The sequence below is a fragment of the Pongo pygmaeus genome, chromosome X (assembly GCF_028885625.2).
Source record: "Pongo pygmaeus isolate AG05252 chromosome X, NHGRI_mPonPyg2-v2.0_pri, whole genome shotgun sequence".
In the NCBI taxonomy this organism is placed as follows: domain Eukaryota; kingdom Metazoa; phylum Chordata; class Mammalia; order Primates; family Hominidae; genus Pongo; species Pongo pygmaeus.
In genome coordinates this window covers 58,532,177-58,589,503 of record NC_072396.2, presented here as the reverse complement: position 1 = coordinate 58,589,503, position 57,327 = coordinate 58,532,177, and the positions used below count along the sequence as shown (strand labels likewise).

At 39.0% G+C, this 57,327-nt stretch overlaps 1 protein-coding gene across 6 annotated transcripts; it reads left to right on the top strand.

Moving 5' to 3' along the window:
• The first annotated feature begins 8,704 nt into the window (after window positions 1–8,704).
• LOC129024976 (zinc finger X-linked protein ZXDA-like) lies at window positions 8,705–31,321 on the top strand. Of its 6 annotated transcripts, XR_008497146.2 has the most exons (3): window positions 8,741–13,978; window positions 15,989–16,105; window positions 17,178–20,239. XR_008497146.2 is itself a non-coding variant. In XM_054472356.2 (2 exons), the coding sequence occupies exons 1-2, from the start codon at window positions 8,782–8,784 to the stop codon at window positions 28,744–28,746; spliced, it is 2,466 nt and encodes an 821-aa protein (XP_054328331.1). In that variant the 5' UTR covers window positions 8,705–8,781; the 3' UTR covers window positions 28,747–28,837. The 6 variants fall into 6 exon arrangements, 2 of the variants coding, with proteins under 2 accessions (XP_054328331.1, XP_054328332.1); XM_054472356.2 differs by lacking the exons at window positions 15,989–16,105; window positions 17,178–20,239 and adding an exon at window positions 28,681–28,837 and having other exon boundaries at window positions 8,705–11,181; XR_010125524.1 differs by having other exon boundaries at window positions 15,989–20,239.
• The last annotated feature ends 26,006 nt before the right edge of the window (window positions 31,322–57,327 follow it).

Below are 57,327 nucleotides of genomic sequence, written 5' to 3'. Positions count from 1 at the left end.
GCTGGAATACATTTGCGCAACTTCTGCTCACTGCAACCTCCGACTCCTGGGTTCAAGTGATTCTCCAGCCTCAGCCTCCCAAGTAGCTGGGATTACAGGCGCCCGCCACAATGGCGGGCTAATTTTTGTATTTTTTAGTAGAGACGAGGTTTCACCCTGTTGGCCAGGCTGGTCTCGAACAGCTGACCTCAGGTGATCCACCCGCCTCGGCCTCCCAAAGTGCTGAGATTACAGGCATGAGCCACCGCGCCCAGCCAAGAAGCTTTTTATTCCGGCGGTGCTTTGACAGGTTGCCAGAGAGGGGAAGTCTCTCACATCAGACCTTCCAGAGGCAGCAGCAGAGGGCCACTGCCCAGAAGGGGAAGAGGGCAAGGTAACTCCCGGGTTAGAGGAGGATAGGAGAGAGCCTTATGTGTCTGGGCGATATGACTCAGCAGCAGGAGAGGGAGTCTCTGGGTCAGAGAGCTCTGGAGGCAAGCCGTGGCATGGGGTCTTTTATAGCCCCTGTGTTTGCCTTAACCATGGCTAGCAGATGTTGGTGCAGTTTTGTGGGGCATGCAAGGCAAGCAAGCCCTAAATGGCTACACATATGCTTATGTGAGCTATATTTAAAGCAATTGCATATGTGAAAAATTCGAGTTTGGCATTGGCAGGATTTCAGCCTGCTGTGAGAAAGTATAATGGCAATATAAAGGCCAATATATGGAGATCATCTTTAACCCACTGATATAATAACATGCCACTTAGTCAGCCACTCTGATTAATCTGACTAGCATGGTCTGAGATCAAATCCATTCAATCTGTACTGTCAACAGGACTCTAAGCAGCAAGGTGAGATCAATCTGCAACGTTAACCCGAACTTAAAACGTTAAGCACACACGTACAATACTACTGCCCCTGAGTTTTATCTAAGAGAAATGAAAGCATAGGTCCACATAAAGACTTGTACGTGAATGTTTATAGCAGCTTCAATTGTACTAGTGAAAAACTGGAAACAATCCAAATTACCATACAATGAAATACTATACTATGACAAATAGTAATGAACTATTGATAGAAATAACAGCATGGGTGAATCTGAAAATAACTATGCTGATTTTAAGAAGACAAAAAAGAGTATACAGTGTATAATTCTATTTATATAAAATTCTATAAAGCACAAACTAATCTATAGTGAGAGAAAGTAGATCAGTGGTTGCCTAGGGACAGGGATGGGATGGGGATGGGTAGGGAGGGAAGCAACATAAAGGGGCATAAGAAAGCCTTAGGTGATGAAAATGATTGTCATTTTGAATGTGGTAAGGGCTTATGATTATTAGTAAGGAGTTATGCTTATAAAATATAAATAATTTGTATTTTATAAATTATATAAATTACATACAATTTCTTTTAGTTTTAAATTTAAGGAATGGCAACATGTCTTGTGTCAAAGAACCCTCAAAGCAACATCTAAGTACTGCAAAATCTTTGACGATGTATTTGCCAGTTAACTTATCTTTAAACATCAATAATAAATAAAAATGGTCAAGACTTATTTGTTTCTATTTGTTTATTTTAGTGTGCTATTGCTTTTTCACATTCTGGGTCATATTTTCAAAGTATTGTTTCACATTGTGTAAATGTATGTTTTTTTTTTCACTATTAGTAAAGAGCATCTCAAGAAAGGTCCTACTTTCTACTTTGATGGTATAGGAGCATGTTTGACTCAGCTATGAACCACTTGTGGGCAGAGTTATGGGTGAGAAATCTGATATTTAAGGAACACTCTGGATTAGTTTCCACTTGTGAGAAAATAAAAAAGCGATGAGCACTTTTTCCAAATACCATGTGATGAATCAAGTACTCAAACATGGGTTTAGACTATTCTATTACCAAAATTTTCCAATCAATTCCTGTGGACAGTTTGTAAACTGTCATTCCCAACGCCTCCTCATTCTTCAAGTTCCCACTGAAAGGTCTCATAGCTTGTCAGACCTTTGGGGGAAGTGCTTTTTTTTTTTTTTTAATTAAAAGTTAAGTCATGTGCAGGGCAGAGTGAGGCAAAATGCAGCCAGTGGTCAGGACCTAAAGACCTCTCCTCCACCTGGGCCTTGAGAGTTTGGGAGAAGCTCAGGAAGAAAAGCCAACCATCTGAGTCCACTGGGCTTTGAAGCAGTGGTCTTGCATCTGTACATGTGGGATAAATTATGTGAAAACCATTAACTCTGCTGCTGATCCAGATGCAGGGAAAAGCTTTTCCTCTGATCAAGGTGACCATCTGGCTGGTGGACCTCATTTTGCACCAGGTCCTGATCGATGAGCTGAGCCTGAGTCCACAGTTCACCTGATGGAGAACTCAGAGTCAAAGCCCAGGCCCAAGTGAGACTGTCTGACTCCTGCTTGAGGGCCTAGGGACCACACCCCTGGAGTCAGGAGGGCAGAGGTGAGAATGACAGTGGAATGGCCAGAAGGTAAAGATACATGTGAATATTCTGTCTTCATTAGGTCACATGGATGAAAGGCAAGAGAAAAGTAGCACATACATTTTTGAGAAGTTAAAGCTGATAGTCAGGACACAAATATGGTTGATTGTTCTACAGACGTGGAAGGCAGGGGCTTAGGTCCTGTAAAGTCCCCCACTGAGCAAATAACTGAGACAGTACTTCCTAGTGATGCATTCTGCTGGCAAACAGTATGAAATTTTCCTGGAGAAGGCTCAGGCCATCAGTCCCTGGTCCATCTTCTGGCCCCACAGAGATGCTGATTAGAATACCCTCCACAGGGAGAGCATTGCACAAGTGATTCCCTTTTTAGAAATTCTTCTAAGCCAGTCAGAAGATGACAAGCTTGCAGATGGAAGGGAATCAGAACCTGGGCGATGTCTTGTAGTGGCCGAGTGATCCCTGCATGTGGTTCAGAGTGTTTTCACTAAGACAAAACAGCGGGAGAAAGAAAAACCCTACACCCATACAAACTTTGAGGGAATAGTGGAGCTTAATGTAACAGACACTGGTCATGCCAGGAAATTTTATTACCTTTTCTGGAGGGGTCGCAGGGATTTGTGTTTGGGCTGCTTTCCGTGGTGCAGTAATTGTCAAGCTCACCAAAAGTGTGACAGAATCACGGAATTACCCTTGGCAGAAACGCAGAATTACTCCTAACCCCTACCCTCATCCTCCACCTGGACCAGACAGAGAAACAACTACTTGAGTTTTCAGAAACTACCAAATCTTGGCTCTAGCTCCGCATCCTTGGCCAGAGCATGGAAGGTTGGGGTGAGAGACACGGTGAACAAAAACTGCATCCTTGAGCTACTCACACTTCTTCTTTCCCTATTTTGCTCTTGTGTGTGGGGTCAGAGGTTACCAGGCAGGGGTCACTAAGGTTGTCAGTGGGAGGATGTGAGCCCTGGTGGGTTCCTCCCAGCCAGCTCAACATGGGAGGCTCCCAATTCTCCTTTCTCCTGCAAGGAAAGACACCACAGCTGTGTCACTCTCCTTCAGTGACTGCAGATTGGAGGTCTGTTTTTCCACAAAACCTAGTTCTAAGCCATTTCTAGCAAGTGAGAGTGACTGATTGGAAGCCTAGTGGTGACAGCTACCCATGGGGCAGGCTTAAATAGCGACTCCTTCTGGTAGTGAATGAATTTCAGATTTCACACAAGAAGGGCAAAACCATGGGCTATTTTCTCACATGAATTTTTGCTTATTTTGGGCCCTAAATCAAATTGAGAAAAGTGTGACTAAAACACTCACACTGCCAATATAGTTAGAGATATACACTTTGTGAGACTAACTCAGGAATCTACTGCCCTGCTTCTGCAAGGATAAGGCTCTTTAAGGCATGACTTGAAATGAAATCCAAGCACCATTTATCTGTTTAACTCTGGTGCAGGAGAACAGAGCAGCATTTAAGGTATAAACTAAATTAGTCTATTCCTGAAGAGAACATTTGCTACTCACATTTATGGTGGAAGACACAATCTCACAACACAACAAAGCTCTCCTTGTGAGTGGAGCAGGCCAATACTGGGTACGGCTAGACTGTAGGGCTCACAGGCTCCATGCCCTAAGCTACTGATACCCCTTTGTGCCAGAGGCTGGGTTTTGCAGCAAACTCAGTTCAGGTCTGGGAACACTGGGCCCACCAAGAATCCTAAATAGTCAACTAAAACCCCTGAAATACCCAGGCCTGTTTCTTTAATCATTAGTATTGTTTGCATACCTTTAGGAGGTACAAGCGCAGTTTTGTTACGTGGTTATATTACCCAGTGGTGAAGCGTAGGCTTACCAGAGCAAAAACAGGGTGGTAGATAATCTCCTTTGTGCAATCAACAACTATAACCCTGGCAGGTAGGGTGCGTACTATTCATACTGACTACAGAGAGCATGGACTCCTCTAACCTGATAAAAGATATGAAGCCAGTTATCTATTTATTACCTCTTAGCTCCAAATTCACCAGTCAATATATATTCTTTGATAATAGAGGGATTCTTTAAGCATCTCTCCTTTAAAGTAGCATCAAAGAGCACGATGTTACACTTACTGAATAGAGGGCTCTGGAGGGACAGACATTGAAAAAGGAAGGGTACTTCTATGATTTCTGGCTCTCAGAGGTGTGGAGGTAAGGACATTCAGGATGCTTTGTCCCAGGCCTGGGCCCAGAACAACTGTCCCTCAGCAAACCTGCAGTCCTGGTGTGCCCTGATGATCAGCTTCTTGTGGCCCTCTTGATAGGGACATCCTGTACTCCAAGTCATCTGCCCACTGCTTCCCTCTGCTCACTTGCTTCTCAGCCACAAACACACACACACACACACACACACACACACACACACGACCAGGTTCATGTAGTCCTTTCAATACTGCAGCCCTCTCAACACCGAGCCCCCATCCTGATCCTGTGCAAGGGGCATTGTTTACTCCAGGCCTCCAACTGAGACAGGACTCCCAATCCCTACTTCACACTACATACTAGCCACCAGCTATGGCTTGTCCACACTACCATGCTCCAAAGGGTGCCTTCTTGCTTCCTCTGTGACCGTAGACCAGTTCTGCCTCTGTAGACCAGCTTAGGTACTGGCAAACCAGTGTAACTTCTCTGCCATCCAGTAGGTTCTTCTCCAATTAGGTATAAAATCCATCCTTGGGGAGAAGCTTTCATTCTAAGCTTGTCTTTCCTTTGGTACTCTCTCCCAGCCCCAGAAAACCCCACATAGAATTGTCTTGTATCCTATATAAGATCTTTTATCATCGCTTAATGATTCTTTATATTAAATTTTCCCCTTCTAGATCACTGTGTGCTTTCTATCTCCTGATTGGATCCATATTGCTACAGAACACAACATCTACAGCAAGCATAATTCTTAATGGAGAATCACTGAAAGCTTTCTCTTTAAGAGCTACATCAAGTAAGGATGTCCACTATCACCACTTCTATGCAATAGTTTACTGGGGGTAGGGGTGGGGTCCCAGACACAGCAGTAGGGCAAGAAAAAGAAATAAGATATTTGGAAAGGAAGAAGAAAGACTGGCACTATTTTCAGATGATATGACAGTGTATATAAAATTCTACAAAGTATTACAGACAAATTATTAGAATCGATAGAAGAGTTTATATGCTTATAGGATAAAATCTTAACGAACAAAAGCCAATTGTATGCTATTTAGAGCTATAAATTTAGACAATAAAAATTTCAAACATATGATTTGCAAAATATGAAATGCCTAGGATAAAAAAGTTGCCTTGTGGGAAAAATATAAAATATTATTTGGGCACATTAAAGGTGATCTTATTAAAAGAAGAGATAGACCATAACCATGAATCGAACATTCAATATTGAGAAGTCAAATCTAAAATATCAGCACAATCCAAATTAGAACCCCAAACTAGCTGTTGGTTGAAGTTTTTATGATTAGTTTATAATTTAAATGGAATTGAAATGGACCAATAGTAGCCAAGACACTTTTGAAGAACAAGGTAGAATTGATTTGCCTAATCCAAATATCAGAATTGACTATGGATCTGTAGTAATTAAGATAGTGTGGTACTTCAAACAAACAAGTGCTTAATAGAGAGTATAGGAACTAGCCCACATATGTGTAGATACTTGATTTATGGCACTGCAAATCAATTGGCAAAAGGCAGACTTTTCAATAAGTGGTTCACTGAGAAAACTGGATATTCACTTACTCACATACATACATACATAAATGGAACTCTACTTAACACAATACACAAACATCAACTGCAGATGGATTAAGACCTGACTATGAAGGGCAATAGCAGACATATTTTAGAAGAAAATATAGAGAATGCTTTCATGGTCCAGGGTTCCTTAAAACAGAAAAGATTTCTTAAAACAAAAAAGCACTAACCATCAGGAAAAGAATGATGAAATTGACTATATTATAATTAATAGCTTCTTTTCACAAACAGAGCACAAAGCAAGTGAAAATACAAACAGAGCAAGGGAGTATTTTGGCCACAGGTATGGACGAGTATTTAAAATATTTAACAGACTCATTAAGTCAGTATCAGATGAACAATAGAATACAAACATGGGTTAAAAGAGGTAAATTTGAATAGGCCTTCCTCAAAATAGAAACTCCAAAAGGCTCATTAACACGAAAATTTGCTAAAGCTTAATAGTAATTTGGGTATTGCCCACCAGTAGACTGGCAAAATTTAAATTCGGGCAATACTTGGTGTAGGTGAACATGTGGATCAGTAAGGTGAACATGTGGATCAGCTGGTGGGATTGACAACTCTCCCAATCACAACGGAGAACAATTTGGCATCATCTAGTAAAGCTGAGGATATCCATTCCCTGTGGCCCTGTGATTCTATTCTTGGATATATACCCTAGAGAGGTTTTTACACATGTGTCCCATTAGAAATGTGCAAGAATGTTCACAATAATCATTGAAAAGTAGAAGCAATCCTAATCTCCATCTGCTGTAGAATGGAGTGGTATAATCATACAATAATCACTTTGCTATAAGCATATGCTAGAACGACAGTCGATGGAGACAAAGGATCTACTTACTTATAGCTATTATGAACAACATGGATGAATCTCTCAAGTATAATACAGAGTGAAAAAAGCAAGCTATAAAAGGAAGCATGCCGTGTCATTCCACTTATACAACTTCGTATCAACTCTATTGTTTAGGGATGCGTACAAAAGTGATAAAGCTATAAAGGAAAGCAGTGAAATGATTATTACAAAGTCGGAGCAATTACTATATCTATATAGGAGAGTGTGGGTTGTGACTGGAAGGAGTACAGCAGCTGTATTCTGGAAGGTTGGCAGTGGTCTATTGCTTGACCTTGGACCTTGTTACATAGGTGTCTGCTTTTGTAAAATAATCTAAACTATACAGATACGTTATATGCACTCTTCTAATTTCAGATTTGAAAAATACTTCCTCCAGAAAAAATAATAGAAAGAAAAGTATGTGGAGTAGAAATTTTAATGGGGTTCGAATAGTTATGGATGAAAAACTTGATTTTCAAGAGACCAAGTGTCCACTGTCATTAAAAGAGGGCGAGAGAGCTGGGAGTATTTAAACAACAGGTTACACTCCCCACCAACCACCACCACCAATCTATTCATCACTCTAAGCCTTCTCATCTCAGATATTTCACCCTGTATTTGTGTCAATTACAAACTCATTCGTGACAGACAAATTGGAGGATTGTCGTCATCATTAATAAGGTCATTAGGCATCAAAGGCCCAGCAAGACTGGGCCACCACACTTAAATGTGAGCAGGTACACCAGGGCGATTGGACAAGATCGTCTGTGCACATTACTTGGCAGAGTCCATTGAGTGACTGAGGGTTTAACCTTAACACATTTAACTGGAACTCCTGCCCAGAGAATGTGCTGGAGAATGCAGAATAAACTGAGGAATGCCCTCATTGTGCTATGAGAGTGGACATGAAATTTATCATGGCACAAGCGATCGTCGAAGGGCAAAGAGTTGGGTTAGGTCGGGCACTGTATAGGGAGAAGCCAGGAGCGGGTTGGGTTTTTTCCAGATTTCATTATAAATTGTTTCATCCTCCAGACTTTGCATTTGTAGGCTGAAGAGTGCTAATCTGTTTTGGCCGCATCTCTCACTCATTCTAATCTCTGTATCAGCAGACAAAAATTGAACTATGTGGCAAATTGTACCGAGGACTTTGCTCAAGACAATTGTGAGTATGGAAGTTGTCCCGTGCGGAGGTGGGAAGGGGAAGGACAATTTCGGCAGAAATGCCAGCACTATGGTGGTTTAATGCTGACACAGAGAGTTTATTCTCTCAGGAATTGTCTTTCATCCATCAATCCAGCCAGGTAGCCAGCCAATAAACAAATTTTAACACACAAAAAGTACGAAGCAACATGTCTAACACTGGGAGGGGCTGGGGTGTGTTTATTTGGGTATATACAATGAGTCACGGATTAAAATTGCTTTTAGCAGATAGATACCTAGGTGTTCCACAGCATTACTGAACAAGATGTCGTCATTTCCCCATTACCTCAGAAGACCTCCTTAATTACTTATATTAATTGTAGAATATATTTATGCATACCAGGCTCTACCTCTGGGCTTTCTATTCTGTTCCAGAGACCCAGTACCAGAATATTTAAATCACTGTGGCGTTGAATACGTTTTAATATCTGATAGGGCCAGTTTCCGCGCATTGCACTTTTTTTTCCCCCTTTCAGGAACGTGTTCAGGCCCGCGGCAGGGGGCGGGGTCGCGCCTCCTCCTAGGCTCTGGTTCCAGCCCAGCCTCACGGACGCAGAGATGGAAATCCCAAAGTTGCTCCCGGCTCGCGGGACACTACAGGGCGGCGCCGGCGGTATCCCCGCGGGTGGCGGCCGAGTCCACCGAGGCCCTGACCCACCGGCTGGCCAGGTCCCCACGCGCCGCCTCCTGCTGCTCCGGGGCCCTCAAGATGGCGGGCCCGAGCGGCGGCGCGAGGAGGCCCGCAGGGCCTCACCGAGCCCTGGCCCAAGCCTGTTGGCGCCGAGGCCCGATCAACCTAGCGGCGGCGGCGGCGGCGACGACGACTTCTTCCTGGTGCTGCTTGACCCGGTGGGTGGCGACGTGGAGACCGCGGGCTCGGGTCAGGCCGCAGGGCCTGTGTTGAGGGAGGAGGCCAAGGCGGGCCCGGGGCTCCAGGGGGAGGACAGCGGCGCGAACCCCGCGGGCTGCTCTGCGCAGGGCCCCCGCTGCCTGTCCGCGGTTCTCACTCCGGCCCCGATCTCTGCCCCCAGCCCCGCCGCGGCCTTCGCGGGCATAGTCACTATCCACAACCAGGACCTGCTGTTGCGCTTTGAGAACGGCGTCCTCACCCTGGGCACGCCGCCACCACACGCCTGGGAGCCCGGGGCCGCTCCTGCCCAGAAGCCCAGGTGTCAGATCGCCCCCCAAGCCGGGTTCCCGCATGCCGCGCAGCCGGGTGACTGCCCAGAGCTGCCGCCCGACCTCCTGCTAGCCGAGCCGGCCAAACCCGCGCCTGCTCCGGCGCCCCAGGAGGAGGCGGAGGGCCTGGCCGCCGCCCTGGGCCCCCGCGGACTGCTGGGCTCTGGCCCAGGCGTGGTGCTGTACCTGTGCCCCGAGGCGCTGTGCGGGCAAACCTTCGCCAAGAAGCACCAGCTGAAGGTGCACCTGCTGACGCACAGCAGCAGCCAGGGCCAGAGGCCCTTCAAATGCCCCCTGGGTGGCTGCGGCTGGACCTTCACCACCTCTTACAAGCTCAAGAGGCACCTGCAGTCGCACGATAAACTGCGGCCCTTCGGCTGCCCTGCGGAGGGCTGTGGCAAGAGCTTCACCACCGTGTACAACCTCAAGGCGCACATGAAGGGCCATGAGCAGGAGAACTCATTCAAATGCGAGGTGTGCGAGGAGAGCTTCCCCACGCAGGCCAAACTCGGCGCCCACCAGCGCAGCCACTTCGAACCCGAGAGGCCTTACCAGTGCGCGTTTTCTGGCTGCAAGAAGACATTTATCACAGTGAGTGCTCTGTTTTCCCATAACCGCGCCCATTTCAGGGAACAGGAACTGTTTTCCTGCTCTTTCCCTGGCTGCAGCAAGCAATATGACAAGGCTTGTAGGCTGAAAATTCACCTGCGGAGTCACACCGGCGAGAGACCTTTCCTTTGTGACTTTGATGGCTGTGGCTGGAACTTCACCAGCATGTCCAAACTCTTAAGGCACAAAAGGAAGCACGACGATGACCGGAGGTTCATGTGCCCTGTGGAAGGCTGTGGGAAATCTTTCACGAGGGCTGAACATCTGAAAGGCCACAGCATAACCCACCTGGGCACAAAGCCTTTCGTGTGTCCTGTGGAAGGCTGCTGTGCCAGGTTCTCTGCTCGCAGTAGCCTCTACATTCACTCCAAGAAACACCTGCAGGATGTGGACACTTGGAAAAGCCGTTGCCCGATCTCCTCTTGTGATAAACTCTTCACATCCAAGCACAGCATGAAGACGCACATGGCCAAAAGGCACAAGGTGGGCCAGGATCTCTTAGCTCAGCTAGAAGCAGCAAATTCTCTTACACCCAGCAGTGAACTTGCCAGCCAGAGACAGAATGATCTCAGTGATGCAGAGATAGTGTCTCTCTTCTCTGATGTACCTGACAGTACTTCTGCTGCATTGCTGGACACAGCATTGGTGAACTCTGGAATCTTGACTATTGATGTGGCTTCTGTGAGCTCAACTCTGGCAGGGCACCTCCCTGCTAATAATAATAATTCCGTAGGGCAGGCTGTGGACCCTCCGGCCTTGATGGCCACCAGCGACCCTCCTCAAAGCCTGGATACCTCTCTCTTTTTTGGAACGGCGGCCACTGGTTTTCAGCAAAGCCCCTTAGATATGGATGAGGTCTCAAGTGTAAATGTGGGGCCATTGGGATCTCTGGGCTCTTTGGCCATGAAAAACTCCAGTCCAGAGCCCCAGGCTTTGACACCCAGCAGTAAGCTAACAGTGGACACAGATACTCTGACTCCTTCGAGCACCCTTTGTGAAAACAGTGTCTCAGAACTACTGACACCAACCAAAGCGGAGTGGAGCGTACATCCTAACTCTGACTTCTTTGGACAAGAGGGAGAAACCCAGTTTGGATTCCCCAATGCAGCAGGAAACCATGGTTCTCAGAAAGAAAGAAATCTTGTCACTGTGACTGGCAGCTCATTTTTGGTATGAACCAATTCTATTCATTCCTTGCCATGTGGCTAACTTTTATTACAGTCAATTTTGAGGATATTCTGGACTAAATATTTAAGTGGAGTCATTTCTTTTTGGTTTGCAAAAAGAGCACAGCCCTGGACTACAAGTTTGGAGATCTAAATTCTGATCTTGAGTCTGGAACTGACAAGTTGTGTGACCCTGAGCAAGTCACTTAACCTATCTGAGCCTTAATTTCCTTATTTATAAATTGTGGTGGTTTGAACACATTGCTCATAAGGTCTTTTCAGTTTTGTTTTTTTGTGTGTGTGATTTTGTGCTTTTTCTTGAAAATTTTCGGGCATTTTGCAATTATTATTGTTTGTACTTGTAATGAGAAGCGGTTTGAGCCCTGTAGCACTAAATAATGAAAGATGGAGGAACTGGTGTTTTACATTAAAAATTTAATGGAAATTTTACACAGTACGAAAATCTAATGATAGAGCTAAAAAAAAAAAAGAGCTAAAAATCGGGGTTGGTTCTTCTTAGCTGTTTATCATTCTAACCTTTTTTTAAATGATGAAGGTATGTTTTTGTTGTGGAAAATACAAGGGCTTTTGTTATCACTCAGACCCAGAGTGAAATGTTTGCTTTGTGGTTTTGAATAAGTTGGCCTTTAACAAATTATTTAGTCTCTCTTAGCCTCAGTTTTCTATCTGTAAAATGGTCATAGCAATGTGAACATATGTGTTACATCCTAGACTTATTTTTCTACCCCGGTAGGTTGTATTGAAAGGAAAATGTTATATGTGTTTCAGCATGTTTTGGTGAATCTTCATTCCCTTTCCTGCCCCTTGTTTTCCCTCCTCAAAGGGGATAAATTAGCACAAATTAGTATCAGGATTGTGCAGGAAATAAACGTTTGTGAAGGTTAAGAAAGAGGAAAAGGAACTTATTTCTTCAACAGATTAAGAAGGATTTTTCTCCACACAGTTCTTTTGTGGCATTGGCCACATGTCCATTAGACCAGTCTGATAGTATCTTTGGTCTGCATTCAAAGCCAGCTCATGCAATGAGTATTCAGCCTATTCTTCCAAGACAATCTGGAATCTGGACATAGACCAGAGGGAGATTTTTCTCCCCTCTGTGCCCTAGAGAGCTCATTGCTGGCTTACTCTTAGAGTTGAAATGAGAGAGTTTTGTCTGCATTTTGAGTAGATACCATCTATCTTATGTGAGTAGCATTTTACAATTTAGCACTTTCACAACTATTATATTTGATCCTCACAATCCTGTGAGGTAATTATGGCAAAGCCAGATCTACAATTCATATTAAAATTTACCTAGCTCATATTACAAATGTATTTCACTTAGTAACTAGTGTGTGTGTGTGTGTGTGTGTGTGTGTGTAGCTCAAAACAAAGAGGAAATATTTCTCACTCTCCCATTCGACTCTTGAGTTTCATGACTATTTTATTTATAACTGTTTGCTGCCTCCCACCTTAATTGATTTCTCTTACATTCTTTGTACTCCACGCTATTTCCTTGTAGGTGTACACCAGTCCTTGCCATGAATCTCTTTTACTTACATTTGAATTAGACACGTCTCTTTCATGGTCACCATCTCTCAGCCATTCTTCTTATGGCCCATTTTTCAGTCACAGTATTACTGCAAGTATGTGTGTACATTGAGAAGTTATTTTGTGGATTTAGATGGCAATGTGTTTATACATGAATCAGATAATAATGGAGACATTTTATATAACGCGTTAGTGAGAAGTAGTTCTACTTTTCCTTTTTTACAATGTGGTCCTGGTAGCAAACACTATTAGTTGCTTTCAACTATTGTAACCCAGTATTGTTTACATGTGGATACTTGGGGAAAATTATTATGGCACTTTAACAGTGCACTTTAATATATACCACCTTGATATATATCTTTACTGTCTTTATAATTTTTAAGTTGGTTGTACTTATTCAATGAAAAAGCAAAAAATACACATAAATTTGTAATTCAAAGAAATATAATTTTGTGTCTAACCATTTAACAGTTCTCCCTTAGTATTTTAGAAAGATTTTAAGCCATTTTAGAAATGTGTTGTCATTAGTTAAGTCCTCTTAAATAGATTATTATTATTTTCCTATAGAAAATGCAGAGGCCTGAGGTGAACGCAAGGGTCATAGGCATCCATTAAGATACATAACTATGTAGATATTTTAAAACTCTGTCACATTGTTTCCTTAATCCCTCAGACCTATTTCCTCCCATGAAAACTATCATAAGCTACGCTTTTGTTATGGTCTATAGAATTTCAAAGGACAAATTGTTTTTTTTTTTTTTTATGATAAAGATCTTGTGATTGTCCGTGGGCTCACATGGTTTCTTTTGTTCAATTTTTTCAAAAGATTTCTTTTTCAATACTGTTGTCCCACCATGATAGTTGACATGGCATGTAATTACAGACAGAAGTGTGACTGTAAACATATTAGTGTTTCTGTTAGTGTTGGCATAAGCTTGCCTTTTTATTTTGGAACATGATTTAATTTTATCTCATTTGCCTTTTGTTTATCTTCAGTCCTTGATTTATTAACATTTTGCCAATTGAAAACACAATAAAAAATGCCTTGCAGGAAGGTTTGATTCTGGGGGATCCTGATGAGCATATTTATCATGAGTTTAAATATGTTAATCTTGACATTTTTACCAGTTATCTCATTATAGTGTTACATAATTGAAAGCCTTGAATAGTAAAAGTGAAACTTGTTGGAATATGAGGATCATCTTTCTCTGTGGATTAAATGCTTCATATTCTCATCCAAGAAAAATAAGGTAAGGCATTAGTATAACAGGGTATTTTTGACTGTTCCTTGATTCCACATAAAGCAGTGATTAACTCCCTGATGGGAATATTCATAATCCCTTGGTAATTATTGGTATCAAACAGATCCACTTGATAACTTCATGATGATAAAAACTAAATTAAATGCAACTCACTCAAAATATGTGACAATTGAAATGTAAGGCCGAACTGAAATTTATATATATATATATAACTGAAATTTGTATATATTATATATGTAATTGAAATTTATATATAATATATAAATTTATATATTATATATATTTTTATATTTATATATTATCTATATAATAATTATATATAAAAATTTATATATTTACATATATATATCGCTTTTTTGAAAAGTAGGTTTGCTTAACAATTTTTTAAAAAGCAAATTGTATGCTAGGGTTTAAAGCAGGAGTCCCCAACCCCAGGCCACGGACAGGTACTAGTCCATGGCGTATTAGAAACTGTTCTGCATAGCGGGAGGTGAGTGGCGGCCAGGGAGCAAAACTGAGCTCCACCTCTTGTTAGATCAGCAGTGGCATTAGATTCTCATATAGGAGCACAAACTCTATTGTGAACTGCGCATGGGAGGGAGCTAGATTGCACACTGCTTATGAGAATCTAATTCGTAATGATCTGTCGCTGTATCCCATCGCCCCAAAATGGGACCATCTAGTTGCAGGAAAACAAGCTCAGGGCTCCCACTGATTCTACATTATGGTGAATATGTAATAATAATATAAAGCACACAATAAATGTCATGTGCTTGAATCATTCCAGAGCTATCCCCCCATCTGTGGAAAAATTGTCTTCCACTAAACTGGTCTCTGGTGCCAAAATGGCTAGGGACCAGGTGTTTAGGGAACATATTGTTTAAGCACCAAAAAAACTATAAAAAGCAAAGCAATCATTAAAAATGATTTTTATATGTTTATGAAATCTAAATAGATGGGGCCTTTGGTAACAATTTTTAAGCTATGATCCCCTCTGCCTATTTCAAGTTAATTTACTGACTCCTTACAGAATGCAAGGTAGAATACTAGGGATATAGATAAGAGTAAAATATGAGCCATATCTTAATTTTGGAGAGGACGTAGAAATTCACCTATTAGCCATTTTACAACTAAACAAAATCAACGAACATGTTTTCAGGCACCAAATGAATGGCTTGGAGTGAAAGGAGAGGCAGGAGCTGGAGTTTAATGGGTGGTTACATTTAGTTATATAAAGAAGAGTGTTGGTGAATTCCAGCCTGGGAGAAAAGCACAAATAACTCAAAATGGAATTAGCCACACAACACTGTGAAAAATAGCCTAACTCAAATTCAGGGCTCATATTTGGTAAGTGCTGGGTGTTAGGGTTAGACTGCCAGTATGGAGCCAAATTCTGGAAGGCAATACAAACCAGTCAGAGTAGATAGGACTTTATTCTGGATATGATTGAAAGCCAGTGAAGATATTTGAGAAGGGAAGTCAAATGTGATTATATAAAAATACTAATATAGTGGACATGTATAATGTGGATACGATGGGGGAAATAGTGCAGTCACTTAGGAGTCGGTTGTAATAATTCCGGAGTGTTGTGATGAAGGCTTGGACTGAAGTGGTGACGAGAAGAGACAGAGATATAGGAGTTGTGTCCTAATTGAGGAAATGAATATAATTTGGTGACTTACTGAATGTATAGGACACCCATCAGAAAGAGAAAGGAAGATTAAAAATGTCCCTAAGGATTTCTTGGATACTATAAAAATTACACTTGATTAATATGAACAAAGTTGTGTAATAAAATATTTTCAGGAATATTTATGGAAAGATGATTAGGACATGCTTAATTTATCAGGAAGTGATAAACTATGGCTATTTCTGAATAAATCATGCATATTCTAGATTATCCACACTGTTAGATGACTTTATTTTGTTTGGCTCCCTCATATGTTCTTAGATTCACATTTGATGTTTATAATGTTATTTCCCTTTGAGAATCTGCAGGACTCTTCAACCTTGTACAATATAAGCCCAGACTACTCTGTATCAAAATGAGCTATGTCGTCTCTGGCTGCCATTTCTTTCTTACTACTGCTTTCTGCTACTACAGATATTCAACAGGTATTTTTTATTTGGTGCTTATTAATATAACAAATCAGATCTCCATAATTTGGAGGATACTGCTTAGTCATTAATTTCAATAGTTTCTCATGCTAAACTGTGTTAGATTGAGTTTTAACTGCATTTCTCTTAAATTGGAAGAGATAGGACTAGGATTGCCCAAAAACCAACTTCGATGTGATACTTGGGCTTCTTACTCATAATCCTCTCTTTCATTAGCTAACATGGCAAGTGATGATGTATGGAAACTCAATTACAGAAGTCACATCCTCTTTTCTCTTTACACCCTAATGTAACACATTTTATAGTTACCCTGACTACTAATGGTGATAACTCAATGAGCATGGAGTGCAAAAAAAGAGAGAGTAAATAAATAGTATAATTACCTAGCAATTACATTTTGTTCGATGGTGACTTTGCTGCCCTGCATTGTCAACAGAACAATACATTTCATTCTAGTTTTCTGCTGACATTTATGCACACGCAAAACACATTAACCGTCATTCTGCCTATGGAAAATACCTTAGCTCAGTATTTTAAACAAAGGAGATAATTATTCTTATGAGCACTAACTGTGAATCCTTAGACTACCTCTTATCATTACCAGATTATTAAGCAGCTGGTGGTTATTGAATGCCTACTCTGTGTGAGGCACTATGAAGTATAACACAAAAGTACGTTGCATTACTTTATTCAAACAAACATTTTTAGCACATATTTGACAAATTCTGCCCTTTACCGACACATATTACAAGCTAGACAGAAACAAAAATTCAGCAAGCAATGAAAAATAATATATAATCAATTTCTAGATGGTTATGTATTAGAATTATACAGATTCAAATAGAATGGCAGTTGTTATTTTCACAGTATGGACAGAAAATTATAATGAGGAATATTTCAATGTGCAGATTATCAAAAGTTTTTTCAAAAAGTTCTAAGAATCTAAAATTTAAGCTGCAATACAGCAATTAGGATAAACTGTCCTAAATTAAAATTTAAACAGAATTGTGACTGGTAGCTTTAATTATAGCAAAATTTGTAAATTATGCTATATTTTGATTTATTCTAGATTGGAATCCCGGATATATTAAGTATAAAACCTGAGAGTGATCTTTTGGAAATTATATAAAACAAACATTTTGTTTCCAAATGAGAAAACCATAGCATATAAATAAATGGTTTTACACCTGTAATTTTTGAAATAGTTTTTACTTTCCTTATATTGGACACACAAGCAAATTTTAATTTTCTGAAACAAAAAAAAAACCAAGACTTTAATTAGAAAGTAATTATTTTACATGGGTATGCTAGCTGAAAATAAGGCTATAAAGACTTCATTTGATACTTGGGAATGACAACTACTGGAGTTGAACATGGAGAATCCTGAAACTTCACCAATCATGTGATGAGGGATAGTGTTTCTCATCAAGCAAGTCTCTCACATTCTGAATAAAGTATAACTGACTGAATACATTTGGAAAGGAAACAAAGCCCATTATAAAAAAATAAAGCTCACTATAGTGATAAATAATATTTTGTGTTCTCACCACAAAAAGTATATGAGATAATGCATGTGTTAATTAGCTCTATCTAGTCATTCCGCAGTGTTATACATATTTTCAAACATATTGTATATGATAAATATACACAATTTTTGTCAGTTTAAAAAATAAATACATTTAACAATAAAAATTGCACATGGTAGCCAAAATGAAAACATTTCAATTCGAAGCCAGTCTTTCCTTGGAATAAAGTCAAGAAATGATTCATCTTTGTCAAGACTTATTTCCCTTTCCTGTGTACACAGTAGAGGGATATAACTGCAGTGTGAAATAACATAATACTGCATGTGGAATAAGGAGGCTTCTCTCATGTCTATTTGTGGGGAAATTAGCCAAATTAGAGAGCTAAAATGGAAATTCCACAGGCAATGACTCAGTGAATAGAAGTTCATTCCAGGCAAGGTCCAATTTTAGAATGTGCTGCTAGGCAGAGTGTGAACTATTTTTCCTCCCGATTTGTGTTGGCATTAGTTCATTAATGCTAAACTTGGCCTTTGATATTTCCAAAGAGATGCAACAGCTTTCCCTTTAAAGTCATTTTATGTTCTTGTGCTTTCTGGAACTTATTTTATTTTAAATTATTAATAATAATAGGAATTGCATCAAATGTTATGATATGCTAGTAGAAGAGGGAATAAGCCAAAATTTATTATTTTTGCCTCACTTTCTAAAATAGTGTTGATTAAGTAAAACTTGCTTTTCTCTTTTTTATGTGAGGGCTTATTTTGCCATTTGGGTATGTCACTTTCATTTATGTACTTAGGAAGCATTAGGATTTAAGAACATTGTTAAAATAAGTCTTTATAACTTTAGAAATGTGGTTACTTTGGAAATGGAAAAACCTAGACTAGCCATACTACTTTTTTAGACAACGGAAGACTTACGGAAATGAATGAAAGGCAAATTCAATTGGAAAAAAGAGATTAATTTCTTATTAAATCAAATTCTATATTTATAAATTTTGCTGATAAATCCACTCTTGTATATTATTCAGCATGTTTTTATTCAGTTCATTTTTAGAATAGTTTATCTACAGCAGTAAGTCTATGTGAAATCTAAAAATTTGACTAACTTGTATTATATTTCATTTTTACAGTAGGCAGTGGATAGTCATTTTCACTGCTAAATCTATGTACCAAATCTACTGAGTATTGCAAAAACACACTGGATAGAATATTATTTGCAAAGTGATTCTTGTTGTCATTCACCATAGATTCTTTTGGGACAAAAAAATTCTTAAAGATAAAATGTTGCCTGTATTTATAAAAATTATTGAGGATTCTTCCCAAAAATAGAGATGAGAAAATAAAATTTAAATGATCAAATGATTAAGTTTGCTCTATAGCCAAGTGTTTTGGTCTAAGTGTCTTTGATTGAAAACGTTTGGATAAAAGCACAGTGACAATTATGAAGCATGTCCAGAATTTTCCGGTTACAGTTAGACATAAAAAAAATCAAAGAGCCATTATTGCAACATTGGTAATCTATCTGTCTAATACAATCTATCTTTTGAAAGTTTCTTGAAGACAGTAATAAGTAAAGAGAAAAGTTACAGATTTGGGCCCTGACTATGAAATGCCAAAATGTTATGAAATTGGAGGCTATTGATTATTTTACATGATAATTTTAGTAGTTGGTGTTTTTAAGTATTTCCACTCCAAGTATTTTTTAAAGTATTTTTAAACTAAATGTGAATCTTTGATTTATGCCTTTAAAATTGCTAATTGATTTTTATTTTATTTTTATTTTCAAGATTGTTGGATTATTCAATTCAATAAGCTTCCAGATAACAACCTATAGATTGTTAGTTGTGAGGCTATATTGTGTATTTTAATTATTTCTTGATATAATTTTAAGTTACCATGTATTGAATTATAACTGGCCCTAAAACATTTTTTAATTTGTAAATTTTATTTTTATAACTTTTATTGAAATATAACATACTTTAAAAATATAACATATATTACAAAATTGCTTTATTAATTTTCAAAAAATGAATACACCTATAAAACCACTACTCAGATGAAAGGATTACCAGAACCTCAAAGCTCCCTCATATTCTCTGCTAGTCACTACCATCCTGTACCAAAATAAATAACTTGATTTTCAAAACCAAAAGTTAGATGTTTTTTATTTGCTTGTTTCTCTTCATTTATTATTATTATTGAGATAAAATTCACATAATATAAAATTCACCATTTTAAAATATACAATTCAGTCATTTTTAAAACATTCATAATGTTGCTGAGTCATCACAACTGGGTAATTCCAGAACACCTCTGCCACTCTGAAAAGAAATCCCATAATCATTCTCCATTCCCTCATCTCCAGGAAACCACTAATTTACTTTCTGTCTCTATGGCTTTGTCTATTACGCATATTTCATATGAATGGAATTGTATAATATATGCTTTTGTGTCTGGCTTTTCTTAGTATGATGTTATTAAAGTTCATCCATGTTTTAGCACATATCAGTACTTCACTCTTTTCATGGCTAAAATGTATCGCATTGTATAGCTATACTGCATTTTATTTGTTAATTAATTAAAGGACATTTGAGTTGTTTCCAGCTTTAGATATTATTAGTTTTTGCTATCAATATTTGTGTACAAGTTTTTGTGTGAATATATTAAAACTACAGATTAGTTTTATTTTTAAACTTTATGGAAAGTTTATATTCTTTTTGACTTCTTTTACTCAACATTTTGTTTGTGAAATTCAGCCATGGTTTAGCATGTATAAACAATTCATTTATTCATTTTTATTTTAAGAGAGAAGGTCTCTCTTTGTCATCAGGCTGGAGTGTAATGGCACTGTCATAGCTCGTTGCAGCCTTGATCTTCTGGGCTCAAGGTATCCTCTCACCTCAGCCTCCCTAGTATCTGGGACTACAGGCATAGGACACCACACGTGGCTTGTTCATTTATTTTTGTTGTAGAATTATAGTGTATCCCTCACCCATAATTTTTTTAGTTTCTGCTTATAGGCATTTATATTGTTTCCAGTTATTGGCAAGTGCTAATTATGCTGCTGTGAACAATCAAATAAATAAATGGGAGTGTAGCTAGGTATGTTAAATTTTAGTAAGTACTGCCAAACAGTTTTCCAAGGTGTTTGTACTAATTTACACATTCACCATCAGATATGAGAGTTCTTATGAGTGAGAACGTGAAATATTTGTCTTTCTGTGTCTGACTTGTTTCACTTAAGATAATGACATCCAGTTCCATCCATGTTGCTACAAAAAATGAGATTTCATTCTTTTTATGGCTGAATAGTATTTCATTGTGTATACATACCACATTTTCTTTATCCAGTCATCTATTGATGAACACTTAGGTTTATTCCATATTTTTGCTATTGTGACTAGAGCTGAAATAAACATACAAGTGCAGCTATCTTTTTAATATAATGATTTTTTTTTCCTTTGGGTAGATATCCAGCAGTGGGATTGCTGGATCAAGTGGTAGTTCTATTTTTAGTTCTTCGGGAAATCTCCATACTTAGTTTTTCATAAAGGTTGTACTAATTTAAATTCTCACCAACAATGTATAAAAGTTCCCTTTTCTCCACATCCTTGTCAACATTTGTTATTCTTTGACTTTTTAATTATAACATTCTGACTGGGGTAAGAGAATATCTCATCGTGGTTTTAATTTGCATTTTTTTCTGATGACTAGTGATGTTGAATACTTTTTTCACATACCTGTGGGGCATTTGTAGGTCTTTTCAAAAATCTCCATACATGTAATTTTTCCATTTTTTAATGGGATTTTCTTTCTTTGTTGAGTTGGTTGAGTTCCTTGTATACTCTGAATACTAGTGCCCTGTTGGATGTATACTTTACACATATTTTCTCCCATTCTACAAGTTGTCTGTTCACTTTATTATTTCCTGTGCTGTGCAGAAGCTTTTTAGTTGAAGTCTCATTTGTCTATTTCAGTTTTTGTTACCTGTGCCTTTGAGATCTTAGTCATAAATTATTGGCCTAAACCGAGGCCCAAAAGAGTTTTCCCTAGGTTTTGTTCTAGAATATTTGTTTCAGCCTTACATTTAAATCTTTAATCCATCTTGAGTTGAATTTTGTGTATGGTAAGACACAGGTATCCAGTTACATTCCCGTGCTTATGAAAATCAAATTTTCCCAGCACCATTTGCTGAAAGTGTTCTTTCTCCAATGTATGTTCTTTTTGACATTTTCAAAGATAAATTGGCTGTAAATATATGGCTTTTTGTTTTGGGTTCTCTATCCTGTCCCATTGATCCATGTTACTATTTTAATAAGAGTACCATGCTGTTTAGGTTACTATAGCCTTCTAGTATAATTTTAAGTAAGGTAAAGTGATGTCTCCAGCTTTGTTCTTTTTGCTAGAACTGCTTTTGCTATTCAGATTTTTTGGGGGGTTTCATATGAAATTTGGGATTCTTTTTGCTAATTCTGTTAAAAATGACGTCATTTTGATAGGGATTGCATTGAATCTGCAGACTGTTTTAGGCAGTATGGCAATTTTAATGCTATTAGTTCTTCAGATCGTGAGCATGGAATGTTTTTCTGTTTGTGTCATTTTCAATTTCTTTCATCAGTGTTTTGTAGGGTTTTTTTTTTTTTTTGGTAAAGATCATTTGCCTCTTTTTAAAATGTATTCCTAGGTACTTTTTTTGTAGCTGTTGGAAATGGGATTGCCTTATTGTTTTTTTCTCAGCTAGATCATTATTGATGTATAGAAAAGTCACTGATTTTTGTGTGTTGATTTTGCATCCTGCAATTCTACTAAATTCCTTTATAAAATGTAAGAGTTTTTGGGGTAGAATCTTTAGGTTTGCCTAGATATGTGATCATCTCATCGGAAAACAGGGATCATTTAACTTCCTCTTTTCCAATTTGGCTGCCTTTTATTTCTTTCCCTTGCCTGATTGCTCCGTCTAGGGCTTCCAGTACTATGCTGAATAGGAGTGTTGAGAGTAGGCATCCTTTTCTTGTTCTAGTTCCAGATGAAATGTTTCAACTTTTCCCCATTCAGTATGATGTTGGCTATGGGTTTGTCATATATGGCCATTATTATTATTTTGAAGTATGTTCCTTCTATGCCTGGTTCATTAACAGTTTTTTATCATGAAGGGATGCTGAATTTTATTGAATGCTTTTTTTGACTCTATTGAGATGATTATAGGGATTTTGTCCTTAATTATATTTATGTGATATATCACATTTATTGATTTGCATAGGTTGAACCATCCTTGCATCCCTGGTATAAAGCCCATTTTTAAAATGGTGTTTCATCTTAGTGATGTGCTGTTGGATTCAGTTTGCTATTATTTTGTTGATAATTTGTGTGTCTATGTTAATCAGTGATATTTGTCTGCAGTTTAATCTTTTTTCTTGTGTTCTTGTCTGGTTTTGGTACCAGGTTGATACAGGCTTTGCAGAATGAGTTAAGGAGAATTTTTTGGAACTGTTTCAGGAGGATTGGTATTGATTCTGCTTTGTATATTTGGTAGTATTCACTGTTAATCCATACAGTCTTTGGCTTTTCTTTGGTGGGATATGTTTTATTGGAGATTCATTCTTCTTAGTTGTTATTGGTCTGTTCAGGCTTTTTATCCTTCATTCTTGGAAGGTTGTATGTGTCCAGAAATGTATCCATTTCATCTAGATTTTCTAGTTTCTGAGTATATAGATAGTATTTCATAATAGTCTCTAATGACCTATTTTATTTCTGTGTTATCAGTTGTAATGTCTTCTTTTTCATATGAGACTTTATTTATTTGGATCTTCTCTCTTCTTTTCATGGCCATTCTAGATAGTGGTTTATCAGTTTTATCGTTTTGAAGACCCAACTATTCATATCGTTGATCTTCTCTTTTTTGTGTGTGTTTGTTTGTTTGTTTTTGTCTCTAATTTGGTTCTGCTTTGATCCTCGTTATTTCTTTTCTTCTGCTTATTTTGGTTTTGGTTTGTTCTTGCTTTTCTCATTCTTTGTGGTATGATGTTAGGTTGTTGATTTCAGTTATTTCTATATTTTTGATGTAGACATTTAATGCTATAAACTTTCATCTTAACACTGCCTTTTCTATATCCCACAGGTTTTGTTATCTTGGATTTCCATATTCATTTGTTTCAAAAAAGTTTTAATTTTTTTCTTCATTTCTTCATGGTCAAATGACCATTCAAGAAAACTTTGTTTAATTTCTATGACTTGTATATTTCCTCTTGGTATTTTTATTTTATTTTTATTTTACTATGGTCTGAAAAGATAGTTGATATTATTTTAGTACTTTAAAATTTGTTGAGATGTGTTTTGTGGCCTAACATGTGATCTATCTTGGAGAATGTTCTGTGTGCTAATGAAAAAAATTTCTATTCTGCAGGTGTTGGGTAGACTGTCCTGTACGTGTCTGTTAGGTCCATTTGGTCAAAAGTCTGATTTAAGCCCAATGTTTCTTCATTAATTTTCTGTCTGGGTGATCTGTCTAATGCTGAAAATAAAGTGTTGAAGTCCCCAGTATTATTGTATTGCTGTGTATATCTCTCCTTATGTCTAGTAATATTTGTTTTATGAATCTGGGTGGTCCAGTGTTGGATATGTTTAGAATTGTTATATCCTCTTGCTGAACTGATCCATTTATCATTTATGATGACATTCTTTGTCTTCCTTTTTTTTTTTTTACCATTTTTCATTCAAAGTCTGTTTTAATCTAAGAAAGTATAACTATTTCTGCTCACTTTTGGTTTCTGTTTGTATTGAATATTTTATCCACTTCTTTATTTTTAGTCTATATGTGTCCTTATAGGTAAGGCAAGTTTCTTTTAGGCAGCATTTTTTAAATTCATTCTGCTGATCTGTATCTTTTACGCAAAGGACATAATCCATTTACATTCAAGGTTAAAATTGATGTGTAAGGCTTTGTTCCCACCATGTTGTTGTTTTCAAATACTTGTTTTTTAAATTTGTCTCTGTCTTTTTGTCTTGGTGATTTGATGAAATTCTGTCACGTTGCCATTTGATTCCTTTCTCTTCTTCCTTTGTGTGGTTGTTTTATAAGACATGTGAGTTTTATATTTCCATTTATTTTCATGATAGTGACTACTGAACTTTCATTTCTGTGTTTAATATTCCTTTCAGTATTCGCTGTAGGGCTGATCCAGTGGTGACGGATTCCCTCAGCTATTGCTTGTCTGGGAATGTCTTTATTACTCTCTCATTTATGAAGTCTATTCTGTGAAGATGTAAACATTTTTGCTGACTTTTTTTTCTTCCAGCACTTTGTAAATACCATCTTATTCTCTTCTGGCTCATAAGGTTTCTGCTTTAAAGTCCACTGTTAGTCTGATGGGGTTTCCTTTATAGGTGATTACATGCTTTTATCTTGCTAATTTTAAACTTCTTTCTTTCACATTGGCTTTAGACATTCTGAATATAATATACCATGGTGAAATACTCTTTGCAATATATTTGCCTTAGGGGATCACTTGGTCTCCTATAGCTTCATATCTAACTCCCTTGCTAGACTTGGGACATTTTTATCCATTATTAACCTAAATATATTTTCTAAAGTTTTAGTTTTTCTTCTCCCTTGGGAATACAGATAATTTGCAAGCTTGGCCATTTTATGTAGTTTCAAACATCTTAAAAGCTTTGTTTATTATTTTGTATTCTTTTTTTTAAAAAAAAATGTTGTCTAACTGCATTATTTCAAAAGGCCTGTCTTCAAGCTCGGAGATTCCTCTGCTTGGTTCAGTCTGTTTTTGAAGCTGAATACATTGAAGTTTTTAATACATTAAAAAAATGTATTTTGTATTTTCTTCAATTAATTTTTGTTTCCAGAATTTCTGCTTGTTTTTTTTTAAGATCTCTATCTCCTTGGTAAATTTCTTATTTATATCCTGAATTTTATGTCTGATTTCTTTATATTTGTTTTCAGATTTCTCTTGCATCTTATTGAGCTTCTTTAAAATCACTATTTTGAATTCTTTACCTGGCATTTTTGAAGAATTATTTTTTATTGGTATCTATTGCTAGGCAATTATTGTGTTTCTTTGGTGGTATGTTTCTTTCCTTTCTTTTTCATGGTTTTTTGTGTGGCCTTCCATTGATATCTATGTATTTGTTGTAGCAGTTGCTTATTCCAATTTTTTGAAATTGCTTTTGTAGAGAAAAATTATTTCCTGAAAATTCATGTATGTTGTTGGTTGGGTAGGATACTTCAGCTTTGATTTGGGGTGCCTGAAGTAGTGTGATCTTCGTATGACTTCAGAAGTACACAGTATAAGTGATATCTGTGATTTTCTCAGTGGCTTGGGAAACAAGTATTAGTTGAGGTTGTGGTGAAGTTTTGCTGGCGACTTGGTTGACAACTGAGCCAGTTTCTGGGCCTCGGTAGTGGCTACAGTGGTGTGAGTGTGCCTGTTTTTAGGCCCCAGAGCAGCTTACACTTGCTCCGGTGTTAGTAAGTCCTGGAGGGCTGATTTTTGGACCTCCAGGTAGCTTGCTCAGAAGCTAGTAGTGAGGACAGTGAGCCAAGTGTGTGGGCAGGTTTTCAGGCCCCTCGGCATCAGGTGTGATGTGGCTGATGGCAGTATTGGTGGTGGAGCAACCTATTGCAACCCAAGCAGTCCATGTTGGTATTGCTGGTAGTGCAATGGGTTAGGCATACGAGTCCCTAGTACCACAACTGCCTGTAGCAAGGCAGTGCATATTGTTCTATGTGTGCTTAGGAGAGCTTGTTTTCTCCTCTTTCTCCCTTGGCTGGGTGGCAGCTGTAGCTGCATTACCTCAAATGTGACCTGAGGATGGGGGGCAACCTAGCATTAAACTCTCAAAATGGCACCTTGGGCCTACAGCAAGGGAGAGTGGCGCCTCTGTTAGGCAGACAGCATGGGCAAGAAGCTGTGGGGACTGTGGTTCCCTTGCATTTCAGCCTCACAGCAGCCTGTTGCAGAGCAATGGGTATTGTCCTAGACATGCATAGGAAAGCCTGGTTTCACTTTTCCTCCTTGGCTTGTAAGTGGCTCTAGCAGTGCCAGCTAGAATTCACCATGAGGGCAGGGTGCAGCCCAGCATTAAACTTTCAAAATGTTGCCTTGGGCCTGGGACAAGAGAAGGAGGAGTTCCCCCCCCCCCACTGCCCCCCGCCGCCCCACCTTCAGGCAACCAGCATGGGCAAGAAACTTTGGGGAGTTTGGTTCACTCATGTCTCAGTCTCACAGAATCCCATTGCAGGGTAGTGGCTATTGTCTTAGATATATGAGTAGAAGAGCTGATTTTTCTTAACCTTCTTTGGCCCGATGGCAGTTGCAGCCACATCAGCCTGAAGTCAGCATGAGGACAGGGCACCTCTCAGGCTAGCAGCATGGCCAAGAAGCTGTGGGAAGTGCAGTCTTCTCATGTCTAAGTCTCAACAGCAGCCCACAGCAGAGCAGTAGAGACTTGGGAGCACTTGCTCTTCCCTTTTCCCCCTTGGAGCAACACAGCAGCAGTAACTGTGTCTGTAGATCCCCAGTATTAGGGCTCTAAAAATGGCACCCAGCTGAGTCTATTTAGGTTTAGATACATGTGGGATTCCATATTGGTTCCCTTTCTGGAGTAATGTCTGTGTCCAGTTTTCAGGCAGCTCTGTATGTCAGGCCTGAGGCCCTAGTAGGTCAGAGGTTTCTCCTATAACCAACATTGTAAAAGCTCATTAAAAAATGTGGAACCCTGAGTGTTTCTCTCTCACTGTTTTCCATGTCCAGGAGCCTCTCCCATCTCTCAGCTAGTTCCCAGCCAGGCGAGCTGCTTCGAACCCTCTCCTTTTGGTGCTTTCTTTCACTTCTTCAGTGAATCCTAGCATTCTCTGCTAAACGATCTGTTCAAAATGTGCGTATCCACTTAACTATTCTAATTCTTCTCTGTGGAGGAAGCACAGACTACCAGCATCTCATCAGATATTTTGATCCCTAACATTTTAAAGATTTTTCTGTATATAAGATTGTGTTCTGTGTAAAGATGGACTATTTGAATTCCTCTTGTTCGATTTAGATGCCTTCTATTTCCTTGTCTTGCCTTATTGTTCTAGATAAGACTTCCAGTACCATAGTGAGTTAGAGTGGTGAACGTGGGCTTCTAGGTCTTGTCCCAGTTCTTAGAGGAAAAGGTTCATCTTTTCCCCATGCAGTATGATGTTAGCTCTGTGCAGGTTGTAGAAAACCTTAATTATGTTGAGATACCTTCTTTCTCTGTTTAATTTCTGAGAGTCTTCATCATGAAGAGATGTTGAATTTTATCAAATGTTTTTGCTGCATCTATTGAGATGATTATATGGTTTTAGTATTTCATTGTATTCATGTTATATATCACATTTACTGATTTGCATATGTGAAACCATCCTTGTATTACTGGAATAACTACCAACAGATCAGGATGTTTCTTTTTATGTGCTGTTAGATTCAGTTTGATAGTATTTTGTTGAGGATTTTTGCATCTATATTTATCAGGAATATTGACCTATACTTTTTTTTTAGTTATGTCTTCGTGGTGATTTGGGTATCAGGATAATACTGGCTTCATAGAATGAGTTAGAAACAGTTACCTTCTCTTAATTTTTTTTGGAATAGTTTGAGAAGAATTTGTGTTAATTCTTTATATCAGGCAGACAGCATGGGCAAGAAGAGAACTCAGCAGTAAAGATATTTGACCCTAGGCTTTTCTCTGTCAAGGGACATTTGATTGTTGATTCAATTGGTCTCCTCAGGTTTTCTATTTCTTTGTGACCCAGTATTGGTAGGTTGTATGTGTCTAGGAATTTATCGATTTTCTGTAGGTTTTCTAATTTTTTAGTGTATAGTTGATATGGTTTGGCTGTGTCCCCACCCAGAATTTCATCTTGAATTGCAATAATGCCCATGTGTCAAGGGATGACCACGTGGAGATAATTGAATCATGGGGGTGGTTCTCCCCAGCCTGTTCTTGTGATAGTGAGTTAGTTCTCACAAGATCTGATGGTTTTATAAGAGGCTTCCCCCTTTGGTAGGCACTCATTCTTCCCCATTCTACTGCCATGAGAAGAAGGACATATTTGCTTCTCCTTCTGCCATGATTGTTAATTTCCTGAGGCTTCTGCTGCTCTGCAAAATGGTGAGTCAATTAAACATCTTTTCATTGTAAATTACTAATTCTCAGGCAATTGTTTATAGCAGCATGAAGATGGACTAGTACAATAGTTTGAATTGTCTCTAATGACCTATTATATTTCCATACTATTAGTTGTCATGCCTTTGTTTTATTTTTCATTTCTAATTTTATTTGAGTTTTTCTTTTATTATTGGTTATTAGAGTTAGGAGTTCATAATTTTTTTGTTTTTTTTGTACAACCAACTTTTTAATTCTTCTATCCTTTACATTGTTTATTTAGTCTTTATTTTGTTTACTTCTGTTCTGATATTTCTACCTTCTACTAATTTTAGGTTTGGATTATTATTTTATTTTCGTTCCTTGAGCTTCATTATTAGGTTGAATACTTGAAATCTTTCCACATTTTGGATGTAGGTATATACTCCTATAAACTTTCCTCTTCATACTTCTTTTCTGTGTCACATATTTTTTGTTGTGTTTCTAATTTGTTTCAAGATTGTTTTTTCTTAATTTCTTTATTTATCCAATGATTGTTTGGGAGCATGTTTTTTTTTTAATTTCTGTAGTTTCCAAATTTTTTCTTTTTGAAGTTTTATTTCAATGTGTTCTGAGAAGATACTTGATATGATTTTTATTTTTAACACTTTGTTGAAACTTGCTTTGTGGCCTCACATATGGTCTGTCCTGGAGAGTGTTCAGTGAGCTAATGAGAAGACTGTGTATTTTGTATTTGTTGTATGAAATGTTCTGTAAATGTTTGTTACGTTCATTTTGTCTATAGCGCTGATTAATCCTAATGAGTCTCTGCTATTTTCTGTCTAGATAATCTTTCTAATGATATGTCAGGTGTTAAAGTCCCCAACTATTATTGTATTGGGATGTATGTCTTTCTTTAGCTCTAATTATCTTTGCTTTATATATCTGGATATTTCAGTGTTGGGCGTATACATATTTACAATTCTTTTTTGACAAAAGAAAAATGATTTTGGTTTATTTAGGAATGTTTCCACTTACAGTAAAATTTTATTGTATTTTAAGAAAAACCACAATTTATAACACTTGGTTTCCTAAAAACCAAATTGTGTGTATATGTATGCATGTATGTGTGTGTATATATGTGTATATGTATATGTGTGTATATACATATAATGTGCCTCCCAACTGTTTAAGGCTATTTTTTTTTTTAAATTCTCCAATTTCTTTTTTTTTTCTTTTTTTTTATTATTATTATACTTTAGGTTTTATGGTACATGTGCACAATGTGCAGGTTAGTTACATATGTATACATGTGCCATGCTGGTGTGCTGCACCCACTAACTCGTCATCTAGCATTAGGTATATCTCCCAATGCTATCCCTCCCCCTTCCCCCCACCCCACAACAGTCCCCGAAGTGTGATGTTCCCCTTCCTGTGTCCATGTGTTCTCATTGTTCAATTCCCACCTATGAGTGAGAATATGCGGTGTTTGGTTTTTTGTTCTTGCGATAGTTTACTGAGAATGATGATTTCCAATTCCATGTCCCTACATGATGGGGCACTGCCTAATGGAGCTGTGGGAAGGGGCCTGCCACTCTCCAGCCCCTGGAATGGTAGATCCACTGGCAGCTTGCAAACTTAATGTGGAAAAGCCACATGGGCAGAGCTGCGCAAGACCTTGGGAGCCCACTCCCTTGTACCAATGTGCCCTGGATGCAAGATATGGAGTCAAAGGAGACTATTTTGGAGGTTTAAGGTTTAATGACTCTCCTTCTTGGTTTCAGACATACATGGGGCCCATTGCCCCTTTCTTTTGGCCATTTCTTTCTTTGGAATGGGAATGTTTACCTAATGCCTGCGTCTCCATTGCAATTTGGAAGTAAATAACTTTTTTTTTTTTTTTTTTTTTTTTTTTTTTTTACAGGCTCATAAGTGAAAGGAGATGAGTCTCAGATGAGACTTTGGACTTGGACCTGGAACATTTAAGTTAATGCTAGAACGAGCTAAGACTTTGGGGAACTATTTGGAAGGCATGATTGTATTTTTCAATGGGAGAGAAACATGATATTTGAGGGGCCAGGGGCAGAATAATATAGTTGGATATTTGTTCTTACCCAAATCTCATGTTGAAATGTTATCCCCAATGTTAGACGTGGGGTTGGTGGGAGGTGATTGGATTACAGGAGCAGATCCCTTATGAATGTCTTAATTCTTATAATAGTGAGTGAGTTATCATCAGGAATGTTATTTAACAGTGTAACACCTTCCCCCATCTTGCTACTGCTTTTGCCATGTGATGTGCCCTATCCTGCTTCACCTTTTGCCATGAGTAAAAACTCCCTGAGGCCTCTTAAGAAGCTGAGCAGATACCAGTCCATGCTTTCTGTACAGCCTGCAGGACTGTAAGCCAATTAAACTTCTTTTCTTTATAACTTACACAGTCTCTGGTATTTCTTTATAGTGGTGCAAGAATGGCCTAACACAGGCCTACTGGGTTTCTGATGATAAATTCACTCTTTGTCTGATGGAGATTTCCTTACATGTTACTTGACACTTTTTTCTTGCTGCTTTTAGGAGTGTTTTTTACTTTTGATAGTTTATCTATAATGCACCTTGGAGAAAACTTTTTAGGTTGAATATGTTTGGGGATTGTTGAGCTTCCTATATCTGGATGTCTGCATCTCTTGCAAGAGTTGGGAAGTTTTCAGCTATTATTTTGTTAAATAGTTTTTCTGTGCCTTTGCTCATCTCTTCTCTTTCTAGAACTCAGAAAATGAATATTTCACCACTTTATTGTATCTCATATGTCAAATTGGCTTTTTTTTCTTCTTTTTAAAAATTGACAGAGTTATTTCAAAAGATCTGTCTTCTCATTTTCAAAAATTATTTCTTCAGTTGTTCTTGTCTATTGTTGAAACTCTTGATTGTACTTTTATTTCATTCATGGAATTCTTTAGTAACAGGGATTCTGTTTTTTATGGAATTTATCTATCTTTGGCATTTTTTATTCAGATCAGGAATTTTTTTCTTATGTCTTTGTATTGTTCATGTGTATTCTCTTTTATTTAACTGAACTGTTTGAAGACTATTATTTTGAATTATTTTTTGAGGAATTTCATAGATTGTCTTTTATTTGAAACCCATTACTGGAAAATTATTGTGTTGCTTTGCAGGTGTCATGTTTTCTTGCTTTTTTATGTTTCTTTTGTCTTTATGTAGATATCTGCACTACTGGTATTAGTTGTTCGTTTCAATCTTATGAATTATATTTTTTTAAAAGATTTATCTGTAGTCTTGGTTGGGTAGGGTTCTTTGGCTCTGATTTTGGGTGAACACAGAATCATAGTTTTCATATGATTTCTTTGGGCTGAGATGTGGTTGTTAGTGGAGACTACGGCAAAGCTTTGTTTGATATCGTCATGCCAAGCAGGATGGTTCTGGGTCACTAGTAGTGGTGATAACAGGCCAGGCATGCCAATCCTCAATCCCTTGGGCTGTGTATGTGGGGTACCACCAACGGTGGTGATGTGTGTAGATGAGCCTGTCCTTAGTATCCATGATGGTCTGTAGGGTGTGGTGAGTCATTTCCCAGATCACTAGACACTGTGTGGGGGCACGAATTTCTGTACCAGCTGTGGTAGGTGGAGAGGGCCTGCCCTCAGGCCCCTCAATGGAGGGTACCCATAGACAGAATGGGTTAGCCCCCAGCCCCTGGATAACATATGTGGGCATTATTAGTGGCAGTGGCAGGAGGGAAGAGCCTGTCTGTGTGTGTGCTGAATGTGACAGGCAGAGCATGTACTTCTGTAGTCCTTCAGACAGCATGCTCATGTGCCAGAGGCAGTAGCAATATATGGGTCAGGCTTGTTCTTAGCCCCACAGTGGCATGCCTGAGTGCCAGTGGTGGTCAGTGATGTAGGCCTTTCTTCAGGCCTCAGTAAGTGCATCAGTGGGCCAGTCCTCAGGTTCCCTGAATTTGCATGCAGGTGTGTAGTGGTCCAGCTGCTGGAAGGTATAGGATTGCTGTCATTAGCAGTAACCGCCCACGGGCAGCTGTAAGGCTATGGGAAGTGCAAGTTTTGGCTCCTTTTGTCCTGTGGGCAGATTTTCTAGTGTATTACACTGCCTATTATCTGGAATGTTGGACACTGTGTGGGCTAGACTGCTGAGAAACCATCCTCACCACTGGGTCCAGCTGATGTTGTGTTGCTGTAGACCTCCATTTGAACATAGGGGAATATCAACAGGGCTCCAGGGATGTGGAGATGCAGGGGATGTTGGGTTCCAGGGCAGGATGTAGTCTAGCAGGGGCTGGGCTCTCATAATTGTGCTGTGTTTCAGCTACTTGAATCTCAGTGTGTTTGTGGAACCCAACATGAACTCTTTCTGGACAAGTGCCATCATATGTACACCAGGCACCTTCCTATATGGTCCTCAGGGCCCATGTAGGCCAAGTTTTTCTTCTGTGGCTATGATTGTAGGAGTCCGCATTGAGAATGTGGACCACTGGGTATCCTTCTCTTCCTTGCAAAAGGGAGTTCTTCCTGGCTCTGAGTCAACCCCAGCCAGGCCAGCTACTTTACTTTCTTCTGCTTTTATACCTTATAGGTTACCTGTCACTTCTATATGGAATTCTAGTGTTCTGAAGCTCTGATCAACATGTGGTTATCTACTTGTTCTTTGGGTCCATCTTTGTGGAAAAAGTGAACCCTGACACCTCCAGCCAGCCATCTTGAAGCCTGCTTTTTAAAATTGATACATAGTAATTGCACATATTTTCAGAGTACATGTGATACTTTGATACATCCATACACTATGTAATGATCAAATAAGGGCAATTGGGGTACCTATCACCTCAAACAATTATCATTCTTTTATGTGGAGAACATTTCAAAGCTTCTCTTCTAGCCATTTTGAAATATGCAATACATTATTGTTAGGTATAGTTGCCCTACTGTGCTATTGAACAACATAACTTATTCCTTCTACTTACCTGAATTTTTTCATTTTTTTTTGAAGTTTGGAATTCTTTATTAGTGGAAAATCTTGATTTCGTATTTTAAGCAATAGAATTGGAAAATGGATTAGGATGGCTGCATACAAATATCCTAATTGGAAGTATATGAAAATATGTGTTTCCATTAACTTTCTTTATTATTATTATTATTATTATTATTATTATTATTATTATACTTTAGGTTTTATGGTACATGTGCACAATGTGCAGGTTAGTTACATATGTATACATGTGCCATGCTGGTGCGCTGCACCCACCAACTCATCATCTAGCATTAGGTATATCTCCCAATGCTATCCCTCCCCCCTCCCCCCACCCCACAACAGTCCCCGAAGTGTGATGTTCCCCTTCCTGTGTCCATGTGTTCTCATTGTTCAATTCCCACCTATGAGTGAGAATATGCGGTGTTTGGTTTTTTGTTCTTGCGATAGTTTACTGAGAATGATGATTTCCAATTTCATCCATGTCCCTACAAAGGACATGAACTCATCATTTTTTATGGCTGCATAGTATTCCATGGTGTATATGTGCCACATTTTCTTAATCCAGTCTATCATTGTTGGACATTGGGGTTGGTTCCAAGTCTTTGCTATTGTGAATAATGCCGCAATAAACGTACATGTGCATGTGTCTTTATAGCAGCATGATTTATAGTCCTTTGGGTATATACCCAGTAATGGGATGGCTGGGTCAAATGGAATTTCTAGTTCTAGATCTCTGAGGAATCGCCACACTGACTTCCACAATGGTTGAACTAGTTTACAGTCCCACCAACAGTGTAAAAGTGTTCCTGTTTCTCCACATCCTCTCCAGCACCTGTTGTTTCCTGACTTTTTAATGATTGCCATTCTAACTGGTGTGAGATGGTATCTCATTGTGGTTTTGATTTGCGTTTCTCTGATGGCCAGTGATGGTGAGCATTTTTTCATGTGTTTTTTGGCTGCATAAATGTCTTCTTTTGAGAAGTGTCTATTCATGTCCTCCGCCCACTTTTTGATGGGGTTGTTTGTTTTTTTCTTGTAAATTTGTTGGAGTTCATTTTAGATTCTGGATATTAGCCCTTTGTCAGATGAGTAGGTTGCAAAAATTTTCCCCCGTTTTGTAGGTTGCCTGTTCACTCTGATGGTAGTTTCTTTTGCTGTGCAGAAGCTCTTGAGTTTAATTAGATCCCATTTGTCAATTTTGGCTTTTATTGCCATTGCTTTTGGTGTTTTAGACATGAAGTCCTTGCCCATGCCTATGTCCTGAATGGTACTTACCTGAATTTTTTACCCACTAACCAACCATTCTTTATTCCTCCTCTGCCACTACCCTTCCCCACCTCTGACATTCACCATTCTACTCTTTACTCACATCAGATCAATTTTTTCGCTCCCACATACAAGTGAAAACGTGATATTTGTATTGCTGTGCTTGGCTAGTTTTGGTTAACATAGTATACTCCAGTTCCATCTGTATTCCTGCAAATGATTGGATTTTATTTTTTATAGATGAATAATAATCCATTGTATACATATGCCATATTTTTTAATCCATTTTACTGTTGATGGACACTTAGGTTGATTCTATATCTAGGCTGTTGTGAATAGGGCTGCAGATAAACATGGGTGTGCAAATGTCTCTCTGCTAGACTAAATTTCTTGCCTTTGGATATATACCCAGCAGTAGAATTTATGGATTGTATGGCAGTTTTAATTTTGTTTAAGGATCCTTCATACTGTTTTTCATAGTGACTGTGCTAATTTACATCCTTACCAACAGTGCAGGTGCATTCCCCTTTCTCTGCATCCTTGCCAGCATCTCTTATTTGCTATCTTTTTAATAGTATCATTTTAACTGGGGTAGATGATATTGATTTTGTTTTTTATTTTCATTTTCCTCATAATTAGTAATATCAAACAGGTTTTATATACCTGTTGGCTGTTTGTCTTTTACTTTAACTGATACATAACAATTGTACATATTTATGTGGTACGTGTGATTTATTGATGTATACATCTGATGTGTAATTATTAAATCAGGGTAATTAGAATGTTTATTATGTCAAATGTATCTCTTCTTGGTTGGGGATATTTCAAATCTTTTGTAGCTATTTGGAAATATACAATAAATTATTGTTAACTATCATCATCTTACTGTGCTATCTAATACTAGCAGTTATTCCTTCTACCTAGATGTATTTTCGTACCCATTAATCAGCCTCTCGATATTAACCCCCATCCATTCCCAACCTATAGTATCTATCTTTCTACCTTCATGAGATTTACATATTTGGTTCCCAAATATGAGTAAGAACATGCAATATTTGTCTTTCTGTGACAAGCTTATTCAATTAGCATAATGGCCTCCTGTTCCAACCATGCTGCTGCAAATGACAGGATTTTACTTTTTATGGTTGAATAGTATTCCTCTGTGTATGTATAGCACATGTTCTTACCATTTCATTGATAGGTGGACACTTACATTGATTCCATATTTTGGCTATTTTAAATAGTGCTGCAATACACATGGCCATGCAAATTTATTTATTTTTTTATTTTTTAACTTCAATTTTAGATACAAGGGATACATGTGCAGATTTGTCCCATGATAATACTGTGTGATGGTGGATGCTGAGGTTTGGAGTATGCATCCCATCACCCTGGTGGTGAGAATAGTACCCAATAAGTAGTTTTTTAACGGACCCCCTCCCTCCACCGTCCAGTTGTCCACAGTGACTATTGTTCCCATATTTATGTCCATGTGTGCTCAATGCTTACCTCCCACTTATAAGTGAGAACATGAAGCATTTGGTTTTCTGTTCTTCAGTTAATTTGCTTAAGATTATGGTCTCCAGCTCCATCCATGTTACTAGAAAGTACATGATTTCATTCTTTTTTATGGCTGCATAGTGCTCCATAGTGTATATGTCACATATTTTCTTTATTTAATCTACCATTTATGGGCACCTGGGTTGATTCCATGTTTTTGCTATTGTGCCTAGTGCAGCTATGAACATATGAGCCCCTGTGTTTTTTTGGTAGAGTGGTTTATTTTCTTCTGAGTATATACATGTTAATAGGATTGCTGGGTTGAATGGCAGCTCTGTTTTAGGTTTTTTGAGAAATCTCCAAACTACTTTTCACAGTGGCTGAACGAATTTACATTTCCACTATCCCTTTTCTCTGCAGCCTCTCCATTATCTGTTGGTTTTTTGAATTTTTAATAATAGTCATTCTGACTGGTGTTGTATGGTATCTCATTGTGGTATTGATTTGCATTTCTCTGATGATTAGTGATGCTGAGCATTTTTTAATATGTTTGTTGACCACTTTTGTGTCTTCTTTTGAGAACTGTCCATTCATATAATTTGCCCACTTTTTCATGGGGTTATTTGGTTTTTGCTTGCTGATTTACGTTTCATATAGATTTTGGATATTAGGCCTTTGTTGGATGCATAGTTTGCAGATATCTCCTCCTATTATGTACATTGTCTGTTTGCTCTATTGAGAGTTTCTTTGGCTGTGCAGAAGCTCTTTAGTTTAATTACATCCCACTTGTCTATTTTTGTTTTTGTTGCAATTGTTTTTGAGGATTTAGCCAAAAAATTTTGCCAAAGCCAATGTTGAGAATAGTATTTCCTAGGTTGTCTTCTAGGATTTTTATAGTTTGAGATCTTAAGTTTAAATTATTTTTTTGTATATGGTGAAAGGTAGGGGTCCAGCATTGATCTGCATGTCACTAGCCAGCTATCCCAGCACCATTTATTGAATAGCGACTTCTTTCCCCATTGCTTGTTTTTGTCAGTGTTGCTGAAGTTCAGATGGTTGTTGGTGTATGGCTTTATTTCTGAGTTTTATATTCTGTTCTATTGGTCTATGTGTCTGCTTTTGTACAGTACCAAGCTATTTTGCTTAATGCGGCTTTATAGTATTTTTTGAAGTCAAGTAGTGTGATTCTTCCACCTTTGTTCTTTCTTGCTTAGGGTTGCTTTGGCTGTTTGGGCCTTTTTTTGGCTCCATATGTATTTTAGTTTTTTCTAATTCTCTGAAGAATTATGTTTGTTGTTTGATAGGAATAGCATCAAATCTGTACATTGCTTTGGGCTTTTTGGCCGTTTATATAATATTGCTTCTTCCAGTTCATGAGCATGGAATGTTTTTCCACTTCTTTGTGTCATCTCTGATATCCTTCAGCAGTGTTTTAGTTCTTTTTCTAGACATCTTTCACCTTTTTGGTTAGCTGCATAGCTTATTTTCTGTTTTGTTTGTATACTCAGCAGTGGGATTGCTGGATCATACAGTAGATCTATTTTTGGTGTTTTGAGGAACCTGCATACTATTTTCCATAGTTGATTTACTAGTGTACTGCGGGGGTCTGACCCGCAGACCCTGATCCAGTGACAGATGAATGAAGTACACTGATACGCAGATATTCTGCTTTGCCAGTCTAGCTGAGTGTTCGAGCCTCTTACAGACTCCCTGGAGAGTACTGTAAACAGTTGCCACTGTGGCCTCGATCAGTGAGTGATACTTGCACTTATTTAGTAAAGATTAAGTGACAAAGGTCGTGAGTAAATACCATTAGAGGGTAATTGATATTGTGGACTTCCTGAGTGGAAAGCAATGAAGCACCCATAGTACATCAAAGGGTGGTCTTAGGAAAACAAGTTAGTTAGATAAACTACTCTACATTCTTTTGTATTTGCACCTTAAGCTCTCTGGCTACTGCAAAGAGACTCTGGCTGCCATCAGCCAGACAATCTGAAGCTATGCAAACTCTCAGGCTTTCCAAAACATATTGTGGCTATTACTATAACTATCTTTAATATTTTTCCCACCAGCCTGATTGAACCCCCAAATCTCCCCGTTTTTTGTTTTCTGCATCAGGTTTTCTTTGATTGGAGAGCATAGATGTGTGCAGCAACAAATCAGGTGTGGCAGTCATTATGCTTATTCTGGCTTTGCATCCTAGAATTAGCAAATAACATAAAACAATCATGAGTACGATTAGCAACATTCTTTCCCAAAGAGTGACCCTGAGGAGCAGGGGTCTAAGCAGGAGAGGTGATCTTACACACCCTTCCATATGGCCTATGTTGGGTTTATAGATCTATGGCATGAAGGGATTCTAAAATTTTAGTTTTAGGTTGCTTTCCATCTGCTGTTAAATTGTCATGAAAAGTTCCCCAGAGGTGCTTTTGAACCTCATCCCAACTATGTATTGATTGATTCCATGGTAGAGAAGTGACGCAGATATGTTTATGTTCCTAGTCACAGTTTAATTGTTGATGGAATGCTAGTGCATCTTGTTGCTCTCCCACATATTCTAAAGCAGTCTCGATGGGTTGCAGACATGCAAGAATTTTTTGATCTATACTTTGCTGTAAGAGAAGTTCATTAAACACATTTTTGGCCAGATTATCTGCAAAAGCAGCCGTTTGTACTTATTCAGTAATAGATGCCACAGCAATGCTAGCAGTTGCCAGGATGACTATGGCTAAGACTGTAAAGGCCATAAGTGTAAATATGAATCTTTTGTGTCTGACCTGGGACAGGGCACATTCTAAGGTGGCAAGGGCAGAGGAACCTTGCCAGTCGCATGTCAAATTGACTGGTAGAAATGTCTCAGATTGTCTCCTTAATACCATGACACTAGAATTTTTAAATTAGATATATTGTGATTAGTGACACATGAGGCAAACCAAGCCTGTCCTTGCACCTGTGTCACAAACATGGAGTTTCGGAGTGTCATGGAAATGTTAGTTCCCATAAGGAAAACATATGCATAGTCAGTGCAAATCAGGCACTGATCAGTGTGATTATGAATAATTGCCCAGTTTGAGACTACCTGCAGCTAAAATTGTTAAGGCATTTTCTTTGCCGTGATGTAGCCATACTTGTCTTTGGGCAGGTACACGGTAAGGGTTAGAGGACTCAGAGAGACAAATGGGGTTCAGGAGGATATTTATTATTTAGGTGCACCAGCCCAGTCAGATTAACATCCAAAGGACTGAGCCCTGAATAAGGAGTTAAGTTACCTTTTAAGCATTCTGTGGGGCAGGGAGAGATCTGTGTAGGGGGAAGCATATTACAGAAGTGAGAAACAAAGACAGTTATTCAATTAATTGAGACATGTGTTACATCATTTCTTACTTTTCAAGGAAAAACATGTTTTATGACTCAAGTTTATCTGTCTAGTGACCTTGCAGCTGCACAGCTAGAGAAACAGGGTCTTCACAATGCCTGGGAAAGGAGGAGAGATAAGACTCACTAGCCACAGAAAAACAGGCAGTTAATTTTTGAAGGACTCCAGCTCTTTCTCTTTCTCAGGGGGAATTGGGTTTTCTTACATACAACTGAGTTTCTGCTTACACATTTTTAAATTTCATTTAATTCCTGTTCCAATCTGGCACCTTAGTTCAATGTGTGCCATTACTGAGAGACCACACTGGGGATAAATCTGTCCATCCTATCCAAGCAGTCACGTTATTATAGGCTGGGAAGGGAGTGTCTGCCCAGGTAACAGGGCAAAAGAAAGGCGGGTCTAAGATATGAGCCCAATAGAAGGTAGCAGGTACAGGTTGCAGACAAAGTGAGACCATAAAAAGGATTAATAACCTATGTGAGATGCAATGTACAACAGAAAGCTAGCAAGAAACAAATTTTCTGGAGTAAATGGGACTGTGTCCGGAACCGGATTTGTTCAGCTTCCTGAGTTGTCCTTTTCAGCATCCCCCAGGTAACGTCCGGGGTTTGTGTCGTCCACAGAAGCCGCATCGTTCAGTGCTGTGGGTCTTGCAGGGTTAACTCCTTCATTTCTGGTACCGGGTTGGGTCCTAGCCACACCATGGAATACTATAATGGCCTGTGTCACTTGACCTCCAGCCAAGAGGTGGCAACGGCAAAAGAACAACAGATGCAGTAGTACCAGTGGGATTTGTGCTTGCCCTATGTTGCCAGGGGAGATATTCTGGTTTCTCAGGTGATGGGTGAGGCCATAATGTTCTCACAAGTTTCTGTCTCTTACGTTAAGCTACCAGGTCAGGTGGAGGGGCACAGCAAGGTGGCAGCTGGGTCAGGTGGGTCTATGCTATGACTCTCCAAGTGCAGGGCAATCCGTGGCCTCTCTGGGAGCTGGGGGGTGGTCCCCAGGCTACTGGAGTAATGTTTCAGAGGTTAGTGTAACTGTCTCTCTTGGACAGAAGAGTTCATCAGGGAGTGAGGAGTAGCAAGCAACAGTAAGCCCCATGCAGATCCCATGCAATTGGTAAGGTGAGTCTCACTCCTGCAGTGCTCACCTAGATGCAGCAAAGTAAGTTCCAGTCAACCTTTGCTCAGAACTCAAACCTGCCTCAGGCCATAAGCTTTCCCTACAATGGCAACTTTTAGGCCATGCCCCTCCCTGTCTGCCTGCAAAGTCAGGTGCCTGGCTTCTGTGCTTCTGGCTGCAGCACGCTTCCCACTCATCTTTCGGGTTCTGACCAGGGGAGTTTGCCTTCACTTGAGGTTGTCCTGTGAAATTCTGTTGGGACCTTCTTTCAGCCTGTGATCACTGCTTGAGCTAGTTTTTAGAATTACACGAGGTCCCCTGTGAGATATAACAAGGAATGGCTTTCCTCCATGAGCACTGGAGACTGGGAATGCATGCAAGGCACTTTCCACCGCTGCTTCTATTTTTACATTTCTTACTGCACCCTAAATCTCTTCTAGACTTGTCTAGCATTAAGACCTTTTCCCATGGTCTGGATTTTCAAGTTGTCTCATAGGGGTGTGTATCCTGAAGGCAGTCTGTCCACCGTCACACTTTGAGGACTTATAGATTTTTGCCTTGCACGTAGTGTAGGTTGTAGCCTGCTGCTTCTTTCAAAGGGTCTGTGTATTCTTTCAGTTTTCCCAAGTTCCTGCATTGCTTCAAGAAAAAAAAAATTACAATGCGGACTTCTACATACTATTACATCCTCCTAGGTGGTAGAGGCATACTAACACTGCCTCCAGTCCACCATCTTGGAAAACAAGCCATTATAGATTCTAATATTAGGCCTTTGTTGGCTGCATAGTTTGTGAATATTTTCTCCCATTCTGTAGGTTATCTGTTTACTCTAGTGGTAGTTTCTCTTTCTGTGCAGAAGCTCTTTCATTTAATTAGGTCCCAGTTGTCTATTTTTGGGTTGTGTTGCAATTGTTTTTGGGGACTTAGCCAAAAATTCTCTGCTAAGGTCGATGTTGAGAAGGGTATTTCCTAAGTTTTCTTTTAGTATTTTAAGAGTTTCACGTCTTACATCTAAGGCTTTTATCCACTGAGTTAAGTTTTCATTAAAGACCAGTTTCATTCTTCCACATATGGCTAGCCAGTTATCCAAGCGTCATTTATTGAAAAGCGAGTTCTTTCTCCACTGCTTATTTTTGTCAACTTGTTTAAGGTCAAATGATTGTAGGTGTGTGGCTTTGTTTCTGGGTTCTCTATTTTGTCTCGTTGGTCTCTGTGTCTGTTTCTGTAGCACAAGTTGAAGTATTGTCTTGTATGCTTCAAATTGTACTTGAAGTATAGTATGGCCTTGTACTATAGTTTGAAGCTGAGTGAAATGATGCCTCCAGCTTTGTTTTTGTTTGTTTTTTAACTTATGATTACTTTGGCTATTGAGACTCTTTTAAATTCCATATGAATTTTAGAATAATTGTGTCTAATTATGTGAAAAATTACATTGGTAGTTTCATAGGAATTGTGTTGAATATGTAAATTGCTTTTGGAAATATGGTAATTTTCACGATGTTGATTTTTCCAGTTCATTAGCATGGAATGTTTTTCCATCAGTTTGTGTCATTTCTGATTTTTTTTCAGCAAAATTATATAATTCTTCTTGTAGAGATCTTTTTTTCCTTGTTTAGATTTATTCTTAGGTATCTTATCTATTTTGTGTCTGTTGTACATGGGGTTGGGTTCTTGATTTGACTCTCAGCTTGAATGTTATTGGTATATGGAAATCCCACTGATTTTTGCACATTCATTTTTACTGAATTCCTAGTCAGTTTTAGGAGTCTTTTAGCAGAATCTTCAGGTTTTTCTGGTTATAGAATAATATTATCAGGAAAAAGAGATAGTTTGACTTCTTTTCCTATTTGGACGCCTTTTTATTTGTCTTGTCTGGTTGCTCTGGCTTGGACTTCCAATACTATGTTAAATAGAAGTGGTGAGAAGGGGCATCCTTATCTTGTTTTAGCTCTCAAAGGGATGCTTCCAGCTTTTGCCCATTTGGTATGCTATTGGCTATAGGTTTGCCACAGATAACACTTATTATTTTGGGGTATGTTTCTTTGGTGCCTAGTTTTTGATGGTTTTTATCATGAAGGGATTTTGGATTTTATTGAAAGATTTTTTGAATCTATCGAGATGATTATATAGTTGTTGTTTTTAATTCTGTTTATAGGATGGATTACATTTATTTGTTTGCATTTATTGACCCAATCTTGCATTCCAGGAATGAAACCTACATGATCATGGTGAATTAACTTTTTGATGTGCTGAGCAATTCAATTTGCTAGTATTTTGTTGAGGATTTTCCTGTCTAAATTCATTGGTCATATTGGTCCATATTTTTTATCATTTTCATTATATTTCTCCAAGATTTTGCCATCAGGATGATGCTAGCTTAGTAGAATGAGTTAGAGAGGAGTTCCTCCTCCTTGAATTTTTGCAAAAATTCAGTAAGGTTGATACCAGCTCTCTTGTTGTTGTTGTTCTGATAGAATTTAACTGTGAATCAATCTTGCCCAGGGCTTTTTTTGTTGGTTGTGGATTTATTACTAATTTAATTTTGGAACTGATTATTGGTCTATTCTGAGTTTCAGTATCTTTCTGGTTTGAACTTCGAAGTTTCTGTGTTTACGGGAATTTAATAATTTTTTCCTAGATTTTCTAGTTCGTGTACATACACATATTCATAATAGTCTCTGAGGACCTTTTATATTTCCTTGTCATTGATTATAATGTCATAGTTGTCATTTCTGATTATGCTTATTTGGATCTTCTCTTTTTTCGTTGTTATTCTAGCTAATGGTCTATCAATATTGTTTATTTTTTCAAATAGCTTTTGGTTTCATTGATCATTTGTATGGATGTGTGAGTCTTAATTTCATTCAGTTATGCTCTGATTTCAGTTATTTCTTTTCTCTGCTAGCATTACGGTTACATTTTCATGTTTTTCTAGTTCCTCTGGGTGCAATGTTAGATTGTGAGTTGGAAATCATTCTAGGGAGGGGCCAAGATGGCCAAGTAGAAGAAGCTGCATTGTGTGTTCCTCATGGAGAGGAATGAAAGGCATGAAAAATCCATGTACTCCCATTGGGACTGATCAGGAAAACAACTACAGCCATGGAGAATGAAGAAAAGCAAGGCAGGGTGATGGCCCACCTGGTAGTGACACGGAGGCAATGGAACCCCTACCCAGAGCCGAGGGAAGTGGTGAGTGAATGTGCGACACTGGGAAACCATGCTTCTCCCATGGATTTTTGCAACCCTCAGATCTAGACATCCCCTCATGAACTCATGCCACCAGGGCCTTGGGTCTGACACCCAGAACTGTGTGGAGTGTCAGCAGAGCAGCTGCTCATGCATGCACAGAGACCTGGGAACTTTACATACTCTGGCCCTGGGATGCTTGGCAAGGCAGGAGGTGTGTATATACCCCTAGGAAGGGGTCTGAATCTAAGTGGGTGAGCAGCATTGGTCTGCAGGCCTCACTTCTATCGCACCTCACAAGATAAGACCAACTGGCTTGGAATTCCAGCCAGGCACCAACAACAGGGAAGGGCCTGCCTGAGATTGAACAAAGCCCCCAGAGGGAGGAGTGGGCCATCTTTGCTGCTTGGTCAACTCAGTCATTCAAACCTGTGGGCTTTGGAGCATCCAAATGGTCTGGGTGAGGAAGGGTCCTCCCAGTGCAGCACAGCTGCTTTGCCAGAACATGGCCAGAGTGCTGCTTTAAGTGGGACCCTGATCCATTTCTTCTCGTGGGGCGGGACTTCTCAGCTGGGGCCTCCAGCTACCCCTGCCTTCCCATATTTTACAGACAGAGCTTAGATCTCTCCTTCAGATGGAGTGCCTGGATGGAGGATCTGACCACCACCATGGTTGTTTTGATGACTCAACTGTTCCAGCCTACGGGCTTTGGAGAGTCCAAGCCAACAAGGGAAGAGGGAGTTCCCCAACACAGCAGGGCTGTTTTGTCGAGGCATGGCCAGACTGTTTCTTTAAGCAGAGCCTTGATCCATTCCTTCACACTGGGCAGGCGCTCTCAGCTGGGTCCTCTAGCCACCCCTACCCATCCGTATTCTACGGACAGAGCTTTGATCACTCCCTAGAACAGAGTCCCTGGGGGAAGGGGTGGGCTGCAACCTTAGTTGTTTGGATGATTCAGGAGTTCCAGCCTGTGGGCTTTGGAGAATTCAAGCCGACCTGGGCGGAGATGGTTCCCCAGAACAGCATGGCTTTTCACTGAGGCATGGCCAGACTGCTTCTTTAAATGGGGTTCCAATCCATTCCTCCTTGTGGGGTGGCTCCTCCCAGCTAGGGACTCTGGCTACCCCCACCTGTATCCTATGGACAGACTTCTAATTTCTCTCTGAGATGGAGTGCTCAGGGAGAGAGGTAGGCCACCATCTTTGCTGTTTGGGTGATTCAGCCATTCCAGTCTGCAGTCTCTGGAGAGTCCAAACTGATTGGGGACTGAAGGGATCCTCAACACAGCAAAGATACTCTACGTAAACACTGCCAGACTGCTTCTTTAAGTGGGTTTCTAATCCCATTCTTACTGACTAGGTGAGACATCCCAACTGGGGTCTCCAGCCACCACATACAGGCAAGTTTGGGCTGGCAACAGGTCAGTAGCTCCCTGGGACAGAGCTTTCAGAGGAAGGGGCAGGCTGCCATATTTGTTGTTTCACAGACTTCACTTGTGATTCCTCCAAGTACTAGAAAAACCAAGGCACTAAGGTCCAGAGGGGAAGCCCAGCAAACCACAGCAGCCCCACAGAAGAGTGGCCAGACTGTTAAAAGAAAAACAAACAACAAAAACAACAACACACCCACAAAAACGTCACCCAAAGGTCAGCAACCTCAAAGATCAAAGGTAGATAAACCCACAAAGATGAGAAAGTATCAGCGGAAAAATGCTGAAAACTCAAAAAGCCCAAGTGCCTATGTTTTTCCAAATGACTGCAACACTTCTCCAGCAAGGTCTCAGAGCTAGGCTGAGGCAGAGTTGAGTGAAATGACAGAAGTAGACTTAAGAATGTGGATAAAAGCAAACCTTGCTGAGCTAGAGGAGCACATTGCAACCCAATGCAAATAAGCTAAGGATCATGATAAAACAATGCAGGAGCAGAAGCCAGAATAGCCAGAATAGAGGGGAGCCTAAATGACCTGATAGAGCTGAAGAATGCAGTAGAAGAACCTCACAATGCAGTTACAAGTATTGATACCAGAATAGACCAAGCAGACGAAAGAGTCTCAGAGCTTGAAGACTGTCTTTTTGAAATAAGACAGGCAGACAAGAATAGAGAAAAAACAATGAAAAGGGATCAACAAAAGCTCCAAGAAATATGGGATTATATAAAGAGACAAAATCTAAGACTGACTGGGGTACCTGAAAAGATGGGTAGAATGGAATCAATTTGGAAAATGTATTTCAGGATATTATCCAGGAGAACTTTTTCAACTTAGCTAGACAGGCCAACATTCAAATTCAGGAAAGGCAGAGAATCCCAGTAAGATACTCCAAGAGAAGATCATCACTGAGACACATAATTGTCAGATTCTTCAAGGTCCAAATGAAAGAAAAAATGTAAAGGACAGCCAGAGAGAAAGCCCAGGTAACCTACAAAGGGAAGCCCATCATAGCAACAGCGAACCTCTCTGCGGAAACTCTACAAGCCAGAAGAGATTGGGAGCCAATATTCAACATTTTTATAAGACTTTTTCAACCCAGAATTTCACATCTGGCCAAACTAAGCTTCATACATGAAGGAGAAATAAGATTCTTTACAGAAAAGCAAATGCTGAGAAAAGTAGTTACCACCAGACTTGCCTTACCAAAACTACTGAAGGAAGCACTAAATATTGAAAGAAAAAAAAATGACCAGCCACTACAAAAACACACTTAAGTACAAAGACTGGTGACACTATGAAGCAACCACATAAACAAGTCTGCAAAAATAACCAACATCATGATGACAGAATCAAATCCACATACTAACCTTAAATGTAAATGGGATAAATGCCCCAATTAAAAGACACAGAATGGCAAGCCAGATACAGAACCAAGATCCATCTGTATGTGATCTTCAAGAGACCCATCTCACATAGGCTCAAAATAAAGGGATTCCATTTACTATGCAAATGGAAAATGGAAAGAAGAAGGGGTTGCAATCCTAGTTTCTGACAAAACAGACTTTAAACCAACAGAGGTCAAAGACAAAGAAGGGCATTACATAATGGTAAAGTTCAATTCAACAAGAAGAGATAACTATCCTAAATATATATGCACCCAATACAAGAGCACACACATTTATAAAGCAAGTTCTTAGGATCATTGAGTCAAAGAATTAACAAAGATATGTAGGACCTGAACTCAGCTCTTGATCAAGTGGATCTGATAGATATCTACAAAAGTCTCCACCTAAAAACAACAGAATATATATTTTTCTCATCACCACATGGCACTTATTCAAATATTGATCCCATAATCGGAAGTAAAACACACCTCAGCAAATGCAACAGAACTGAAATCACAACAGACAGTATCTCAGACCATAGCAAAATCAAATTAGAGCTCAAGATTAAGAAGTTCGCTTGAAACCATACAACTACATGGAAACTGAACAACGTGCTCCTAAATTACTTTTGGGTAAACAATGAAATTTAGGTAGAATTCAAATTATTTGAAACTAATAAGAACAAAGATACGATATACCAGGATCTCTGGGACACAGCTACAGCAGTGTTAAGAAGGAAATTTATAGCACTAAATGACCACATCAAAAAGATAGAAAGATCCCAAGTTAACAACCTTACATCAAATTAAAAGAACTAGAGAACCAAGAGCAAACAAACCCCAAAGCTAGCAGTAGACAATAAGTAACCAAGATCAGATATGAACTGAAGGAGCTAGAGACATGAAAACCCTTCAAAAAATCAAGGAATCTAGAAGATGATTTTTTAATAAAATAATAAAATAGACCACTAGCTAGACTAATAGAGGAAAAGAGATAAGATTCAAATACATACAATTAGAAATTATAAGGGGGTATGTCACCACTGACCCCACAGAAATACAAACAACCATCAGAAAATATTATGAACACCTCTATGCACATAAACTAGAAAATCTAGATGAAATGGATAAATTCCTGGAAACATACATCTTCCCAAGACTGAGCCACAAAGAATTTCAATCACTGAATACATCAATAACAAATTCTGTAATTGAAGCAGTAATAAATAGCCTATCATCAAAAAAAAAAAAAAAAAAAAAAAAAAAAAAAGCCCAGGACCAGAAGGATTCACAGCTGAATTCTACCAGAGGTACAAAAAAGAGCTGGTACCATTTCTACTGAAACTATTCCATACATTTGAAAAGGAATGACTTCTCTCTGACTCATTCTGAGGCCATGCATCATCCTCATACCAAAACCTGGCAGAGATAAAAGAAAAAAGAAAGAAAGAAAGAAAGAAAACATCAGTATTTTATTCTTGATGAACATCAATGCAGAAATCCTTAGCAAAATACTGGTAAACCAAATCCAGCAGCACATTATAAAGCTCATCCACCATGATCAAGTAGGCTTCATCCCCAGATTTAAGGTTGGTTCAGCATACACAAATCAATGAAGTGCTTCATCACATAAACATATCTGAAGACAAAAACCACATGATTGTCTCAATAGATGCAGACAAGGCCTTGGATAAAATTCAACACTTTTCATTTAAAAAGCTCTCAGTAAACTATGTATTGAAGGAACATACTTCAAAGAATAAGAGCCACGTATGACACACTATAGCCAATATCTTACTGAATGGGCAAAAGCTGGAAGCATCCCTCTTGAAAACTGGTGCAAGACAAGGTTGCCCTCTCTCAAGACTCCTGATCAACATAGTAGTGGAAGTTCTGGCCAGGGCAGTGAGGCAAGAGAAAGAAAGAAAGGTATTCACATGGGAAGAGAGGAAGTCAAACTATCATTGTTTGCAGATGACATGGTCCGATAGCTAGAAAACCCTACTGTCTCAGCCCAAAAGCTTCTTAAGCTGATAGGCAACTACTGCAAAGTCTCAGGAAACAAATTCATTGTGCAAAAATCGCTAGCATTTCTATACACAGAAAACAGGCAAGCTAAGAGCCAAATCACAAATGAACTTCCATTCATAATTGCTACAAAAAGGATGAAATATCTAAGAATACAGCTAAAAAGGGAAGTAAAGGAACTTTTCAAGGAGAACTACAAACCACTGCTCAAAGAAATCAGAGATTACACAAATGGAAAAACATTCCATGCTCACAGATAGGAAGAAGCAATATCATTACAATGGCCATACTGCCAAAAGTAATTTATAGATTCAATGTGATTCCCATTAAATTACCATTGATATTCTTCACAGAATTAGAAAAACCTATTTTAAAATTTATATGGAACCAAAGAAGAGCCCGAATAGCCAAGAAAATACTAAGCAAACTGAACAAAGCTTCATGCATCATGCTAGTCGACTTCAAACTACACTTCAGTGCTACAGTAACCAAAACAGCATGGTACTGGCAGAAAAACAGACGCATAGACCAAACGAACAGAATACAGAACCCAGAAATAAGACTGTACACCTACAGCCATCTGACCTTTGACAAAGCTGACAAAAACAAGCAACAGGGAATGGATTCCCTATTTAATAAACAATGCTGGGAGAACTGGCTAGGAATATGCAGAAAATTGAAACTGGAACCTTTAGAATGTAGGCATGGACAAAGATTTCATGATGAAAACACCAAAAGCAATTTCAACAAATGAAAAAAAGTTAACAAATGTGATCTAATTAAACTAAGAGCTACTGCAAAAGAAACTCTCAAAAGAGTAAACAGACAACCTACAGAATCGGAGAAAATATTTGTAAACTCTGCATCTGACAGAGCTCTAATATTCAGAATCTGTAAGGAACTTTAACAAACTTACAAGAAAAAACACCATTGAAAAGTGGGCAAAGGACATGAACAGACATTTTTCTTTTTTTATTTTTTAATTATACTTTAAGTTCTGGATTGTTACATTGTTACATGCAGGATTGTTACATATGTATACATGTGCCATGTTGGTGTGCTGCAACCATTAACTCGTCATTTACATTAGATATATCTCTTAATGCTATCTCTCCCCTCTCCCCCCACCAAGCAACAGGCCCCAGTGTGTGATGTTCCCCTTCTTGTGTCCAAGTGTTCTCATTGTTCAATCCCCACCTATGAATGAGAACATGCGGTGCTTGGTTTTTTGTCCTTGCGATAGTTTGCTGAGAATGATGGTTTCCAGCTTCATCCATGTCCCTACAAAGGACATGAACTCATCCTTTTTATGGCTGCATAGTATTCCATGTCGTATATGTGCCACATTTTCTTAATCCAGTCTTATCATTGATGGACATTTGAGTTGGTTCCAAGTCTTTGCTATTGAGAATAGTGATGCAATAAACATCCATGTCCGTGTGGCTTTATAGCAGCATGATTTATAATCCTTTGGGTATATACCCAGTAATGGGATGGCTGAGTCAAATGGTATTTCTAGTTCTAGATCCTTGTGAAATCGCCACACTGTCTTCCACAATAGTTGAACTAGTTTACAGTCCCACCAACAGTGTAAAACTGTTCCTATTTCTCCACATCCTCTCCAGCACCTGTCATTTCCTGACTTTTTAATGATCGCCATTGTAACTGATGTGAGATGGTATCTCATTGTGGTTTTGATTTGCATTTCTCTGGTGGCCAGTGATGATGAGCATTTTTTCATGTGTCTTTTGGCTGCATAAATGTCTTCTTTTGAGAAGTGTCTGTTCGCATCCTTTGCCCACTTTTTGATGGGGTTGTTTGTTTTTTTCTTGTAAATTTGTTTGAGTTCTTTGTAGATTCTGGGTATTAGCCCTTTGTCAGATGAGTAGATTGCAAAAATTTTCTCCGATTCCATAGGTTGCCTGTCCATTCTGATGATAGTTTCTCTGACTTTGCAGAAGCTCTTTAGTTTAATTAGATCCCATTTGTCAATTTTGGCTTTTGCTGCCATTGCTTTGGGCGTTTTAGTCATGAAGTCCTTGCCCTTGCCTATGTCCTGAATGGTATTGCCTAGGTTTTCTTCTAGGGTTTTTATGGATTTAGGTCTAATATTTAAGTCTTTGATCCATCTTGAATTAATTTTTGTATAAGGTGTAAGGAAGGGATCCAGTTTCAGCTTTCTACATATGGCTAGCCAGTTTTCCCAGCACCATTTATTAAATATGAAATCCTTTCACCATTTCTTGTTTTTGTCAGGTTTGTCAAAGATCAAATGGTTGTAGATATGTGGTATTACTTCTGAGGGCTCTGTTCTGTTCCATTTGTCTATATCTCTGTTTTGGTACCAGTACAATGCTATTTTGGTTACTGTAACCTTGTAGTATAGTTTGAAGTCAGGTAGCATGATGCCTCCAGCTTTGTTCTTTTGGCTTAGGATTGACTTGGCAATATGGGCTGTTTTTTGATTCCATATGAACTTTAAAGTAGTTTTTTCCAATTCTGTGAAGAAAGTCATTTGTAACTTGATGGGGATGGCATTTAATCAATAAATTACCTTGGGGAGTATGGCCATTTTCACCATATTGATTCTTCCTATCCATGACCATGGAATGTTCTTCCATTTGTTTGTGTCCTCTTGTATTTCTTTGAGCAGTGATTTGTAGTTCTGCTTGAAGAGGTCCTTCACATCCCTAGTAAGTTGGATTCCTATTTATTTTATTCTCTTTGAAGCAATTGTGAATGGGAGTTCACTCACGATTTGGCTCTATATTTGTCTGTTATTGGTGTATAAGAATGCTTGTGATTTTTGCACATTGATTTTGTATCCTGAGACTTTGCTGAAATCACTTATCAGATTAAGGAGATTTTGGGCTGAGACGATGGGGTTTTCTAAATATAAAATCATGTCATCTGCAAACAGGGACAATTTGACTTCCTCTTTTCCTAATTGAATACCCTTTATTTCCTTCTCCTGCCTTATTGCCCTGGACAGAACTTCCAACACTATGTTGAACAGGGGTGGTGAGAGAGGCATCCCTGTCTTGTGCCAGTTTTCAAAGGGAATGCTTCCAGTTTGTGCCCATTCAGTATGATATTGGCTGTGGGTTTGTCATAAATAGCTCTTATTATTTTGAGATACTTCCCGTCAATACCTAATTTATTGAGAGTTTTTAGCATGAAGGGCTGTTGAATTTTGTCAAAGGCCTTTTCTGCATGTATTGAGATAATCATGTGGTTTTTCTCTTTGGTTTTGTTTATATGATGGATTACGTTTATTGATTTGAGTATGTTGAACCAGCCTTACATCCCAGAGATGAAGCCCACTTGATCATGTTGGATAAGCCTTTTGATGTGTTGCTGGATTCGGTTTGCCAGCATTTTGTTGAGGATTTTTGCATTGATGTTTGTCAGGGATATTGGTCTAAAATTCTCTTTTTTTGTTGTGTCTCTGCCAGGCTTTGGTATCAGGATGTTTCTGGTCTCATAAAATGAGTTAGGGAGGATTCCCTCCTTTTCTATTGATTGGAATGGTTTCAGAAGGAATGGTACCAGCTGCTCCTCGTACCTGTGGTAGAATCTGCTGTGAATCCATCTGGTCCTGGACTTTTTTATGGTTGGTAGGCTATTAATTATTGCCTCAATTCCAAAGCCTGTTATTGGTCTATTCAGGGATTCAAATTCTTCCTACTTTATTCTTAGAAGGGTGTATGTGTCCAGGAATTTGTCAATTTCTTCTAGATTTTCTAGTTTATTTGTGTAGAGATGTTTATTCTCTGATGGTAGTTTGTATTTCTGTGGGATCGGTGGTGATATCCCCTTTATCATATTTTATTGCATCTATTTGGTTCTTCTCTTTTCTTCTTTATTAGTCTTGCTAGCAGTCTATCAATTTTGTTGATGTTTTCAAAAACCCAGCTCCTGGATTCATTGATTGTTTTGAAGGGTTTTTTGTGTCTCTATCTCCTTCGGTTCTGCTCTGATCTTAGTTATTTCTTGCCTTCTGCTAGCTTTTGAATGTGTTTGCTCTTGCTTCTCTAGTTCTTTTAATTGTGATGCTAGGGTGTCAATATTAGATCTTTCCTGCTTTCTCTTCTGGGCATTTAGTGCTATAAATTTCCCTCTACACACTGCTTTGAATGTGTCCCAGAGATTCTGGTATGTTGTGTCTTTGTTATCATTGGTTTCAAAGAAGTTATTTATTTCTGCTTTCGTTTAGTTATGTACTCGGTAGTCATTCAGGAGCAGGTTGTTCAGTTTCCATGTAGTTGAGCGGTTTTGAATGAGTTTCTTGATACTGAGTTCTAATTTGATTGCACTGTGGTCTGAGAGACAGTTTGTTATAATTTCTGTTGTTTTACATTTGCTGAGGAGTGCTTTACTTCCAAATATGTGGTCAATTTTGGAATAAGTGCGGTGTGGTGCTGAGAAGAATGTGTATTCTGTTGATTTGTGGTTAAGAGTTCTGTAGATGTCTATTAGGTCCACTCGGTGCAGAGCTGAGTTCAATTCCTAGATATCCTTTTTAACTTTCTGTCTCGTTGATCTATCTAATGTTGACAGTGGTGTGTTAAAGTCTCCCATTATTGTGTTGGAGTCTAAGTCCCTTTGTAGGTCTCTAAGGACTTGCTTTATGAGTGTAGGTTCTCCTGTTTTGGGGTGCATATAGATTTAGTATAGTTAGCACTTCTTGTTGAATTGATCCCTTTACCCTTATGTAATGGCCTTCTTTGTCTCTTTTGATCTTTGTTGGTTTAAAGTCTGTTTTATCAAAGACTAGGATTGCAACCCCAGCCTTTTTTTTTTGTTTTACATTTGCTTGGTAGATCTTCCTCCATCCCTTTATTTTGAGCCTGTTTGTGTCTCTGCACATGAGATGTGTCTCCTGAATACACCACACTGATGGGTCTTAAATGTTTATCCAATTTGCCAGTCTGTGTCTTAATTGGAGCACTTAGCTCATTTACATTTAAGGTTAATATTGTTATGTGTGAATTTGATTCTTTCATTATGATGTTAGCTGGTTATTTTGCTCATTAGTTGATGCAGTTTCTTCCTAGCCTCGATGGTATTTACAATTTGGCATGTTTTTGCAGTGGTTGGTACTGATTGTTCCTTTCTATGTTTAGTGCTTCCTTCAGGAGCTCTTGTACGGCAGACCTGGTGATGACAGAATCTTTCAGCGTTTGCTTGTCTGTAAGGATTTTATTTCTCCTTCACTTATGAATGTTAGTTTGGCTGGATATGAAATTCTGGGTCAAAAATTCTTTTCTTTAAGAATGTTGAATATTGGCCCCCACTCTCTTCTGGCTTGTAGAGTTTCTGCCGAGAGATCTGCTGTTAGTCTGATGGACTTCCCTTTGTGGGTAACCCGACCTTTCTCTCTGGCTGCCCTTAACATTTTCTCCTTTATTTCAACTTTGGTGAATCTGAGAATTATGTGTCTTGGAGTTGCTCCTCTTGAGGAATACCTTTGTGACATTCTCTGTATTTCCTGAATTTGAATGTTGACCTGCCTTGCTAGGTTGGGGAAGTTCTCCTGGATAATATCCTGCCGAGTGTTTTCCAACTTGGTTCCATTCTCCCCATCACTTTCAAGTACACAAATGAGATGTAGATTTGGTCTTTTCACATAGTCCCGTATTTCTTGGAGGCGTTATTCATTTCTTTTTACTCTTTTTTATCTAAACTTCTCTTCTCGCTTCATTTGATCTTCAATCACTGATGCCCTTTCTTCCAGTTGATCAAATTGGCTACTGAAGCTTGTGCATTCGTCATGTAGTTCTCATGCTGTTTTTTTCAGCTCCATCAGGTCATTTAAGAACTTCTCTACCCTGGTTTTTCTAGTTAGGCATTCGTCTAATCTTTTTTCAAGGTTTTAGCTTCTTTGCGATGGGTGCGAACTTCCTCCTTTATCTCAGAGAAGTTTAATCATCTGAAGCCTTCTTCTCTCAACTTGTCAGAGTCATTCTCCATCCAGTTTTGTTCCATTGCTGGTGAGGAGCCGTGTTCCTTTGGAGGGAGAGAGGCACTCTGATTTTTAGAATTTTCAGTTTTTCTGTTCTGTTTTTTCCCCATCTTTGTGGTTGTATCTACCTTTGGTCTTTGATGATTGTGATGTACAGATAGGATTTTGGTGTGGATGTCCTTTCTGTTTGCTAGTTTTCCTTCTAACCATCAGGGCCCTCAGCTGCAGGTCTGTTGGAATTTGCTGAAGGTGCAATCCAGACCCTGTTTGTCTGGGCATCAGTAGCAGAGGCTGCAGAACAGCGAATATTGCTGAACAGCAAATGTTGCTGCCTGATCGTTCCTTTGGAAGCTTCATCTCAGAGGGGTACCTAGTCGTGTGAGGTGTCAGTCTGCCCCTACTGGGGAGTGCCTCCCAGTTAGGCTACCCGGGTGTGAGTGACCCACTTGAGGAGGCAACCTGTCCATTCTCAGATCTCAAACTCCATGCTGGGAGAACCACTGCTCTCTTCAAAGCTGTGAGATAGGGACATTTAGGTCTGCAGAGGTTTTTGCTGCCTTTTGTTCGGCTATGCCCTGCCCCTAGAGGTGGAGTCTACAGAGGCAGGCAGGCCTCCTTGAGTTGCAGTGGGCTCCACCCAGTTAGAGCTTCCCAGCCGCTTTGTTTACCTACTCAAGCCTCAGCAATGGCAGACACCCCTCCCCCAGCCTCACTGATGCCTTGCAGTTCCATCTCAGACTGCTATGCTAGCAAGGAGTGAGGCTCTGTGGGTGTGGGACCCTCCTAGCCAGGCGTAGGATATAATCTCCTGGTGTGCCATTTGCTAAGACCATTGGGAAAGCACAGTATTAGGGTGGGAGTGACCTGATTTTCCAGGTGCCGTCTGCCACAGCTTCCCTTGGCTAGGAAAGGGAATTCCCTGACCCCTTGCACTTCCTTGGTGAGGCAATGCCTCACCCTGCTTCGGCTCATGCTCGGTGAGCTGCACCCACTGTCCTGCGCCCACTGTCCAACAAGCCCCAGTTAGATGAACCTGGTACCTCAGTTGGAAATGCAGAAATCACCCATCTTCTGCGTTGTTAATGCTGGAAGCTGTAGACTAGAGCTCTTCCTATTCAGCCATCTTGAAACCGCCCTTTGATACTTATAATTGTTATAATCTATTGCTGGATTGATGACATTTTTATTACATAGTAATCTACTTAGTCTCTGTTTACAGTCTTTCACTTGTGGTATATTTTATCTTATATAAGTATAGCTACATCTGCTCTTTCCAAGTTTCCATTTACATGGAATAGCTTTTTTCCATTTCTTCATTTTCAGTTTATGTGTGCATCTATAAGTGAAGTGAGTTTCTTGTAGGCAGTTGTGTCTTAGTTTTCTTTTTTTTTTTTTTCTAAGTCCATGCAGCCACTGTATGGCTGTTAATGAAGATATTCATTTATATTCAATGTCATTATTGATAGGTAAGGACTTAATTCTGCTGTTTTATTACTTTACTCTGTTCATTTTGGAGATTTTCTATTGATTTTTTCCTTTCTTACTGACTTGTGGTTAAATTTTATTTTGGATTTGGGACTACATGTGCACATTTGACATAGGAAGATATTGCATGATGCTGAGGTTTGTGGTACCCCAAACCTCATCACCCAGATAGTATGCATAGTACCCAACAGGTAGTTTTGCACCCCATGCTCACCTCTATCCCTCCCCCATAGTAATCCCTCGTGTTTTTTGTTCCCATCTTTATGTCCATTTGTACTCATTGTTTAGCTCCCACTTGTAAGTGAGAATATGCACTATATGATTTTCTGTTCCTGAATAATTTGCTTAGGATAATCACCTCTAGCATGATCTATGTTGCTGCAAAGGATGTGATTTATTCTTTTTTATGGCTGTGATGTATTTCATGGTATATAGGTACCACAATTTCTTTATCCAGTCCACCATTTATGGTCACCTAGATTGGTTTCATATTATTGCTATTATGAATAACACTGCAATAAACATAGGAGTGTATGTACCTTTTTGGAAGAACAATTTACTTTCCTTTGGTTATATACCCAGTCATGGGATTGGTAGGTTGAATTCTAGCTCCATTTTAAGTTGAGAAATCTCCAAACTGCTTTTGCAGTGGCTGGATTAGTTTACATCTTTACCAACAGTGTGTAAGCATGTTTTTGTTTGCACCCTTGCCAGCATCTGTAATTTTTTGACTTTTTAATATTAGCCATCTGACTGGTGGGAGCTAGTATCTCATTATAGTTCTTATTTGCATTTCTCTGATGATTGATGATGATAAGCATTTTTT

What these genes read in the sequence shown, in the direction of transcription:
- LOC129024976 (XM_054472356.2), top strand. Translation starts at nt 8,782, where the DNA reads ATGGAAATCCCAAAGTTGCTCCCGGCTCGCGGGACACTACAGGGCGGC. An exon ending in TGACTGGCAGCTCATTTTTG is followed by an intron (nt 11,182 to 28,680) that starts GTATGAACCAAT and finishes CCCCTTTGGTAG; the next exon opens with GCACTCATTCTTCCCCATTC.